This window comes from Staurois parvus, unplaced genomic scaffold (assembly GCF_062004578.1).
Source record: "Staurois parvus isolate SC_StPar_1 unplaced genomic scaffold, SC_StPar_1.0 ptg001101l, whole genome shotgun sequence".
In the NCBI taxonomy this organism is placed as follows: domain Eukaryota; kingdom Metazoa; phylum Chordata; class Amphibia; order Anura; family Ranidae; genus Staurois; species Staurois parvus.
In genome coordinates, this window is record NW_028318897.1 from 233220 (window position 1) to 305308 (window position 72089).

The following is a 72089-nucleotide window of genomic DNA, read 5'->3' on the forward strand; positions in this document are numbered from 1 at the left end:
ATGTAGAGTAGTAAGCAAGATGTCACTTCTGACATCATTGCTTACTACGTGTGAAATCGGTGAATGATTACAGAGGTCACATGGTACAAGGCTATTCACAACAGCCTTGTACCATGTAACAAGCTGTGACCAATCACAGCTCACACAGTAGTTCTCAATGGCTGCAAGAATGCAGCCAGAGAGGAGAAATTATTGCTTTTACAGCCTTTATGGGTGTAAAAGCAATCAGTGTAAAAAAAAAAAGAAAATCTTCATCACCTTCATCTTCATCACCCCCACAAGTAGTACAGTGTCACCATGGTGACACTGTACTGCTAGGGTAATAGTATGTAGAAAAAACCCCCCATAAATAATAATATAAAAAAAAATAAAAATGTAAATTTTTTTTTTAAAAATTAGAATTTTTGGTTATAAACTAATTTGGGTTATTTTTTTTTAACTAAAAAGATAACTGAATAAATTTTGGCCACGATTTATGATGAAATATTATTTATTTGCAACATTTTATAGGAAAAACACTTTTTTTCAAAAGTTTTGGACTTTTTCATTTATATAGCAAAAAAAATAAAAATCCCAGCGGTAAATAAATACCAGCAAAATAAAGCTTTATCTGTCTCAAAAAAAATGCTACAAAATTCATATGGGTACAGTGTTGCATGACCGTGCAATTGTCATTCAAAGTGTGATAGCGCTGAAAGCTGAAAATTGGCCTGGATAGGAAGGGGGTGAAAGTGTCCGGACTGGAAGTGGTTAAAAAGTGATATATTTTTGGCTTTGATTTTTTTTAGTCAAGTCCATCTAAACCTACTAGTGTATGTAACATTGCGCTCTCTACAGGTTGACAATACTGTTGTGCAAAGGTGTCTCTGATGCCCCTCCACCCAGAATGGAGACACCCTAAGGCTAACTATAGAGTGATTTTTTTGTTGATCATCCAGTAGGCTGATTGAAGAAAGACAAATAGTTTCCCCCATCCACACAAGTCATATGGATGGAGGAATTCTCCCCTTTTGTGCTATTGTATTCTAATAGCATTGACTCCCCTGCTGTCAGAATACACCGATCAGTGCTAAAGCCACTGATCAAATGAACATTTTCCAACATCCCATTCAACAAATGTCGATCATTTATCAAGTAGTAACGGCCATAGAAGACAGGAATTTGGCCAATCCCTGCTTAGCTGGCTGAATTTTGATCCTTCAATAGCCAGCCTAACACAGGAAGTGTGTTACTGGCTGACTTACCAGGTGAAAATAAAGGAAACATACATACTTAAAAAAAAAAGAAAACTAATGCAACTACCACATTTAAAGCGGGGAAGGGTGCGCGTGCTGCTTGCATGCGCGCCCTATACCAGGAAATGCAAAATCACACATATATATTTATATATATATATATATATATATATATATATATGATTTTGTGCACCCCTGCCGCCCTGTAGCAGTATATTTGCTATAGTGTAGTGCGGTGGGAAAGCGGTTAAACTATGCAGAGGGAACCCAGGGTGTCAACTGCAATTATAAACTGTCATCTCTGTTGCAATAACTGAATTGCTCTACACCTCTGAAATCTGTTACCTGTGCCTGCAGATGCTGTATAACTAATAGGGTAATTTTCTAAAAATATTCACATATTACTATGAAACAACATTCTGATATCTGGAGAACATTATTTAAGGCTAGTTGTGCATTGCAAAGCAGGTTTTTGCAGGTTATTTCTAGTTCAGATGAAAGTGGAGAGGTCACATTTGTTTGTGTCGTTCCCTTTGCCAACACCTGTTCATCTTGTATAATTAGCTCTTGTTGAGTAAGCCGGCTGTATCTTCACTAAATCCATGGTGGTCTATTCATATTTAATGGTTGATGCTCAGCTGTGTCTTGCATATTCTTTTGTCCTTTTTTTTTACCATATATATTAAAATGAAAAATCTGGAACAAGGCGCATATGGGATCTTAAAGCTTCTCCTACACTTTTGGTATCGTGGGTCATACAATAAATTCATGAACAGAACAAAGCAATCTTCTGCACTCAGGTTTGGGGTAAATGTTGGAGATGGATGGTCTCTACTTCTAATTTTCCATGGAAGGATCACCAATCACAGAGTAACCACTATGCCTTGCAGCCAGGGGCGGACTGACAACTCATGGGGCCCCTGGGCAATAGGGGATCATGGGGTCCCTGTGTCCTTGCCCAAACTCAAAAAGCCTATGAAAAAGGTACCAGGGGTATCTCATGGGGCCCCCTACTGACCCTGGGCCCTCGGGCAGTGCCCGAGTTTCCAAATGGTCAGTCCGCCCCTGCTTGCAGCCCTATTTGGGTAGGGTGATCTAGAAATGCTGAGGACCTGACAGCTTGTGACGCCTTATCGCCGCCCAGACCACGAGGAGGTCTGGCGGCCATTTTACTTTAGGTCTGTATCACCTTTTTTATCTTCTGTTCTCTGGCTTTTGCCAGTGTTGTTACTGACCTGCTTTATATTTGTCTACTATAAATAAAGTTTGAAATACTACACTATGGGTATTCTCCCATCTTTTGCCCCATACTGAGGGGTTACCAGACCAGCATACACAGCCTTCCCTGCATACTATATCCAGAGGAGGGAGCCTTCACCCGGATTGTTTACCCTGATCTTGAGGAGGTCCTCTGAGTCCAGCAGACCATCGCTTGATGACACCCCTTCTTGAGGGAAACGACGCCTGCTGATCTTAATACATACATGTGCATTTCCTATGCGCGGTTGGTGAGTGCGCATTTCTGTCATTTCTACTGGATCTTTCACAGCTGTGTTACTACCTTGTTGTCACTATATCAATTGAAATATTGCATGAACGTTTTTGAACGAACTGTTGGTTTGACATTTTAGCGCAGCACTTTACATTTATTATTTAGACGTGAGGCGGTTGTGATCTCCTCTAGTGCTTTAGCTGCTTATTTATATTTAAGGAGCGCTCGCTTTATTATATATATTTTAGATCTAGAAATGCTGCATAGAAAAAACAAAAGGGGGCGCGCCAGCCTAGTACATTATCCATAGTACTCAGGGGCGGACTGACCATTTGGAAACTCGGGCATTGCCCGAGGGCCCGAGGTCAGTAGGGGGCCCCATGAGATGCGCCTGGTACCTTTTTCATAGGCTTTTTTGAGTTTGGGCAAGGACACAGGGGCCCTATGATCCCCTATTGCCCAGGGGCCCCATGAGTTGTCAGTCCGCTCCTGATAGTACTATTTATTAAAAAGAATGAAGTAAGTAATTATACTCAAAACAGCATAAAAAGCTCATCACATGTGCCAGGAGGACTGAGACTGGAGCTTCTAACTAAGCCCCAGATTGACCAAGATGGCATCAGAAACAAACAGCAGATGGTCTGCAGAGCTCTGGTTAGGAGAGGACACCCTCAAAACCCATCAGTGTCTGCTTTTTGTTTCTGATGCCATCTTGGTCAATCTGGGGCTTAGTTAGATGCTCCATTAGAATCAATAACTTGATTCTTTTTAATAAATGGTACTTTGAATACAGCACTAGGCTGGTGCACCCTCATGTTTTTTTTAAAAATTCATACCTGGAACTACCATCAGTTGTGATAAACATGCAGTGTGTGTTTAAAGCCCATTGCTGGGCAAGTGGAAAAATATCCTGCGCCTGCACTGTAAGGGTTAATTGGTGCAGTGGAACAAGATTTACTTACCTGATCCTTCGCTTCTCCCCTCCCCGAGGCATCTCTCTCACCTCACGTTCCACTAGTCTAAGGTTCTGATATATTTAAAACCAAAGCAGGGTCCACTGGACATGGTGACACCAAGGGACAGTCCACCAGTCATCAGGTTTAATACATATCGAATTGCATTATTTTGCAAAAAAAATAATGCATTTTATGGCTATAAATTGCCACTTCTTCAGTTCTTGGATGATACACTGATGTTCAGTGGCATCCTGTTGATATCCCACAGACTCCCTCGGGAGAAGTCAGAAAAGGGAAGCTTCAGCCGTTCTGACCCCCAAAGGGCCTTTTGACCTCCTCCTTCTTATCTAGTATACCACCCATCTGGAAACCTGCTCAAGGAACATAAACTGGGACCCCTGAGGTATTGACAGTGATCTATTCTATCCTGTACAGAGACCTACATATGCAAGTCCTTTTTCCATTTATTTCTTTTCCTTTCTTTCACTTGTAGCACTCAATCCCACAGAAGCCCACAATTTAAGGTCCTTAGGGTCTTTTCCTGTAATTGCCCCACAGCCTGGCCCACAGTAACAGTCATTCTTTTGGCTCAATGGACAAGCTAGGGGTATGCTTTTCTGAAGTTTTATTGTAGAACTTGATCTTGGATATGTTCATCGTAACTGTGGGATACTCCAATATCTTTTAGTGCAACTTGGTGAAGCTAAACATTCTCCTAAAGATCTGAGTAAAGTCCTTGCACAAGCAGTTAGTGGACTGAGCTATTCAGGACATCAGACACAATGTCCTCTTTGAAGAAGGATGACTCTAGTACCAGAGAGGTGGCAGCACACACAGTCCTAAGGATCTCTCACACCGGTCTGTACTCACTAATGTCCTTGGATAATTGGTTGCCTCCTGCCAATATCTTCCAGACAGCTTTCCAGTGATACCAGACCAGATCCCCAGATGAAAACTCCTTCAATCAGCTCCAGCAACTTTCAATAGAATAGGTCACCCAGCTAGCCTTGCTGGGACCTCGTTCAACAGTAGACACATGCCTAGGGGACAAACAGCCCCCCCCACCCTCCAGGCTGTGACCTCCTCCTAGGACAAGACACCTCTGTTCCTAGTCTCGGTGTATTTATACACACTCCCAGCCACTCTCATAGATATTCAGCTGTTGATTTGACGTTCCCTTCCTGAACCTTTCCAGTAGACAAGGGGAAGCAGTCAATCCTGCACTCAGTGAAATACAGAACAGGCGAAAATAATCACAGACAGCTACACCGATTACAATTAGCCAAGAATTAAATTCACCTAACCCAGCACCTATCTAGGAGACACTATTTTCTGAGACATTAAAGCGGCGTTCTATCCAAAAGGGGAAGTTCCACTTTAACCCCTTCCCGCCGGTGCCTCCTGGCCCTTTAAGAGTTTCAGAAGCCGGGAGGGGCGGGGCAGGGTTTAGGGATCATGTGACTGCTGTGACTCACGGCAGGCACATGATCGGGAAAGGTCCCGATCGAAAGCGCAGACCGGGACCTTTCCATGAGTAGCAGACATGTGTGCTGGGAGCATGCAGGGTGCGCGCTCTCAGCACATATGTTTTTTGTTAATTGTCTAGGCCCAGACGCCAGGAGGCTGCACATTTGTGTGCGGCCGGCGTGAAGAGGTTAAAGACTGATCCCCCGCTTCCCATTAAGGATTGGCACCTTTGAGGGGCGGGTAAATTGACAGGTACCCGCTCCCACTTGCACTGGGCCAGTGGTGGGCAACCTTTTTTTTCAACTGAGCCAAATCTCGCCAAAACCACGATTGAAATTTATTTTGAGAGCCACATTTTTAAAACTGAAAATACATCCCCCATATAGTAATTCATCCCCCATAGTAATTCATCCGCCATAGTAATTCATCCCCCATATAGTAATTCATCCCCCCTAGTAATTCATCCCCCATATAGTAATTCATCCCCCCTATAGTAATTCATCCCCCCTAGTAATTCATCCCCCATATAGTAATTCATCCCCCATATAGTAATTCATCCCCCATATAGTAATTCATCCCCCCTATAGTAATTCATTCCCCATATTAATTCATCCCCCATATTAAGTCCCCAAGTCCCCCCTGTGTCAATTCACTTACCTTTGCTCCGCGCGTTCCTCTCGCCGTTTTCCCGCGCCATTCCGGTCTTCAGGGCGGACTGTGAAAGGAGAGGAGTTCGTCACGCTGCCCTGCCTACATCCTGACAGCCAATGTTTGCCACGCTCCGCGGGCCGGATTAAAAGGTCCATAGTTTGCCCATTGCTGGGCTAGCTGCAGAGTCCTGACTTTTGGGGCGGCCGCCCGAGAGCAGGGAGGGGAGCGGGCGCCCGGCACACAGAAGAGCCGCATTAGAGTGTGTAAAGAGCCGCATGTGGCTCACACGCCGCGGTTTGCCGACCACTGGCCTAGGCGATCGGAAGCGGAATTTGTCCTTCTACCCTCCCTCCCCGTAGTCTTGTGGGATACGTGACAGGTCCCAGAAGACGACGGGGCCATTCAGGAAGCACAGCACTTCTCGCGCATGTGCAGTGGGCACCCGGCTGTGAAGCCACAAGCTGTCACAGTGCCCACACTGAAGATGCCGATGCCTGGAATAGAGGACAGGGGCACCGCAGGATCGTGGGACAGTTGAGTGGCTGTTTTTTTTTAAAAGTCAGCAGCTACAGTTTTTGCAGCTGCTGACTTTTATTTTTTTTACAGTGTAACTGGTACTCCGCTTTAACTAGATTATAGTTACTGACCTTCACTATAGGGGCTCTCATGCCTTTTATTTTTTTTCAGTAGACACCTCAAGTGCTCCCATGGGTCTCAAATCTGCAGTTGCACTCCTCGAACCTTCATCATTATTATTATTATTATACAGTATTTATAAAGCGCCAATAGTTCGCTCAGCGCTGTACATTACAAAGGGGGACAGAACATGTGACAGAAGAATACCAATACAATGCAAAACATGAGGGGATCGAGGGCCCTGCTCTTTTGAGCTTACAATCTAGGAGGGAGGGGATGGTGGCACAGGAGGAGATAGCTGTGGGGGATGGAGTGGTAAGAAGAGTGGAGGAGGTTGGCAAGTTAGCAGGGGGTGGGGTAGGCTTCCCTGAAGAGATGGGTTTTCAGGGTGCGCCTAAAGGAGAGGAGAGTAGGTGATAATCTGATGGGTTGGGGCAGGGAGTTCCAGAGGATGGGTGACACCCTGGAGAAGTCCTGGAGATGGGCATGGGAGGAGGAGACCAGGGAACTAGAGAGAAGGAGGTTTTGTGAGGAGCGGAGTGTGCGTGCTGGGTGGTACTTGGATATTAGGTCAGTGATGTAGTTCGGGGCAGTATGGTGGACAGCTTTGTACGTCAGTGTTAGGATTTTGAATTTGATCCGTTGCCAGTGGAGGGATTGGCAGAGGGGGGTGGCGGAGGTGGAGCGGTTGGAAAGGTGAATGAGTCTGGCAGCCGTATTCAGGATCATGGACCTCCACACTTTTATTTCGCTTTTTGGCGATGCAACTGTGCTTTATACTATTTAAGAAGGATTTTTATTTTTAAATTTTACAATTTTAATTTTACAAAAAACGTATTTCGGATACGGTATAAAAAAAATTATAAAAATACCACAATTAAATCCATTTTGTTTTGGTATAAAAAATATAACCACGACCAATATTTTCATGTAGACAAATAAGAATGCAATGTTTTGAGACTCGGTATGGGTAAAAACACTGACAGCAGATCTATTCAGTTTTAGCTGATTTATCTTTTCTTGTGTAATTCTTACCAATCATAGTGACATAGTTTAGCTAATTAGGCAAGATGTAAAACTAATCACACGTAACTGTCAATAATATAGCATGTCCTCTGGGAATCAGACACATAATTGTGGCATAAATCATCTGCTTCCTATGCAAATGTACTGGAAACGGTTCAGTTTCTTGTCTAATTATTGTTTCCTGGACCTTTTATGATGATAATTAAAAAACCACCTCCCTCAAATCTATGAGAAACATCTGTTCACGGGACCCAGTAGCTGTCAGTAGAACTTTATCAAGGAAACCGGTATTTATCTTTCTTTAACAAATACGTGGTCTAGCCCTGTTTCTGGGGTGGTAAAATTTTCACACCTGTCTCCTCTATGGTCATTGAAGCCAGAGTGTCAAGTATTGCTGCCAAGGAAAACTACCAGCTTTACAGGAATCCTTCAACACTATTATTTTCAGCAATATTAGTCCATCAATCATAATTTTTGGAAAAGAGCTTCTGGTGCAGAGAACAAATGGAAATTCTACATTTTCAGTGAACAGTGAAAAAAGTATGCCCTACATTAAAGTACTCCCCTTAACCCTCCCCTACCTAAAGATTTAGGAAGTTTACCAACCCCTAAAATAATTCCTTAAAGTGTTAATAAACCCAGATTATGAAACATTTTAATTTCATGCTATATAACAGAGTGTGCATACTCACAAAGCCACTAAATCATTTGTTTTTTGCGTAAAGTGATATATATACTGTATATATATATATAAAGTGATATATATAAAGTGATCCTGACTTCAGTTGTCCCTCTCATCTTCTCTGTGTTCCCACTGCCTGCTGAGATTGTGAAGACCAGATGGTGTCCTCTACTGAGCATGCTCCAATTTCAGTTCCCTTCTAAGCTCTTCATATCCCCCTTATTCTTATCTGTGTGCCTATGTGATTATACAGTCACACATGTGGGCATATACAGAGTGGTAAATGACATACCCATCCCTTCCTCCTTCTGCATGTCCTCCTACTGTTAAACACTATGGGGGTGAGATATAGAACACTAACAATGATGGTCAGTGGGAAGAATGTTCCTTACATTGCTTGTCAATGGGAAGAAAATCCCTTACATTGCTGCTCAGTGGGGGTTAGTGGGAAGAATGCCCCTTACATTGGAGGTCAGTGGGAAGAATGCTTCTTACATTGGTGGTCAGTGGGAAGAATGCCCCTTACATTGGTGGTCAGTGGGAAGAATGCCCCTTACATTGACGGTTATTCGGAAGAATGCCCCTTATATTGGGGGTCAGAGGGATCAATGCCTCTTACATTGGAGGTCAGTAGGAAAAATGTCCCTTACATTGGAGGCAAGTGGGAAGAATGCTTCTTACATTGGAGGTCAGTGGGAAAAATGCTCATTGCATTGTTGTTCAGTGGGAAGAATGCCTCTTACATTGGTGGTCAGTGGGAAGAATGCTTCTTACATTGGTGGTCAGTGGGAAGAAAGCTCCTTACATTGGTGGTCAGTGGGAAAAATGCTCATTACATTGTTGTTCAGTGGGAAGAATGCTTCTTACATTGGTGGTCAGTGTGAAGAAAGCTCCTTACATTGGTGGTAAGTGGGAAGAATGCTCCTTACATTGGTAGTCAGTGGGAATAATGTCCCTTACATTGGGGGTCAGAGGGAAGAATGTCCCTTACAGTGGGGGTTAGTGGGAAGAATGCTCCTTACATTGGTGGTCAGTGGGAAGAATGCCCCTTACATTGGTGGTCAGTGGGAAGAATGCTTCTTACATTGGTGGTCAGTGGGAAGAATGCTCCTTACATTGGTGGTCAGTGGGAAGAATGCTCCTTACATTGGTGGTAAGTGGGAAGAATGCTCCTTACATTGGTGATCAGTGTGAAGAAAACTCCTTACATTGGTGGTAAGTGGGAGGAATGTTCCTTACATTGGTGGTCAGTGGGAAGAATGTTCCTTACATTGGTGGTCAGTGGGAAGAATGCTCCTTACATTGGTAGTCAGTGGGAAGAATGCTCCTTATATTGGTGGTCAGTGGGAAGAATATTCCTTACATTGGTGGTCAGTGGGAAGAATGCTCCTTACATTGGTGGTCAGTGGGAAGAATGCTTCTTACATTGGTAGTCAGTGGGAAGAATGTCCCTTACATTGGTGGTTAGTCGGAAGAATGTCCCTTACATTGGTGGTTAGTTGGAAGAATCCCCCTTACATTGGGGGTCAGTGGGAAGAATGCACCTTACATTGGTGGTCAGTAGGAAAAATGTCCCTTACATTGGAGGCCAGTGGGAAGAATGCTTCTTACATTGGAGGTCAGTGGGAAGAATGCTTCTTACATTGGTGGTCAGTGGGAAGAAAGCTCCTTACATTGGTGGTCAGTGGGAAGAATGTTCCTTACATTGGTGGTCAGTGGGAGAAGGAGGAGGACACACTGAAGGAGCTCTCCCTGAGAACCAGCGTTTTCAAGCCTGGGCCTTGCCTGCTAGCTTGGCCCAGGAACCATGCCTGATCCAGGGGGAGGCCCTGGGAGGGATTCCCCTGATGAGACCGGGCCTAGTGAAGAGGAGGAGGTGGAGGACCTGACTGTGGGTCCCGGCCCTGGTGAGGATGTCAATGTCTTCAGACAGAAGATTATTGATAGATTTGTGACTATTGGAAGAGCTGAGGAGAAACTTAATGTTTTGAAATCTGAACACAAGTCCTTCAGAGCCAAATACTGCCAGGCCTGGAGCAAGAACAGATTGGGCATGAAGCCAGCGCTCCAGCACATGGAGGAGAAAGTAAAGAAGCAATCTTTATTATTACAAAAGTTGAAAGCCAGAAGTGGAGCATTTAAAGAAAAATTTGAAAATGAGAGGAGATTTGCCAGCCAGACATCAGTGAGCTCTGTGGATCAGCAGCCTCAGGTAATGGATGACCCGGCACCATCTACATCAGCTGTCTGCCCCACCTGCTGCGGTGAGTACTGCGGATGAGGAGCTCTGCAAGCAACCTGCTGTGGAGGAATCCTCAGCCAACCTGGAGGAAAAATCCCTGGCAGAGAGGTCTCCAGACCATCAGGGGAATGTGGATGAACCTGCACCAAGCACCCCACAGATGGAAATTGTTGCTGCTGTTCCTGCTGAGACCAGTAGTCCCTCCAAAGGCAAAATGGCTGCCACCTGCAGAGAGACTGTTTCACCTGAGCTCCCAGGTGCTCCAGAGCTGATTGATGCTGGTGGGGGAGGGGAGCAGCACACTGCACAACATGGAGATCAAACAGCACACATGGATGTCTCACTTGTTGCTGTGTCTGAACATCGAATCCAGTCCTGGGCTGAGTGTCCTTTCTTGGAGGAAGAGATGACTGCTGGAGCTTCCATGGTTGCAGCAGTGAGTGCGGACATTGCTGTGAAGTCTATGACTGTTGAGACTGGTAAAGCAATGGATGTGTTGGTGGTGGGTGGAGGTGAAGGGGTTAACGTTGCTGATAAGACTAAAAATGACATTTCTCCCCCTGCTGAGCAGAGAGAGGATACACCATCCAATCCCGGATTTGTGCAATCGGTATCTGCTAGAGTTGCACCAGATGCTCCCAGACACACAAATATTTCTGCTGCTGGGAGGATTGGGGGGAGCTATGCCTCTGTTTTGGGGAGTCGCACCAAGGGGGGTGGTGGTAGTGTTGGGAATGCTAATGGTCACAATTTGGGGAGGTTTGGTGGTGGGATGGTTGGTGGGGTCAGGAGAAGGAATGTGGTACAGTTGAAGTGGGAGGGGGAAGGGAACCCACCAGTAAGGGGGAGGGTGGCGGAGTTGATTCTAGAGATGGGGTTTAAAATCTGTGATGTGTTTGCGTTGATCTGCCCAGTAGGCAGCTATGAATACGATTTGTCATTTGTAAAACCTGAAGGCCTGGACCTGTTTTGGGAGAGATATTGGAGGTGCAGGAGCCTTCAGCAGTGGAAAGGTTTGGTGGCAAAGGTTGTTTCCAGACAGCCTTTGATAAAATCGGTGACAATCCTGGTCCGGAATGAATCTATACCAGAGGCTGATTTAGTAGTTTGGCTACGCCGACATGGTGAGGTCCTCACCCCACTGCGGAAGGTTCTGGATGAGCATAGGATATGGACAGGGGCCTGGACGGTGTCAGTGCAATTGAGGGTGCTGGGCAATGTGGTTCAGCATCTTCCATGCTCAGCCTTTCTGGGGAGGGATAGGCTGACCATTTTCTATCAAGGTCAGCCTAAAGTTTGTAACAAATGCAGAGAGAAAGGCCATTTTGCATCGTCCTGCACCATCAAGAAGTGCTCACTGTGCCAGGATTTTGGCCATTTGGCCAAAGAATGCACCGAGATTCGGTGTAATTTGTGCCAGCAGCTGGGTCATCCATACAGTCTGTGCCCAGAGGCACTATACAACCTGCCAGGACTGGAGGCTGAGCTGCAGAGGCTGGATAAAGAGGATGAGGCAGCTGATGCCAGGGAGGAAACTGTTGTTGCCCCTCCTGTGTCTGTTCCGTCTGTTGTGTCAGATTGTGTTTCCCCCGGTAATGTCACCCCTGAGTCTGTCCCTCCTGTTCCTATGGTACGTAGATCCTCCAGACTGGCGGAAGCTGCTGGGGGGGCTGGTTTAGTGGATCTTCCCTCTCGGCCTACTCCACCTCCGGTACTTGTCCCCCGTCAGCGCAAACGTGGTCAGGAGGTTGTGGGGGTGCCGGATGGGGGTGGAGCCGATGGGGCTCAGGGAGGGGTATCCATGTCCCATGTCTCACCTCCTGCTGGGGGGGATTCGGCTGATGAGGGGTGGGAGAGGGTGAAGGAGAAGAGGAAGAAGAGGAGGATGAGAAGAGCTGTCCTCTCTTCCTCAGAATCAGATCCAGGAGGGGTCCCTCTTGGCAATACTTTTTCAGTTTTGTCAGGTGATGAGATGGTATCGGATATATCCATTTCTCTATCATCTATGGATGAGGGGGAGTCACATACTCTGAAGAGAGCTGTTTCGGGTGATGAGAGTGTGGTAGAGGTTAAGAAACGACTACCCCAATCATCCTGATGGCAGTTCCCACTCTGTTAAAGGTGGCGACCATTAATGTCGCCAGCATTAAATCTGCAAGAGCTCGTGATACGGCCTTATTTTTGCTCAGCGAGTTTGATGCTGAGATTTTATTTTTGCAAGAGACCTGGCTCAATACATTAGCCGATGTCTATCTAGCAAAAAGGGAGTGGAGATGTGGTCCCTCCTTTTGGTCTCTTGCGGCTGAACCTTGCAGCGGAGTTGCGGTCCTTTTTAAAACCGATATGGTAACGTGCCGGCGGGTAATTGAGGTAGAAATGGGGAGATGCATGGTCTTAGACGTCTCTGTTAGGGGGCAGGACCTGCGCCTGATCAATATCTATGGACCACAGTCAAAATGGGGCAGGAAATGCCTCCTCACAAAGATCAAGCCCTTCCTTTTTACGTCCCAGCAGGTTGTCTTTGGAGGTGACTTTAACACCATAATTAGGCCTGAAGACAGGAGAGGCTCCATAGACAGGCTGGGTTATGATAGCGTTTTTCTCAGAGATTTGGTTAGACAGGCAGGCCTGGTAGATGTGCACATTAAGCACTGCCCTGGCAGCACGGGGTTCACATTTCAGAGAGGGAATAGTCAGAGCAGGATAGACAGGTTTTTTTTGAAGGAGAACTCTGCTTTCTCGGCTCCTGAGTTGAAGGCGGTGGAGTTCTCTGACCACTGTATGCTGTCTGTGACTCTGAATGCCTCGGACACTCCACCCAGGGGAAGGGGTGTCTGGAAACTGAATTCGGCTCTCCTGGAAGATGTAGAGGTAAGACAATCCTTTGAGGATTTTTTTCAGGCACAGGTTTCTATTCTGGACTTTTGCAGCACTAAGTCAGAGTGGTGGGAGCTTGTGAAACAAAGGGCGATTGGACTTTTCAAGGCCATAAGTAAGAAGAAGCAGCTTGGTATGTATATTGCCTACCAGCATTTGCGGAGGAAGCTTGATCGTCTTGTCTCGTATGGAGGAGATCCAGGGGAGATCTCTGAAGTGAAGCTTCTTCTTAGGAAGTGTCAATACGACCGGCATGCCTCCTTGGTTCTGGAGAGGGATTATGGGAAATATCACTCACCTGATCCTTACCAGAACTGTAAGCAAGGCATAGCAATTAAGACGGTCATTGGCCTGAAAGACAGTACAGGTTCCCTGATAAAGTCCAGATCAGGGATCTTGGAGATCTTTGGGTCGTATTATGCAGACCTCCTGGGAAGAAAGGACCTTAGCCGGGACAGGATGGAAAGCTTTCTGGATTCTACTCCAGGATTGGGAAATGGTGCATTGCTTTTGATGAATTTGACAGAACCAATTTCAGCAGATGAGGTAGTTCATGCTATAGACAAGCTGGCTACCAAAAAATCGCCTGGGCCAGATGGATTGACAGCTGAATTTTACAAGTGTTTTAAGTCCATTCTGGCTCCCTTTTTAGCGGAGGTTTTTAACAGCTGTCTAGAAGAGGGTTTGCTCCCTCCCTCCATGAGGCAATCCGCTGTGATTCTTCTGTCAAAAGGTAAAGACCCCTCAATGATTGAGAACTGGCGCCCCATCAGTCTTCTCAATGTTGATAGAAAGATCTTGGCAAAGATTCTTTTTTGGCGCTTGTCGTCAGTAGCAGGCGATTTGTTGTCCAGCCATCAGCACTGTTCGGTCCAAGGTAGAAGTACCTTTTCAGCAGTTTTGGCTATCCGGGAGGCTTTGGAACGATGCAGGGCTGCTGGATGGAGAAAGTACTTGCTGGCATTGGATCAGGCGAAAGCTTTTGATCGAGTGAATCATGAATATCTGTGGTTGCTGCTTGGTAGATATGGCCTGCAGGGGAGGTTTATAGATTGGCTGAAGACATTATATAAAGGGGCTGAGAGCTTCCCACTTGTTAATGGTTGGGTTGGGTGGCCTTTTGAGGTTGGCTCTGGTGTGCGCCAGGGATGTCCTTTGAGCCCCCTGCTATATGCTTTCGCAATCGACCCCTTTGTAAGAAGGCTAGAGGGCGCATCGTTGTGCGGGGTGCCTCTGGGCATTGCTGGTGTGCCGCCTTTGAAGGTCGTTGCCTATGCTGATGATGTGTCTGTTATTATCTCTGGGACTGAGGAGGCGCAGGAGGTGGTCTCTGTGATAGAGCAGTACACGGAGGCTTCTGGCTCTAAAGTCAACCATGAAAAGAGTGAAGTTTTCTGGATGGGTGAGGAGGGTGAAAGCTTCAAACTTCCGGATGCCTTCCCAGAGCCCCAGCAGGAAATTAAAATTTTGGGCATCAAATTTGGTCCTGGTGACTATGGTCATCGAAACTGGGAAAGCAGGTTAGTAGTTGTCAATGCCAAAGTAGCGAGCTGGAAGAGATGGAGGCTTTCCTTAAGAGAGAGGGTTGACTTGATCAAAACTTACCTGATCCCGATCTTTTTATATGTCAGCTTCGTCTGTATCTTGCCAGTATCTCTCTATGCACGGGTCTACAGCTGTTTTTTCCAACTGTTATGGGGAAATAGGCTGAACTTGATCAAACGCAATGTAACTTACCTGTCCAGGCGGGAGGGTGGCCTAGGAATGGTCAACCCGATAGTTTTCTTTTCTTTGCTCTTTTTAAAGTACAATCTTGGTAATATGTTAGCAGAGACCCCGCCGGGATGGGTGGGTATTTTTCAGTCTTGGTTTAGGCCTTTTCTGCATTGCTGGGAAGATGGCGGCCCAGTGAAAGGTCTAAGAGTCCGACATGGCAAGCTCCCGGCTTATGTTGCCCCGTGTCTGAAAATACTTTGGCAGTGGCAGGTGACAGTGGGGGATATCAGGTCCCTTCCCAGGAAGCTTCTGGGGGAGAGGATTTTGGCTTCTGCTTTCAGTGTGTCACTGGCCTTAAAGGATTGCCCAGGCTCCGTAATGAGGGAGGGATTGTGTTTAATTAACTTGGAGAGAATCCCTTTGAAGTTTAGGGATCAAGCCTGGCTCGCTTTTCATGGAAGGCTCTATGTGAGAGGGAACCTGAAGCACCGCCCTGTGGATGATCGGGATTGTCCTAGAGCAGAGTGTGTTGGTAAAGTGGAGTCTATGGACCACTTTCTGCTCCTGTGTCCCTTTAACATAGAGGTGTATAAAAGGGTGGGGAGGGTTCTGGGCATCCCCTTTCTCTATCGCATGAGTTATGCAGAGTGGGTGTACGGGGCATTCCCAGCTCGCTGGGACTTTGATTTGGATACACTTTTTCTAGTTAGTATAGTTGTCCATTACTTCAAATGGAACGCACGGTGTCGGATTACCCTGCGGAAGAAAGTCCTCCCTGTAGAGGTGGTGGTGCACGATATTCTGGGTGAGGTTGGGAAGATTCGGGGTCTTGAGAGGGTCAGAGAGCCTCGGGCGGTCTGGATAAGGGCGTGGAGGAATATCAGACCTGCCTTTGGTGAACTGTCCATCTCTGGGTGAGGGGCTCTTTCCTTATACTGTTCTTTTCACTCCCGTAGTTTTTGTTGATTAAGATCTTTTTTGAAGAAGGGCTGCATGCATAAGGGGGGTGGGGTGGTTTCTTGACCTCACAGGTTTGATGTCTGGTGTAGTGATGTGAGTGGTAGTACGATTTATTTCCCCAATTATGTCAAGTTCATTTCTGAGACGTTTGCTTTTGTCTGACAGCAGATTTTGCTATGTTTATTTTTGTTTTGCTGTAAATATATATAATTTTTTTATATTCTGTATAATATTTTATGTTGATTGCGAGACTTTTAATAAAGAAATATTGGGAAGAATGCTTCTTACATTGGTGGTTAGTCGGAAGAATGTCCCTTACATTGGTGGTTAGTCGGAAGAATGTCCCTTACATTGGTGGTTAGTCGGAAGAATGCCCCTTACATTGGAGGTCAGTGGGAAGAATGCTTCTGACATTGGTGGTCAGGGGGAAGAATGCTTCTTACATTGGTGGTCAGTGGGAAGAATGTCCCTTACATGGTGGTCAGTGGGAAGAAAGAAATGCCCGTAGCGAAATAAAGAAGAAATAGCGCAGGGCATACATGACTAGGCCCAGAGTGGGGGAAGGAAGAGCAGAAAGGGTTAAGGTAGCTCCAGGGGGATTTGTTATTGTTAGTGGGGGGTAGCTGATTGGTAGAGGTTGGTGTAGGTGGGGTTTTGCTGCACCTTAGGGTGGGAGGTTCTGTGAGGGGGCGTCAGTTAGCTGGACGGCAAGAGTGTGAGCTTCCCTCCCGCCCTCCCTGTTTGGGTGAGTTTTGGGTCCCTCCAGGTAGAGGGGGGGATTATGTTGGTTCATGGGCGGTTGTTGGTCTTTGGAGGCGGTTCTTCTTTGGAAGGTAAACAACAATGGTGTGGGACCCATCCGTGGTATGGGATGCCCGGGGACATTCCCAGTTAACCAAGGTTTAACTGGAAGGTGGTGGTGCTGCACTGCGGACGGTATGGTTGTCTCCGAGCTGGTTGGTTGCGGCTGGAGGCCTAGTGTATATGGTTGTCCGCAGGTGCATTTCGGATCGTTTTGGGGTGCCTTTGAAGACAACAACAATTCTGTGGGTTTCTGTTATAAGGAATGGTTGGTGTATTGTAACTTGAGTTGTTAATAAAAGGCCATGTTGGCCATTTACTCCAAAATTGGTGTTATGTCTTTTGTTAGTATAATTGGTTAAGGGGAAGGGGCTTGGTGCGGAACGGTAATGGTGGTAATGGGGAAGTGGACGAGCCTATCTCTGGTGCAATAGTCATGTCCCTTACATTGGTGGTCAGTGGGAAGAATGATCCTTACATTGGTGGTCAGGGGGAAGAATGCCCCTTACATTGGTGGTTAGTCAGAAGAATGCTCCTTACATTGGAGGTCAGGGGGAAGAATGCTTCTTACATTGGTGGTCAGTGGGAAGAATGCTTCTTACATTGGTGGTCAGTGGGAAGAATGCTTCTTACATTGGTGGTCAGTGGGAAGAATGCTTCTTACATTGGTGGTCAGTGGGAAGAATGCTTCTTACATTGGTGGTTAGTCGGAAGAATGTCCCTTACATTGGTGGTCAGCTGGAAGAATGCTTCTTACATTGGTGCTCAGTGGGAAGAATGCTTCTTACATTGGTGGTCAGCTGGAAGAATGCTTCTTACATTGGTGCTCAGTGGGAAGAATGCTTCTTACATTGGTGGTCAGTGGGAAGAATGATTCTTACATTGGTGGTCAGGGGGAGGAATGCTTCTTACATTAGTGGTCAGGGGGAAGAATGCCTACATATAGCTAAAAATATAACTGCTGTCAGTGTTTACTTATCTGAGTAGCTGAAATTGCTCATTGCTGAAGGAACCTTTAGCATCCTCTGGTTGAGGAAATACTGCTCTAATATGTGTATTTCATAACATGACACAAACAGCCACCACGTACAACTTAGCCTTTCACACTGTGCTAAACAACTGAATGCTGAAATCTGATTGGTTGATTTAGACTAATGCACATTGTTGCTGTTTTATCTAATACCATTACACGTGGATGTAGATTACAACTCCCTGATCATTCTCCGATGGATCTCACTAGGTTCTGAGTCATTGTCTGTAATTTATTAGAATTTCTTATGAGCATAATAGGATGCACTCAGCCTTCACATTTCAGCATCTGGGTTGTAATTCCCTCACATAAATCATTTTGCATACACAATAGTTCCCAGCTGTACTGATCAAAGCTCTGACTATCTATGAAGAGGCCGGTGATAGGATCTGACACCAGTGCCAACAGATACCTCTTTTTCATTAAAATACGGCGACTGTTTGGAAGCGTGGCATTGTAATGGTGCATGTAAATTAGGAAATGCAGTGTTGTCTTGAAGCATGTTTAGAGAAAAACACGCATTACGCTTGACTATTTCAACCGCAATTGACCTTTAATAACGCCAACGGCTTTGGCGAACAGAGGATGCTGTCACATTTAAAAGCCATTGCATTGTCTGTGATCTATAAGATGCTCAGTGCACAGAGGAGTGTTAACCTGTCGCCTTATTTACTGTAAGTAACAATAGATGTGGTTTGAATATAATATACTGTATATATTTTGTTAATATTTCATTGGCTTCTTTTTTTTATTAGCGCTGAAATTGATTTTACAGCTGACAACTGAGCATGTGCAGCAGCAGCTTGTAGTATCATATTATTATTATTATTATTATACAGGATTTATATAGCGCCAACCAGGGGCGGACTGACAACTCATGGGGCCCCCGGGCAATAGGGGATCATGGGGCCCCTGTGTCCTTGCCCAAACTCAAAAAAGCCTATGAAAAAGATATCGGGCATCTCATGGGGCCCCCTACTGACCCCGGGCCCTCAGGAAGTGCCCAAGTTTCCGAATGGTCAGTCTGCCCCTGGCGCCAACAGTTTGCTCAGTGCTTTACAATATAACGGGAGACAATACAGCAACAATACAGTTCAATACAAGAGGGATAGGAGGGCCCTGATCCTTGGAGCTTACAATCTAGGAGGGAGGATTATCACTAAATTTAAGTAGACCTGAGCTATGGAAGTAACAGGGTCATGGATAAGGGGGTACCACCAGCCCTGCTGTATGGGGCCCAGGCCATCAGGGGGGCCCAGGCAGCTGGGTGGATCAAACACAGCAAATTCTTTACTTCTTCGCTGGGGATGGACTCAGCAGAGGCTGAAATGACAATGTGAATGTTCTGGAATGGGCACTGCTTGCTGCCCTCAACGGACCGGGGTTGTCCAAAATCACTAAATGCAAATGAAAACTGACGCGTTTCGGGGACTCAGCCTCTTCCACTAGGTCGGTGTGCCCTCTTTTTGTTTTTTATTTGCATTTAGCTGGGTGGATCAGATGTTGGCAGGGAGGGTGATCTGCATGGTGGGGGAGGAGTACTGGAACGGATCCCCTGTATGGCTCTCTCTGCAGCAGCTGAGAGCTGGCTTTTTCTCTTCTCCCTCATGCTGGCTTTTAGCTGCTGCAGAGAGAGTTTTACAGGAGATTGCTTCCAGTAATTGCCCCCCCCCCCAAACCCCACCACACCCATCACCCTCCCTGTGCACAATACATTTCCCCCTGCTTTCCAGGCCCCCTCCTGTGTGCCCCCAACCTCACAGTGCTTCAGGCTTCCCTCCTCTCCTTCCCACTGGCTGCTGCAAGCACACAATAGGTTCCTTTTAGGATGGAAAGTGGGGTAACAGTCACATTTATACAAACAATATACGCCGTGCTCCTTAACTGCAGAAATACTGCTACAGGGCAGCACGGGTGCGCAAAATCACGTATACATAGATCATTTGCATTTACGGGTAGGGAGTGCATGCACCGCCCTACCCACGCCTCTATTCATAGACTCGGCTGTCAATCACCGGGTCCCAGATGGTGATTCCCCGCCGGCACCCGGCAGTCGCTGAGTATCACTGATGGGGGAGAGACCTGTGTATAAACAACACAGATCTCTCCCCTGTCAACTCCTGCACACTGCTTTGTATTGCTCTGCATAGCAGAGTAATACAAAGCATTGCGCTTACAGTGTAAAGCACAGCACACAGCAAAACACACACAGCACACAGTTACCCCTTTGATCGCCCCAGATGTTACCCATTCCTGCCCAGTGTCATTCATACAGTGTCAGCGCTTTTTATGAGCACTGACCACTGTATTGGTGTCACTGGGGATGTCAGTGACACCAAATCAGTTTCACTCAGTGTCAGAATGCCCGCAGCAGTCCCGCTATAAGTTGCTGATCATCGCCATTGCTAGTAAAAAAATAAATAAATTCCAGTATCTATCTACCTATCTATCTGTCTGCCTGTCTATCTATTAGATAGATAGATAGATATTAGATATCTATCTATCTAATATCTATCTATCTAATATTTGTCTGTCTGTCTGTCTGTCTGTCTGTCTGTCTGTCTGTCTGTCTGTCTGATGATCAGCAACTTATAGCGGGACTGCTGCGGGCATTCTGACACTGTAACCATAGCAACATTGTACTACTTTGGGGAAGTGATCAGTATTTTTTTTTTTTCACAATTTGCTTATAGCAAAGAATTACTTTGCTATAAGCAAGGATTTACCTGAATGACATCGATTCATTCAGGGTTTTTTTTTTTGTGCTTAGCTGTGATTTGGCCACAGCTAATCACATTACATGTGCATGTGATCGCTGTGACCATTCACAGCTAGACACTAGTATACAATGGATGGCATGAATGAAGCCATCCATTGTATACAACTGTCATGTGATCTGCTGTGATTGGTCACAGCAGGTCACATGGTACCGGCAACGGTGCCGATACTCAGATCTGTCATCGGCCGTGTCCGAGGTACACAGCCGGTGACAGATCTCTGCAAGTGCGCGAACTGCGCATGTGCGGGAGTACGCCATATGGCGGCCTCCCGGAAAGCTAGTGCATTTTTCCAGACGCCATACGGCTATTGGCCGGGCGTCAAATGGTTAATACTGTATTCCAGAGTCTCCTGAGGCTGCTGATCCATCTATAACATCTTACATGTCAAATGACTGCTCGAGGAATTAATGACTTTGGGAAGTTGTGCATTGAAAATGTAATTTCTACAACTTATATGCACACTTTAAAGAGCAACAATTAAAAAGTGCCGGGATCCCTTCCAATAATAAATATGTAAAAACAGCGAATGAAAATGAAACGGCGTCTCCTAACAAAACACGTTTTTCACATTTTGCCTTTTTTTTATTGTTGTTTTGCATGTCTGATAGATCAGTGTGTACGGGGGAGCGTGAGCTGTAGAGAGGACTAGAAGCGAATTCATCCTACAAGACTCTTGATGAGATTGTGAACATAATGGAAGATTGATGTTTATTGAAAACAATGTTTAATTAATTACTTTTTAACAGATGCCTAGATGAAAACAAACTGCGGTGTAATAAGTATGGTGATCGGTGATTGACAGGATGAATAACAATTGGGATAAACAAACTTAGGAACACATAACCCTGCCTTACAGAGAATGAGATTGTTTGAAGCAATGTTTATATGGTTCCTTAGTTAAAATTTAATAATTGTTTTTATTTTTTAACCACTTTTTTAACGTACAGCGGATGGGTGGCCCCTACAGACACAGCGCGCTCCCGCCCTCCGACTCCTGCCCTCTGACTCCCGCTGTGATTGTACACACCAGGAGTTTGTCATCAGGTTCCATCCAATGATTCATGGGTGGGACCTGCTGATCGGCTGTGTCCAATCACAGCCCTGAGCTCTGTGTTGACAATCAACACAGGGATCTATGCAGAGGGAATGATCTCTCTGTTTCTTCTCCCTGCTTTGCTTTGCAGGGAGAAGAAACAAAGATTTTTTAGTAAAAATCAGAACACATTACACTAATTAACACTTGTTAGGCACATACTTAACCCCTTGATTTTTAGTTTTTTTTAAAGATAGGGGTGGGGGATGGGATTTTTTACAACACTGGACTTGATTTATTTTTCAGAAGTAAATTCTCCATATATTGTAATTAAGAATCAAGGGAATGGTGACAGCAACACTCTAATGCAATGGACTGGATGCGGCCCTTTGTTTCCATTTATCCAGCCCTTGTAGCACTATTCCTCCCACTGACACCAATGATGGGGCACTATTCCTCCCACTGATACCAATGATGGGGCACTATTCCTCCCACTGATACCAATGATGGGGCACTATTTCTTCCACTAATACCAATGATGGGGCACTATTCCTTCCACTGATACCAATGATGGGACACTATTCCTCACACTGATACCAATGATGAGACACTATTCCTTCCCCTGATACTAATGATGGGGCACTATTCCTCTCACTGACACCAATGATGGGGCACTATTCCTCCCACTGACACCAATGATGGGGCACTATTCCGCCCACTGACACCAATGATGGGGCACTATTCCTCCCACTGACACCAATGATGGGGCACTATTCCTCCCACTGACACCAATGATGGGGCACTATTCCTCCCACTGACACCAATGATGGGGCACTATTCCTTCCACCCATACCAATGATGCGGATAAAGGCTAGCAAAGGGCCACGTGTGGCTCTCAGGCCACAGTTTGGAGATCCCCGTTTTACTGGAAACACCTAAAATTAATAATTTGCATGGATGTCAACATACTTTTGGTCATATAGCATAAGTATCAGGATCAGGTGTTCACAAACATTTGGCCATATTGTGTAAATTGTTGTTTAGCTTAGACTGGGCTTTCCTAATTCTACATCACTTTCTGCTGCAGAAAACTGAACATCACTTTAATTATAGCAGAATAGTATTTAATAAATTTGTGCAGAAAAAAAAATCATTATAATTCCATCTTTACCAAGTGCATAATGTACTGTACGGATCTTCAGCCCACTCTTAATTCAAAATTAATCTTGTAAAGTAATGTGAAAGGCAATCTATAAGGGCGGCGGATGTAGTATTAGGATATCTCATGTAGAGCCCCTTAATTGAATAGTGCTGTGTGCAATTTAATTGCCTCCACTTTAAACGGCAGGGATGTTAGTTAATAGCAAAACATTGCTTTCACTTTAATCAGATTCAATCAAAAACTGGCTTTCCAGATAGGCCAAAACAGAACTGCTCACTGTGTATCTAAACATCAGCGGAAAAAAAAAAGCTTGGTTGATAAATTATGTTCAAAGTTATTACTGAGATTAATTTGATGGGGTCCTCTTTTAAACACATAAGAAGCTTTATTGAAGGCAGGGGCTGGGATGCAGCTCTGTATAGTTACCTCTTCTGGTCTCTGTATTCAAAATGCGGCACATATTAGTTGGTCTCCAGCTTAATAATTCATGCATTTTATTACAGTCCTTAAAATTTCCACTTGCCCGCTTGCATTGGGTGAGTTGAAATTATGTGGGGAAGAGCAATGCCTGGACTAGGGGTCCTTCCTTCCCTTCCTTTCCATCACTCCTTCCTTCCTTCCTTTCCTTCCCATCACTCCTTCCTTTCTTCCCATCACTCCTTCCTTCCTTCCCTTCCTTCCATCACTGCTTCCTTCCCTTCCCTTCCTTCCTTTCTTCCTTCTTCCCTTCCTTCCCATCACTTCTTCCTTTCCTTACTTCCTCCCTTCCCTTACTTCCTCCCTTCCCTTCTTTTCCTCCCTCCCCCATCCTTACTTTCCTTCCTCCCCACCCTTCCTTCCCTTCTTTTCCTCCCTCCCTCCTCTTCCTTCCTTCCTTCCTTTTCCTCCTTTCCTCCCCTCCCTTCCTTCCTTACTTCCTCCCCACCCTTCCTTCCCTTCCTCATAAAACATTTAACAGTGCCATTTCATTAGATAATTTATGAGGTTGTGTTTAGGGGCGGGGCAGGGTAGGGGTTGGGTGGGGCAACTGGTGGCGAGTAACTCTTATGTCCTGGCTAGTAGCTCAGGATGTGAAATTTTGAGCCCTGTTCTATCAGCAATCTGAGAAATGGTCCCTTTCTTACCCGAAGGAGTGCAATTTGGCTGCAGGTTGTTGCCGATGTGGGAACAGGTGCGATTCCTGCACACACAACCAGCCCGCAGCATGCTTAAAAACCAGGGCTAAAAACAGTATATGAATTACATTGTTAGCAGAAATGTAATAATTGGTCAGGTCCATAGGGGGCGTACTTTTTTATGTGTTTTATAGGCAGTGTGACTTTGTATGCAGTTGATAAACAGTTGTTCTAATATTGTATGACATAAAAAATTGCAACTATCGCCATTTGATTCTCAGAGGTCCTTACATACAGAAAATATATGTTTGGGGTTTAACTAATCTTCAAGTCTAAAATGTGCATTTTAACATGTTTGCAAAAGAAAAAAAAATGCAACAATGTAAAAAAAAAAAAGTTAGCTTTGTATACATTAACCCTTTGCCATCAATAAATGAACAATTTTCAGCGCTCACACAGAAGATGGAAATAATAATTATAAAAAATAAGTTATATCAAAATGTGAACAAAATTATATATCATAAAAAGGAGTAAAATAAATAAGGAAATAAAACCAGTCCGTGGATGGATGGATGGATGGATGGGGGGCAAATTTCCAGGTGGAATCGGTGTGTTCAGAATGTGGCAATCAGCATATCCGTCAGATGAATGTGCAGGTAAAAGGACCATAAATGCTGTGATATACATGAGTGGACCGGCAGCTCCTCGTCAAGGACAGGGGAATCCCACAGAGGTATGCAAAAGAATGGCAAGCAGGGCAGCCTGGTCAGTGTAGATAAGAGCAATAGTACTTTATTAGGAAAAATAATTGCTCTTATCCAGGGGCGGACTGACAACTCATGGGGTCCCTGGGCAATAGGGGATCATGGGGCCCCTGTATCCTTGCCCAAACTCAAAAAAGCCTATGAAAAAGGTACCAGGGGCATCTCATGGGGCCCCCTACTGACCCCAGGTCCTCAGGCAGTGCTCGGGTTTCCAAATGGTCAGTCCGCCCCTGAGTCCACCCCTGCTCTTATCTACACTGCCCTGGCTACCCTGCTTGTCATTCTTTTGCCGACTATTCCATAGCAGATATACTGCTACAGGGTGGCCGTGCTGTGCAAAATCTCGTATACAGGCAGGATTCTTCACTTCCTGGTTGTGGTCACGTGCATGCGCCACTTCTGCGCCGCTTCTGCGCTGCTTCTGCTGTGATTTGTCACAGCAGAAGCAGATCAGTGTGTGCTGGCCAATGGATGAGCGCAGGCACACTCTGATTGTCTAGGAGACTGACAGAACACAGCTCTGCCTATGTAAACAACGCAGAGCTGTGTCCTGTCAGTGGCAATGTGCTAGATTTTCTTTCCCTGCAAAGCAGGGAGTAGAATCCGGCACATTATGTAGTGAAAACATCACACACAGCACCCATTACACATAGCTAGGCACACAGCTAACCCCTTGGTCACCCTAGACATTTAACCCCTTCCCATTTAGTGTCACTAGTAAAGTGTCAGTGCATATTTTTAGCACTGATCACTGTATTAGTGTCACTGAGTGCCACAAAGTGTAAGTGTCAGATTGTTCGCTGCAATATCGCAGTCCCACTATAAGTCGCCGATCGCCGCCATTCACTATATCACTGCATTCACGATATCCGCTCTCCTAGGACCCGGCATTCACTGTATCAGCTCTCCCTGGACCCTGCATTCCCTATATCTGGTCTCCCCGGACCCTGCATTCACTATATCCGGTCTCTCCGGATCCTGCATTCACTATATCCGGTCTCCCCGGATCCTGCATTCACTATATCCGGTCTCCCCGGATCCTGCATTCACTATATCCGGTCTCCCCGGATCCTGCATTCACTATATCCGGTCTCCCCGGACCCTGCATTCACTATATCCGCTCTCCCCGGACCCTGCATTCACTATATCCGCTCTCCCCGGACCCTGCATTCACTATATCCGCTCTCACCGGACCCTGCATTCACTATATCCGCTCTCCCCGGACCCTGCATTCACTATATCCGCTCTCCCCGGACCCTGCATTCACTATATCCGCTCTCCCCGGACCCTGCATTCACTATATCCGCTCTCCCCAGACCCTGCATTCTCCATATCTGGTCTCCCACAGTACAAAGAAAATGGAAATGCAATTATTTTAGTAAATATAAACTGCTAAATACCTTTTCTCATCACCAGTATATAGCAGTCTTGTGACTTCTATCAGGGTCTAGCAGAGCACCAGTTAAAGCTTGTAGGAGGAGTTTTTTTATGCTCTAGGAGGATACAGAACTCCTGACCCTCTGTCTGGACAGTGCTGATTGGCCATGTGCTGATTACATGCACTCTACCAAGAAGAAAAAAAAACTCTTGAGTAATACACACCAAACTGAGCATGAGCAGAGTGTCTCCACATGATATGTCTTATCAGGAGACAAGAGGGGGGGACTGGAAGATGGGGAGGATCAGAGAAGACAGGATCAAACAGTGTTTTTACACAATGCCGAGGATTAACCCCTTAGGTTCCACAGTGAGTATAACAAGCATGCTTTACAGCATCTACAGACTGATTGTACTGTTGTGGGTTTAGTAACACTTTAAGAAATCATTAAACTTATTTTTTGTGCAAATAACTGAGTTTGATTAGATATCAGCCTCTTGAAATCCCGCATACAGCACCACCCGGACAGGAAGATAGAAGGGCAACACTGGGAGTCAGAGAGGCGTGCTGTTTGCAAATGGGCTCACAAGGAACACACTGATAGAAGGAGAGAAAGAAGAATGAGCAGAGAGATCACCTGGAGACAGGCGGTAGGAGGAGAAAGTACCACTGTTTCCATTCTTCAGTCTATGACTGTAACAGTTATGTTCAGGGGCGGACTGACCATTTGGAAACTTGGGCACAGCCCAAGGGCCCGGGGTCAGTAGGGGGCCCCATGATATGCCCCTGGTACCTTTTTCATAGGCTTTTTTGAGTTTGGGCAAGGACACAGGAGCCCCATGATCCCCTATTGCCCGGGGCCCCATGAGTTGTCAGTCTGCCCCTGGGTGGCGCATCAGTTTTCCTTTTTTTTAAGGCTTTTTTTTTCTTTATTTTCACCTAGTGATCCAGCTCGCAAGTCTGTTATATTTCAACATCCATTAACAGACCAAGCTGTCCAGCAAAGATGGGAGATACAGGATTAAGACAAACTAACACTAACACCCTCCGGACACACCAAACCCAACTTTGAGCCCCTGGTACCTTTTTCATAGGCTTTTTTGAGTTTGGGCAAGGACACAGGGGCCCCATGATCCCTTATTGCCCGGGGGCCCCATGAGTTGTCAGTCCGCCCCTGGTTATGTTTCAGGGCAGCACAGTGGCCAAGTGGTTAGCACTTCTGTCTGGCAGTACTAGGGTGGTTAGTTCGAAACCCAACCATGGCGCCACCTGCCTGGAGTTTGCATGTTCTCCCTGTGCCTGTGTGGATTTCCTCCAGGTACTCTGGTTTCCTCCCACACTCCAAAGACATGCTGGTAGGTGAATTGGCTCCTGTCTAAATTGTCCCTAGTATGTGTATGTATGAATGTGAGTTAGGGACCTTAGATTGTACACCCCTTGAGGGTTAGGGACTGATGGGAATGTACAATATATATGTAAAGTGCTGCGTAAATTGATGGCGATATATAAGTACCTGAAATAATAAGTCTGATTGGAAGAAAGAAGCAAACAAATGCCTTGACTCCTGCGCTGGACAATGGACTCCGCGATGTCTGCAACCCCACATGGAATATATACAGTTGTGGCCAAAATTATTCAACCCCCACTGAAATTGAGTGTTTTGGCCAGTTTGACATTGCTTTTGATCATTCAGTCATCTTGCTTACATTTACATTAAAGAGGCACTTGTAGGTCAGACAAATATAACATAACAGTTATAATGAAATAACCACAAATGTCTTTTCTGTGCTCACAGCATTATCAGTTTTATTCAACCCCCAAGTGACATTCAATCTTAGTACTTAGTACAGCATCCTTTTACAGTTATAACAGCTTTTAAACGTGAAGCATAGCTTGACACAAGTGTCTTGCAGCGATCTACGGGTATCTTCGCCCATTCTTCATGGGCAAAGGCCTCCAGTTCAGTCACATTCTTAGGCTTGCGCACTGCAACTGCTTTCTTTAAGTCCCACCAGAGGTTCTCAATCGGATTTAAGTCTGGTGACTGCGATGGCCACTCCAAAATGTTCCAGCCTTTCCTCTGCAACCATGCTCTAGTGGACTTGGAGGTATGCTTGGGATCATTGTCCTGTTGAAAGGTCCAACGTCTCCCAAGCCTCAGGTGTGTGACGGACTGCATCACGTTTCCATCCAATATCTCCTGGTACTGAAGAGAATTCATGGTACCTTGCACACGCTGAAGCTTCCCTGTACCTGCAGAAGCAAAACAGCCCCAAAGCATGATTGACCCTCCACCATGCTTCACAGTAGGCAAGGTGTTCTTTTCATCATAGGCCTTGTTCTTCCTCCTCCAAACATAGCGTTGATCCATGGGCCCAAACAGTTCTAATTTTGTTTCATCAGTCCACAGAACACTATCCCACAACTTTTGTGGTTTGTCCACATGGCTTTTGGCATACTGCAGTCGACTCTTCTTATTCTTTGGAGACAGCAAGGGGGTACGCCTGGGAGTTCTGGCACGGAGGCCTTCATTACGCAGTGTGCGTCTTATTGTCTGGGCTGAAACTTCTGTACCCACATCTGACAAATCTTTTCTCAGTTCCTCAGCAGTCACACGGGGACTTCTCTCCACTCTACGCTTCAGGTAGCGCACAGCAGTCGAAGTCAGCATCTTCTTTCTGCCACGACCAGGTAGCGTTTCAACAGTGCCCTTTGCCTTGAATTTGCGAATGATGCTTCCTAAGGTGTCTCTTGGTATGTTTAACATCTTTGCAATCTTCTTATAGCCATTGCCCTTCCTGTGAAGAGAAATCACCTCTTCTCTTGTCTTCCTGGACCATTCTCTTGCCTTCACCATGTTTGTAACCACACCAGTAAATGTCTAGAAGGAGCTGAGTATCACAGTCATTTTAAAGCTGCCTAATTGGTGCTTATTATGCTTGATTGCTGCTCGGTGACATCCACAGGTGTTTTCAATACCTGATGGAAAGCACCTGTATGAACCTCTGTTCTTCAGAGTGGTAGTCTTTAAGGGGTTGAATAATTGTGGCAATGAAGAAACCACATAAGAACCATTTACTACTGTATTACATAAACAATTGATGTCATTTTAGTTGCATTTGGGTAGTTACAACGTCCTTGTAGGATTTGATTCTGAATACAATTCCAAATGTACACTATAGTCCCTAAACCCCTTTACAGCATTGGGGGTTGAATAATTTTGGCCACAACTGTAAGGAATGCAAGCCTTGCTGCCCTCAACAGACCAGGGGAGTCCAAAAGAACTGCATACAAAGAAACAAAAAGAGGGTGTATGGGCCTAGTGCAGGGGTGGGCAAACTTTTTGACTTGAGGGTCGCAATGGGTTCATATATTGGACCCGGTGGCCGGACCAAGAGTAGATGAATGATGTGTATGTGTCATCCATAGTAAGTATAGTAATATTCCCCCATAGTAAGCATAGTAATTAATCCCCCATATAGTAATTCATCCCCCATAGTAATTCATCCCCCATATAGTAATTCATCCCCCATATAGTAATTCATTCCCCATATTAATTAATCCCCCATATAGTAATTCATCCCCCATAGTAATTCATCCCCCATATAGTGATTCATCCCCCATATAGTAATTCATCCCCCATATAGTAATTCATCCCCCATAGTAATTCATCCCCCATATAGTAATTCATCCCCCATATAGTAATTCATTCCCCATATTAATTCATCCCCCATATAGTAATTCATCCCCCATATTAATTCATCCCCCATATTAATTCATCCCCCATATTAATTCATCCCTCATATAGTAATTCATCCCCCATAGTACTATTCCCCCCCAAGTAGTAAGCCAAGTCCCCCCTGTGTCAATTTACTTACCTTTGCTCCGCGCGTTCCTCTCGCCGTGTTCCCGCACCGTTCCGGTCTTCATGGCGGACTGTGAGAGGAGCCTAGCTCCCCTCACGTTCGTCACGCTGCCCCGCCTACACACATCCTGACAGACATCCCGACAGTATCACGCTCCACGGGCCGGATTAAAAGGTCCGCCGGGCCGTAGTTTGCCCATTGCTGGCCTAGTGCATTACCTTCTAAAAATGAGATTTATTGATAAAAAGTATTATACACACAAGGAAATAAAATCAAAGGCGCATCACAAAAATAAACGCATAGTCCGATCTCCCTGTAAGATGTCTGGCGGCGGACTGTAGACCTCTATACTGACGCGTTTCAAGGCAAAGCCTCTTCCTCAGAGCCGAGTTCACCTCTGAGGAAGAGGCATCGCCTCGAAACGCATTTCTTTGTCTGCTGTAATAAGTTTCTGGCTGTGCAGCAGAGCTGTGTAAATCTCAGAGGTGGACGGACAAAGATACAAATCCTTTTGCAGGTAAACCAGCTCTCATGTACGTACAGTCATGGCCGAAATTGTTGGCACCCTTGATATTTTTCCTGAAAATCAAGTATTTCACACAAAAAAGGTATTGCATTAACACATGTTTTGCTATACACATGTTTATTCCCTTTGTATGTATTGGAACAAATATAAAACAGAGGCAGAAAAGCAAATATGACATAATGTCACACAAAACCCCAAAAATGGGCTGGACAAAAGTATTGGCACCCTTAACTTAATATTTGGTTGCACACCCTTTGGAAAACATAACTGAAATCAGTCGCTTCCTATAACCATCAATAAGCTTCTGACACCTCTCACCCGGAATTTTGGACCACTCTTCCTTTGCAAACAGCTCCAGGTCTCTCTTATTGGAAGGACACCTTTTCCCAACAGCAATTTTAAGATCTCTCCACAGGTGTTCAATGGGATTTAGATCTGGGCTCATTGCTGGCCACTTCAGAACTCTCCAGCGCTTCTTTGCCATCCATTTCTGAGTGCTTTTTGACGTATGTTTGGGGTCATTGTCCTGCTGGAAGACCCAGGATCTTGGACGCAAACCCAGCTTTCTGACACTGGGCCCTACAGTGCGACCCAAAATCCTTTGGTAATCCTCAGATTTCATGATGCCTTGCACACAGTCAAGGCACCCAGTGCCAGAGGCAGCAAAACAACCCCAAAACATCATTGAACCTCCACCATATTTTACCGTAGGTACTGTGTTTTGTTCTTTGTAGGCCTCATTCCGTTTTCGGTAAACAGTAGAATGATGTGCTTTACCGAAAAGCTCTATCTTGGTCTCATCTGTCCACAAGACGTTTTCCCAGAAGGCTTTTGGCTTACTCAAGTACATTTTGGCAAACTGTAGTCTTGCTTTTTTATGTCTCTGTGTCAGCAGTGGGGTCCTCCTGGGTCTCCTGCCATAGCATTTCATTTCATTTAAATGTCGACGGATAGTTCGCGCTGACACTGATGCTCCCTGAGCCTGCAGGACAGCTTGAATGTCTTTGGAACATGTTTGGGGCTGCTTATCCACCATCCGGACTATTCTGCGTTGCAATCTTTCATCAATTTTCCTCATCCGTCCACGACCAGGGAGATTAGCTACAGTGCCATGGGTTGCAAACTTCTTGATAATGTTGCGCACTGTGGACAAAGGCAAATCTAGTTCTCTGGAGATGGACTTGTAACCTTGAGATTGTTGATATTTTGCCACAATTTTGGTTCTCAGGTCCTCAGACAGTTCTCGTCTCCTCTTTCTGTTGTCCATGCTTAGTGTGGCACAGACAGACACACAATGCAAAGGTTAAGTGAACGTCTCTCCTTTTTATCTGCTTTCAGGTGTGATTTCTATATTGCCCACACCTGTTACTTGCCCCAGGTGAGTTTACAGGAGCATCACATGCTTGTAACATTCTTATTTATCCGCAGTTGTGAAAGGGTGCCAATACTTTTGTCCAGCCCATTTTTGGAGGTTTGTGTGACATTATGTCGAATTTGCTTTCTTTCCTCCCTTTTTTTGTTTTGTCCCAATACACACAAAGGGAATAAACATGTGTATAGCAAAACATGTGTTAATGCAATACGTTTCGTGAGAAATACATGATTTTCAGGAAAAATATCAAGGGTGCCAACAATTTCGGCCATGACTGTATATCATCTGTGTATTCAGCTGTTTGACTAAAGTTCAGCTTTTACGGCAACCATGCGTAGCATCAATTTGCACTGGAGTACTGGCAATATGTTATTTTCCAAGAAAAATCATTACATACGATTTTCTTGTAGCGGCTTTGTCATAAACATCTGTAAATCAGCATGACAAATTCAATGTTTACTTGTGAAGTACGGCACCCCACCGCGCTGCTCACAATGACTGAGAATATTATGCATCCTGTCTACAAAGATTATTGTGCTATTGTTACATCCCTTTCCTTTCTGGATCTTTCCTCCTTTTTTTTTTTTTTTTTTTTTTTGTATTCAGAATTTATCAAAAACAATTTGACTCATACATCATTTTTTAACATTTTCATGCCTGGAGAAACTTTACCCTGCAGGTGTGATTCTGTAATTCTTGGCAATTTTTACATCAGTGTTCTGCAGTGAATTGAATAGGAAACAAGGATCAAAGATCTAATCCAGAGACACATTTACTGAGATTCCCTGCTGTGCTGAATAGTTACAAAATATATCCACGTAAAAAATGTTACTATGTTATCAATAGAGCAGGAAAAGGTTCAAATGATATTAAACCGACGAAAAAAATGTATATATAGTAGAGACCAATTCTTAGATGTGGTGGCGCCAGAGGCGGACTGACCATTTGGAAACTCGGGGGTCCGGGGTCAGTAGGGGGCCCCATGAGATGCCCCTGGTACCTTTTTCATAGGCTTTTTTGAGTTTGGGCAAGGACACAGGGGCCCCATGATCCTCTATTGCCTGGGGGCCCCATGAGCTGTCAATCCACCCCTGGGTGGCGCATCAGTTTTCCTTTTTTTTTTTTTTTAGGCTTTTTTTTCTTTATTTTCACTTGGTGATCCAGCTCACAAGTCTGTTATATTTCAACATCCATTAACAGACCAAGCTGTCCAGCAAAGATGGGAGATACAGGATTAAGACAAACTAACACTAACACCCTCCGGTCACACCAAACCCAACTTTGAAATCGCATGGCTTACAGTGAAGTCGCATGATTTCAAAATCGGATGATATGCCGAATTCAGGTGCGATTTGCAAAACATCTGATACAGATGTTTATGCAAATCGCACCAAAAGTAGTGCATGTACTACTTTAGAAATCGAAAGCGATATGACCGCTCTAATTGCGGACAATAGGATGCGACTTGGCATGCAATTTTCAAGTCGCATGGCATGCAAATCACATGCCAATTCACATCCAGTGTGACCGGGGAATAGACACGCACCGATGTACTACTTTTGGTGCAATTTGCATAGATGACTGTGACATGCTGTAGCAATCGTGCACACCGAGATGGACACAGTCATCCATCTTGTTAAGAATCTTCCATTTTGTATCATCTCTCTCTCCCAAATCTGGCTTCCTCCTCCAATTTCCCCCCCTCCCTCAGGATTGTGGTCTGTGTGTGTTTGCTGAGTTCAAATGTGAACAGGCCCCAGTGGGAGAGCTCCAGGGCTGTAAATCCCACACTAGCTAGGTGCCCCTCTATCTGCAAGACCCTTGCTGGAGAAGGGGTCATCAAGCCATAAACCAGCCCTCACTGAGCTTCAAAAGACATTCGAGGTGGTCAAAAAAACAGACTTACATTTAAAAACTCACTTTTCCATATAATTTTATATCTCCAAATAGGAAATAATTACGCAAACATGGAACACATATTCGGATGGCTCACTGTAAGACAAGTCGCCTGGTATATTACACCCCCTATCTGACATACACAGGAGAGCAGAACATTATATCTCCTTAACCATTCAAGCAGATATTTCATATCTAACCGTTGAGCAGATGATTCTGGGTATTAATCTACTCGTGGATAGAATGTTATATGTACCTAGGAAAAGTTATTGGCCATAGTATAATTTGCGTAGGCTTTGGTCAAAGCCTGAGCTCCCCGCCTACACAACCCCCTCCCCAAATTAGGTGATTGGTTCTCTGAGTCAGGGAGACACCCTGTGGAGTTCCTAGAAAAGCTAAGCTAAGCTGAGTTGAGCTTAATTGAAGAAGCTCCTTTTTTAACATCGGAACTAACGTTGGGAGATAAGGTATCCTTTTGGCTCATGAAACCTGATCTGCTTAAACCAGGACGGTTGGCAAGTACTTTACCTCCCTAAATTCCTTTCTGTTATCTCATTGCTGTGCTATTGTTTCTGTATATTTATATATATATATTGGCTACATCTTTTTCTGTAAATATTTGTATTGCACCCTTTTGACCTTTTAGTAATAAATCTTTCTTTCTGAAAGTGTTGAACTGTTTCTAAAGCTCTTTAATGCAAACTGAGAACCCCTGTCTCTGAAAAGTGCTACTGTGTGTGTGTTTTAAACCTCTGTATAACCTGCCTGCGGTGACAGTGGTATACAGACGATTATTCAAACATCATAGTGTTATTGCTGATATTGCCGAGTTTCCTCTTTCTCTGTACAAAAAGGAGGTGGTGACAGTGTGAAGGGTTAATTGCGTAATTAACCTGACCCAGTAACAATCGCGCTCAGGCTGCAGGTACATCGATTGTGGTCCATTAGCTGGAAAATTGTTGTGCAGGGTGCAGCTGGGAGTGGCATTGTTACGCACGTGACAGCACGGTTTTAGATTGGCTAGTCTTTCGGTTACGAGTTTGGTGAGAAGGGCTGGGGTCTGACGCCGCGATCGTCACACATGCCCCACGACTTTGAAAGCGGGCGACTTCACTGTAAGTTGCACGTTTTCAAAGTTGGGCTTGATGTGACTGGGGTGTTAGGCTGCATTCACATTAGAGCGTTTCAAATCGCGGGCAGAATTGCACTGTGAAAATGCGCATTCGTGTGTTCAGGTGTCATTCATTTTAATGGAAACCTGAAAATGCTGGGTGTTTTTGCCATGATCGTGGTGCATTTTTCCATGCGCCAAGCACCTTGCGTTCTCGTAAAAAAAAAATCATGGGATGCACGATGGCCAAAAAAAGGTTCCAGAACTGTTTTTTGAGTGTTACGTGCCCCGCAGTGTTGTTTGCGTGATTGTGGTGCATTTGTAGTGTCAAAAAGAGGGACGTTTTTCGTTTTTGCATTTTCAGGTGCAATTGAAATTAATGGCACAGGAACATGCACATGTGCATTTTCACAGCACGTTTTTGAATCACGGGCAGGATCGCGGCGATTCCGCCAGTGATTTTAAATGCCCTAGTGCACGGGTGTCAAACTCCAGCTGTTGCCAAACTACAAGTCCCATGAGGCATTGCAAGACTGATAGTTACAAGCATGACTCTCAAAGGCAGAAGCATGATGGGACTTGTAGTTTTGCAACAGCTGGAGGGCCGCCAGTTTGACACCCCTGTAGTGTGAATGGAGCCTCACAGAGGTGCGCACAATCAGAGAAGGGGACAAGGGAGGGCAGGAGGGGAAGGCGCCGTTGGTTCAGATCCCCCATACTGATATTCATCTCTTCCTATATAAAGTTTGCATTATTTCTATACCGGCGTGCATCTACTATATATGCCTATGATTAATGTGATCTGTTTGTTGCAGTGTTCCCCAATTGTAATGGAACCGACCCAAGACTGCACTTGGGTACTTCCGTTAGGATACCGCTTCCCTGTCCGAACACCGACCACAGACACCACAGAAGACCATACAAGACTAGACGACACCAGTCTTGAAGCAAAACAGGAAATAGACTACTTTATTTTAACACAGATACAAGATATATACATTCAAGGGAACAACCCCCCCCTCCCTGCATAATGACACAGGGCGGGGCAATCTACCTTTAGTAACAACAGACACACCAACAGACAGTCCCATCAGGAGGGAGGGCTGCTGGAAACACCCCCCACCAAGCCAATACACAAACACATACATCCCATAATAGTTTGCTCCCAAGCAAGACACACAATAGAACAATGGGATGCAACCACATGGCATTAAACAATCCACAACCCCCCCACCCCAATATTAGGACATATCACCCTGTACCCCTAACAGGCACAGGGTGACTTACACATAATAGGGATATGGGGAGCTGAGACAGGGGTCTCCCCACCTCTCCAAAGTGCGCTGGGTTCCGTGGGCCCCCCCACCCAAAGTGACTCCCGTCACACCAATACTTTAGGTTACTGGTATTTTCCCAGAAAGGGAATCCCCTCTGTTCACAGAGGCCCTGTCCTGGGTGGAAGCACTGCCAACTCTATTGTTAAACCCACTATTCCACTTAGCGGAGGTTCTGGTTCTCTTATTTATCTCCAAGTTTAGCACAAAATCCTGTTTGGGAAGGGATATTTCTTATAACCCCGCTCCCAAAAGAGGAATAAACAGGCAAAAATGAAAACACAATAGAAATTGTAACTATTTAGACACAGGAGAAAGATAGAGAACATATAGAGAAAAGTGTGCCTGCTCAGGGCCTCATTTTTGACCCACATTTTACTGTTGTGCATCATTCCATGGAAAAGAAAAATCACGGTGGTAGTGAAAATTAAAGATGTTCCTGACTCCACCCAGGGCCGAAGACTGTTTTATCATGCTGAAGAGGTCAGCCCTTGGTGTCATCTGTCAACCAGGCAAGTGGAACCTTCGAGGGTGGGCCTATTGGGAGTCTGTAGACCAGGCTTTCCTTCCATTAAAGGTCAACCTCTCATGGGTTTAAGAATTAAGAATTCTCCATCTAATTCCAGCCAATGCAAGTTTTGGAAAGTGTGAGAGGAGGACAGAACCCCAGTCAGGGTTTTATTGTGGTGTGGGCTCATTGGGGTGACTTTCCTTCACTTCCTGTTGTGACAGAAAGCAATTAGAGCTCACTGCCGTGGGAACACCGCATGCAACAAGACCTTTTTCCAGTAAAATGAAGAAAGGTGTCTTCCTGTCCCAGTGACAACAGCTCCCTCCATTTCTCGTATTGCTGTCACATGGAGAAGGAGGTCTAATCTCTCCAATGGGCTCAAAGACAGCAATAAAAACTTGACAGAGGTACTTACTATTTCCAACTCTATAAAAACTAAAAAAAGATTTTGGCTGGGGTTGGACAACGTACATGGCTATCCTATTTTTCAAGTTACTTTCCATTTCTGTCACGTACCTTGCTTGGAGGCCTAATTGACGAGAGGGCTTCCCTTGTGAATCTGGTCTGAGCACCCCTGAATGTAGCCACAGAGGTACATGGCTCAAAGAAGCTTGGGTGCCGGTAGCTTGATAGCAGATGACTGCCATGGTCAGGGATGTAGTCAAGGAGAGCCAGAGTCATACACAGTGAGACAGCAGCGTGGTTAGGAAGCAAGCCGAGGTCAGTATCAGGAGATCAGGCAAAAAATAGTCAGAGGCAAGCTGAGGTCAGAATCCAGAATCCACAGAGCAAGGTCAGGAACAAGCCGGGTCAGCAATGGAGGATCAGTCAGCATAAACAGGAACACAGGGAACATGGAGAGCTGAAGAACATCCAACAATTATTACACAGTAGAGTCTCCTTTAAATAGGCAGCTAGGTGCCAATGCAGGAGGACGTGCGCGCCGGTGCACAGAAATCCACCTGTGTGCCAGTGCATGCTGAATATTAGCTCAAACTTGTCTGTGGGCTGGTACATGTGCATGAGCATTACCTGCACAGGAATGAGCCTTACCGGAACAGGAATGAGCCTTACCGGAACAGGAATGAGCCTTACCGGAACAGGAATGAGCCTTACCTGAACAGGAATGAGCCTTACCTGAACAGGAATGAGCCTTACCTGAACAGGAATGAGCCTTACCTGCACAGGAATGAGCCTTACCTGCACAGGAATGAGCCTTACCTACACAGGAATGAGCCTTACCTGCACAGGAATGAGCTTTACCCATGGGCGGACTGACCTTTGGAAACTTGGGCACTGCCCGAGGGCCCAGGGTGAGTAGGGGGCCCCATGAGATGCCCCTGGTACCTTTTTCAAAGGCTTTTTTGAGTTTGGGCAAAGACACAGGGGCCCCATGATCCCCTATTGCCCGGGGGCCCCATGAGTTGTCAGTCCACCCCTGGCCTTACCTGCACAGAAATGAGCCTTACCTGCACAGGAATGAGAATTTGCTGCTTGGAAATGAGAATTAGCATTAGTAGTACTAGTTTCCTGACAATTCCCTTAGGCTCCAATATACTTTAGTGACTACACCAAGGCCATACACACACCATAATTTCCAGGTAGGAGTGACCTTAAGGTTTGGACTAAACCTTGGCTGTTCAGGTGCTTGGACAAATACCACAATGGTTCCCTGTTTTGGTAGAAGTCAAACGTCATGCATACCACTATTATACCTGACACCTTCCTGTAGTCAATGGTTGTTGACGGATGCAGGTAGCAGAGTCTTTAACAGCCTGAAATGTCGCTGACCCCATTCACTTACATTGACCAGAATCCCTATCCACATAAGCCAGGAAAAATTAAGAAAACAAACAAAAAAAGAAAAAGGGGGGGGGTTATACTGTTTAATATCATACCAGGCCCTTCAGGGCTGGGGCTAGACTATTCTGCGCCCTAGGCAAGATACTTGCACCCTCCAACCCCCCAAAAAATAAAACTTCACCTGTAGTTCTACTTCGACCCCTCCTAGCACAAATCCTCTTTCCCCTCAAATTTTCCATCCTAGCACAACCCCATCCTAATTACCCTTACCAGCACAAATCCTTCCTCCCCACCCAAATTCCCCTCCTAGCACCCCACCAATCCCCCCCACCTACCACAATTCCCCCTCAATTTCTCCCCCCTAGCACAACCCCCCCCAATCACCTCCCCTTGCACAAATCCCCCTCCAATCCTCCCTCCTAGCACAATCCCCCCTCCAATTCTCTTTCCTAGCACAACCCCACCCCCCCAATCCTCCCTCCTAGCACAACTCCCCCCATCACCTCCCCTTGCACAAATCCCCCTCCAATCCCCCCACCTACCACAATCCCCCCTCCAATTCTCCCTTCTAGCACAACCCCCTCCCCTTGCACAAATCCCCCCCCCCCCCCAGCACAATCCGCCAAATCCCTCCTCTAGCTAAAACCCCTCTAAATGACCAATTCCAGAATAAAATCCTGCCACTTTACCCAAATCCCCCAACCCCTTTTTTGTAGCACAAATAACCCCCTTTCCCCCTTCTGCACAAACCTATTATGTCCCCCCCCAGAACTTACAGGCAGAGGTGCAGGTTGTGCTCTCACTCTTGTCAGTGGAGGGATTCTCCATACAGCAGATGACACATGATTGCTCTTGGTTTGGGCTGTACACAATTTGATTACCTCACCCCCTATCTCCTCCAATGACCACTCTTCTGTCCACAGCAGGGAGCCAGGGAATGAATAAATGATCCTGTGTCATCGGCATTATGGAGGATCGCTCCACTGACAGGAGAGGAGAGAACAGCCAGCACCTTTCTGGCTCTCTCCTGTCATTTCTCCTTTGCAGGCTTCACTTCTCCCAGCTGCTCTCCGCTTGTCCCAACTGTGAGTGCGGGGATGGAGGAAGGCACTCGGTGGCCAGGCACAGTGTCCATGGAAAGACCAGTCTGGGAATGGGGGGGTGGGGTGGGGCACAACTGAAATCTGAGGGGGTATAGCCCACCCTAGCATCCCCCTAGATCCAGCCATGGTGGAGAGTAGGGAAACCAGCACCCTAGGCGGAAGTGCTCCTTAGGCAGCTGCCTAGCTCACCTAGTGGTAGCACCAGCCCTGGTTATGACACCAGCCATTTGATGGTAAGACAGTTTGGCTGAGAACACACACGGATATGTCAGTTAGCATCCTGACATGCCGAGAATATTATTGTTTTTTGGAACCATTAAATAGATGGGATTAGTTGTGCTTTAGGAATTAAATATGATGAATAAATTGCACGACATGCGTCTGCTAAAGGGCTGTTCATTTTTATGAGTTGCAGGAAGGTGTGTGATTTTGCACACGTTGCACAAATGTGAACACAGCCTAATTGTTTCAAACGTTTCAAACTGATATCAAAATGATTTTATTGGGTTTTTTTTACATCGATATAAAATTTTACTTTTGAACCTAAACTATTAGTATAGCATGGATTTATAACACTGGTGTCACAGAGCAGACTTTCAGGCGCTCTATCTCTAACTGAACAAACAAATAAGGTGTTTGGCGCTAAGAGGGAACTATCCTGACAAATACAGACTAAAAGAACATTGGCATTAATAGTGCAAACCATGTAAAAGTACGTAATAATAGAAAATAATAAAATAGTGAAATGATCACATAAAGTCCATAGATTCCTTATAGGAGGCACTCTTGAAGGCAGCTCCCCATAGGTGAAGCAATACTCTGTAAGAACCATAAAAGGACCAAGGGGGCGCCAAGCTAAGTGCAGAGAGTTAAAACCATTTATTAACCACTTCCCGTCCGGCCCATGTACATAAACGGCTGGACGGGAGCAGTGCCAAAGTGGGTGGCCATTTATAAACGGCCCCTGCATTCACTGCCTGTGTGCGATCCGGTGCCTGCTGTGTCCTCCAGACACAGAGGAACACCAAATGCTGTACGGAACCTCTGTGTGAGGTCCCGATCATGTGATCACTGATTGGCCAATCAGTGATCACATGAATAGTAGTAAGCAAGATGTCACTTCCTGACATCATAGCTTGCTACTTGTGAAATCTGTGAATGATCACAGAGGTCACATGGTACAGGGCTATTCACAACAGCCTTGTACCATGTGACAAGCTGTGACCAATCACAGCTCTCACAGTATTTTTCAATGGCTGCAAGAATGCAGCCAGAGAGAAGAAGAAATTATTGATTTTACAGCCTTTGTGGGTGTGAAAGCAATCAATGTAAAAAAAAATCTTCATCACCCCCCACAAGTAGCACAGTGTCACTATGGTGACACTGTACTGCTAGGGTGACAGCATGTAAAAATTAAAAAAAAAAAAAAAAACCCATAAAAAATAATATAAAAAAAAAATAAAAATCTAAAAAATGTTTTGAAACATTATAATTTTTGGTTATAAACTAATTTGGGTTAATATTTTTTTACTAAAAAGATAACGGAATACATTTTGGCCAAGATTTATGAAGAAAGATTATTTATTTGCAAAATTTTATAAGAAAAACACTTTTTTTCTCAAAATGTTTGGACTTTTTAATTTATATAGCAAAAAAATACAAATCCCAGCGGTGAATAAATACCACCAAAATAAAGTTTTATCTGTCTAAAAAAAATGCCATATGGATACAGTGTTGCATGACTGCGCAATTGTCATTCAAAGTGTGATAGCGCTGAAAGCTGAAAATTGTCCTGGACAGGAAGTGGTTAAAATACAATAACCTGTAGCTACTCACAAAGGAAGGAGAATGATAAGCAAATATATCCTCCCTTGGCCAACTCATACACTCTCACGGCTTCAACTACCATCTCTATGCCGACGACACGCAAATCTATCTCTCTACCCCCCACCTCACCCCTTCAGTCTCCGCCCGTATCCCGTATCACAAGCCTACTGAGCGACATATCGGATTGGATGTCACTCCACTTCCTCAAACTAAATCTTTCCAAAACTGAGCTCCTAGTATTCCCCCCAGCCCACGCCCCCTCCCCCAACTTCTCTATCAAGATCAACAACACCACCATCAGTCCCACCCCTCAAGCCAGAGTACTAGGTGTCATCCTAGACTCCAATCTGTCTTTCCAGCCCCAGATCCATTTGCTGACAAACTCATGTAGACTTCACCTCCGCAACATCTCCAAAATACAACCGTTCCTAACCTCGGTAACCACTAAGCAACTCATCCACTCCCTTATTATATCTCGCCACGACTACTGTAACTCCCTCCTCACTGGCCTACCCCACCGCAGGCTATCCCCGCTTCAGTCTATCCTAAATTCTGCAGCCAGACTCATCCACCTTACTAACCGCTACGTATCTGCCACCCCTATCTGCCAATCCCTCCACTGGCTCCCGATTGCCCAACGGATAAAATTCAAAATGCTAACATTGACGTATAAAGCTGTTCATAACACTGCCCCAAATTACATCACCGATCTGATATCCAAATACCACCCAAAATGTACTCTCCGCTCCTCACAAGACCTCCTACTCTCTAGTTCCCTGGTCTCCTCCTCCCATGCCCATCTCCAGGACTTCTCCAGGGCTTCCCCCATCCTCTGGAACTCCCTACCCCAATCCATCAGACTATCACCTACTCTCCTCACCTTTAGTCACACTCCGAAAACCTATCTCTTCAGGGAAGCCTACCCCGCCCTCAGCTAATTACTGAACTCCTCCACTCTTCCTACCACTCCATCCCCCACAGCTATTTCCTCCTGTACCACTATCCCCTCCCTCCTAGATTGTAAGCTCCAAGGAGCAGGGCCCTCAAACCCCTCGTGTATTGAATCGTATTGTTACTGTACTGTCTCGTGTATTGTCTCCCATTATAATGTACAGTGCTGAGCAAACTGTTGTTGCTATATAAATACTGTATAATAATAATAATATCAATCCTCAGCTTGGCCAGTGGAGGGTCGGTGGTGTCAGTCAAAGCCCTGGTCCCTCTGGATGAAGAGAGATGGAAGCCACCAGCAGTCAGCCGTGAGAATGCTGGAGAAGCCGTAACCAGCGTGGAGCGCACGGCAGTCCGGACCAGGCAGCCGACCAATGGGAAGGCGAGGACAAGTCAGGTGACGCGTTTCGAAGCAACTGCTTTTTCTTCAGACCTGTTATTGTATTTTAATAAATGGTTTTAACTCCCTGCACTTAGGTTGGCGCCCTCCTTGTGTCCTGTCTCTAATTGAAACTATGGAGTAGGGAGAAAGAAGGGGTAGGGGAGAAAAAAGCTGCTCATTAATTGTTTTTTTTCCTGTAAAAGCATTATATATCTTCTTTAGGTATAAGTATGTGTCTATTGTACAATAAAACCTGCATTTGGCTGTATGTAGCTGTAGTTTGGTCTGATGTTCTTTGGTATACAGTGAGTCATGTTACACCATCGCTGCCTGCAGGTATAAAGATACACGTTTTAAAGCTCCCAAACTTAGGTTTGTACTTATCTTTTATCCACTGGATTTTGCAGCCAATCTTCCCTGTGGTAAGGTTTGAGTGTTGGATTTAATTTCAAAACCATGTCCCCCGAGCGTTAGATTGATACCCTGTGATTGCACACGGAGTAATACCAAGAGCTTGCCCGAAGCTGCCTGCTTTATGAGCAAACATTTCCTATTCCGCCCTTGTTTTTGGTGTTTCATTCACAGTACAAAAAGCAAGCGATCTAAAGAACTATCGCAATAAGTAGCAAACATTTACCCAACACAGCTGTACAGCAGATATATCATAAAATGATAGAAAACTAGATAATACACAATGCTGTAGTATGCTGTAGTAAATAAAGAGACATTCTTGGAATATATTATCTGTTCCTATCAGCTGCACACTTTTTGGCCATTTATCATCTACGGTGGTGAAGAAACAAATGGAAATATTGGGAATTAAAATTCAAATGCAACAAATATAAAGCTGGCCCCCAGTCAAAAATTAGACCTCACCAATCAAAGGCTCCTTGAAGAACTGTACTGTTATCTGTTACCTGATTGTAACCTTTTCTTCTTTTCTTTTTTTTTTTTGCACACGTCAAAATGCATATTTTAGGCCTAAACCCCTGTGGAATAAAATGGTAGCAGCTACATTTTTTTCTGAAAAGAAAATTTATGACACGAAACGTGTCGGGGGGAGCCGCACTTGCTGACGTCACGCTGCCAAAGGTCGGACATCTTGGTACTCCATTTTACTTCTTTTATTATATACTCCACGTGGATTGTTTTTACTGATTCTTGCAATAAGGTACTGTACTATATACCATTTCTGAGAAAAGAAGAGAGGGGCGCCAGACTAAATGTAGTATTAACAGATATTTTAATAGCACAAATGATTGGGTAACTCACTAGGTGAAAGTGGGTCAAAGGCATGTGTCTCAAGAGTAGACGTCGTCCTGGTGGAATCCAGGAGGAAGAAGGGAAGGGTGGATAGACATCTGGGGGCCAAGGCTGTGGAGGAAGCCAGGTCTCCTGATTCACATCCTATCTCGACCAGCTGTGGCTGTGTTGAAAACCAGGCTGGAACGCAGATGGCTGCCAGGCGGATATGACGTCACCACGTAAGCGTAATGCTGCCAGGAGGGGGCGGTAACGCGTTTCAAAGCAACTGCTTCTTCGTCAGTGGGCCTTTGACCCACTTTCATCTAATGAGTTACCCAATCATTTGTGCTATTAAAATATCTGTTAATACTGCACTTAGTCTGGCGCCCCTCTCTTTTCTCTTCCATAACAGAGCCCAGCTTTACTCTTAGGGTGCTGCCTCATGATGTTGCTGAGTATACTGTAATATACGGACTACTCCCCAGGAGCGGACTGACAACTCATGGGGCCCCCGAGCAATAGGGGATCATGGGGCCCCTGTGTCCTTAACCAAACTCAAAAAAGCCTATGAAAAAAGTACCAGGGGCGTCTCATGGGGCCCCCTACTGACCCCGGGCCCTCGGGCAGTGCCCGAGTTTCCAAATGGTCAGTCCGCCCCTGCTACTCCCTCATAATAAATTGGACTCTAAAGTCTTCCTCTCTCTCCAGCGCTAATACCTTTAACTTTTTGTTTTATATACCATTTCTGGGCTCCTGTGGTGAGCTATTCTTCCTAGGAGAGGGTCCATCTGCAGTTTGTCCATGGCGGAGCATTCCATGTAGAGGCTTCTGGCTGTTTCCTATGTCCTGATGTGATGTGCTTACATGCTGGTTACCAGTAGTTTTCTGGTGAGTTTACATCTGACAGAGGTGGTGGATTCCTTCACTGGATCATTTCACAGTTTTTTTTCACCGTGATTGCTGTGCCTTATAGTCCCACGGACATTATTTATTATAACATATATGGACTTTATTCATTTTCACTTTATATGTTGCACTTGACTGTTCCATATTTTTCAACGATTTATTTAGCGCTGTACCCTATATCAGAGCCTTATTTGTTTGTCTCAAATACTTATTTAATTATTTATTTGATGTATTTATTTAGCGCTGCACTTTATACCATATTCTAGAAGGAGTTGTTACCTTTACCTTTGTGCTAGCTGCTTCAGATTTATTTCCAGCGCTCGCCTATACATGACTTTCTTTATTTACAAAATTGGTGCTGCGCTCCCACACTTATATAAATAATTAAATCAAAAATTAGGTTTCAATTACACCCCTAGTGAATCCTCCTGTGTGTAATTATCCCAAACTCAATTCTTCATATTATTATACAATCTTATACAGTGATGTTTGATAAACCATATGAAACAAAATATAAATGTGCAAAACGCATAAAAAGACAATACATAAACCCACTTGTGTCCCCAAACAGGGTGAAATCACAAACATGTATTAAGCCCACACGTGATAAAACACTTGGCATAAATGAATGCCCAAAGGTGCAGTGGAAACAGACTGACAAATGGCACTATTGTGCCCATAAAAACAAACAATAGGAAGGTCAGGATAAATGGACCCTGACTATAAGACAAATCTACAAGGACGGGTGTCGGCAACCCGCGGCTCTGGAGCCGCATGCGGCTCTTTTTCACCTTTCCTGCGGCTCTGGAGCACACTGCCCACCAGGTGACAGGCAATAGGGTCGGCAAGCCGCGGCTCTTTTAATGCAGCTCTTCTATGTGCCGGGCGCCCGCTCCCCTCCCTCCTCCAAACATTGGCTGTCAGGATGTAGGCGGGGCAGCGTGACGAACTCCTCTCCTCTCACAGTCCGCCCTGAAGACCAGAACGGCGCGGGAACACAGCTAGAGGAACGCGCGGAGCAAAGGTAAGTGAATTGACACAGGGGGGATGAATTACTATAGGGGGGATGAATTACTATGGGGGATGAATTACTATATGGGGGATGAATTACTATATGGGGGATGAATTACTATATGGGGGATGTATTACTATAGGGGGGATGAAATACTATAGGGGGGATGAAATACTATAGGGGGGATGAATTACTATGGGGGATGAATTACTATAGGGGGGATGAATTACTATATGGGGGATGAATTACTATATGGGGGATGTATTACTATATGGGGGATGAATTACTATATGGGGGATGAATTGCTATATGGGGGATGAATTACTATATGGGGGATGAATTACTATATGGGGGATGTATTTTCAGTTTTAAAAATGTTTCTCTCAAAATAAATTTCAATCGTGGTTTTGGCGAGATTTGGCTCAGTTGAAAAAAAAGGTTGCCCACCACTGACCTAAGGCTATGATTGTGATTATGACGATACACTGTGGCCCTGGTTAACCCTTTGCTTACTGGGCCCTTAAACCCCCTTCATGACCAGAGCGCTTTTCGCAATATATGCAGTGTCGGATTTGTTTTAAATGTTGCAATGGTTTTGCGGCTCCCAGTCTTTTTTTCCCTCTCGGAAACGGGTCCAAGTGGCTCTTTATGTCTTAAAGGTTGCAGACCCCTGTACAAGGACTATAACAAATCCTTCAACATAAATGTGCGACCACCACTCAACAAGTGCCCACATGTACCAAAATAAATTGGCGTGCTCTAGTCCCTAAACTTGGGACTATACTGCTATATAAATAGCAGTAAGAAATAAATAAATAAAAATAATTAAATAAAAATAATTAAATAAAATATTGAGTGAATCCACAAATGAAAACCCAATTTACAATTTTTTTATGTCACACAATTTTGTGCTACTGTTTTTAAAATCTAAATTTTTATGCTCAAATTAATTAAAATGCACACAAACACAATAGACTACTAGTTTAATTCTAAAATATAAAAGATGAGGTTTCATTGTGTACCTAGATACCAAACATGTCAAGCCTCATAATGTGTGAACTCGTGAAACTGCGAAAATTGCGGTACCTAAAACTTTCCATAGGCAATGCTTTAAAAGCCTTTACAGCTCATTGGTGTAGAGCTATCAGTGAATGATGGTCTAGAATTATTGCGTGATGCATGAAAATGTGCGTGTTCTTGTGTAATGTGTGATGTTCGCGTTCTTGTGTGATATGTGATGTGCGTGTTCTCGTGTCATGTGTGATGTTCGCGTTCTTCTGTGATATGTGATGTGCGTGTTCTCGTGTCATGTGTGATGTGCGCGTTCTTGTGTGATGTTCGCTTTCTTGTGTGATATGTGATGTGCGTGTTCTTGTGTAATGTGTGATGTGCGCATTCTTGTGTGATGTGCGCATTCTTGTGTGATGTGCGCGTTCTTGTGTGATGTGCGCGTTCTTGTGTGATGTGCGCGTTCTTGTGTGATGTGCGCGTTCTTGTGTGATGTGCGCGTTCTTGTGTGATGTTCGCGTTCTTGTGTGATGTGCGCGTTCTTGTGTGATGTGCGCGTTCTTGTGTGATGTGCGCGTTCTTGTGTGATGTGCGCTTTCTTGTGTGATGTTCGCGTTCTTGTGTGATGTGCGCGTTCTTGTGTGATGTGCGCGTTCTTGTGTGATGTGCGCGTTCTTGTGTGATGTGCGCGTTCTTGTGTGATGTGCGCTTTCTTGTGTGATGTTCGCGTTCTTGTGTGATGTTCGCGTTCTTGTGTGATGTGCGCGTTCTTGTGTGGTGTGCGCGTTCTTGTGTGGTGTGCGCGTTCTTGTGTGATGTTCGCGTTCTTGTGTGATGTGCGCGTTCTTGTGTGATGTGCGCGTTCTTGTGTGATGTGCGCGTTCTTGTGTGATGTGCGCGTTCTTGTGTGATGTGCTCGTTCTTGTGTGATGTGCGCGTTCTTGTGTGATGTGCTCGTTCTTGTGTGATGTGCGCGTTCTTGTGTGATGTGCGCGTTCTTGTGTGATGTGCTCGTTCTTGTGTGATGTGCGCGTTCTTGTGTGATGTGCGCGTTCTTGTGTGATGTGCGCGTTCTTGTGTGATGCGCGCGTTCTTGTGTGATGCGCGCGTTCTTGTGTGATGCGCTCGTTCTTGTGTGATGTGCTCGTTCTTGTGTGATGTGCGATGTGCGTGTTCTTGTGTTGTTGGTCAATGTTAGGCTCTCTGCCGGGGGGGTCTGATTTTTTTTTTTTGGTGCCTAGGGCACCACAAAACCTTAATACACCACTGACCAGGCCACTGTTGTACACTCTGTTAAAGCTGACTGAGCACAACGTCTATCACTGCTTTTAGGTTCACTCTACTGAGGAAAATGGTCCTTTCAACAAAAGTGAAATTGATTGGAAACATTTGGGTGTTGCACACAAAAAGAGTATTCTCTAGTCAGTCATTCCTCCCATGTGATGGGAGAGCAGCTCGAAGCCTAATATATGGGGAGCACAGATCCAGGCCTTTCTGGGCTACAAAAAAACGACCGTTGATCCAGAATGAGGTCTGAGATTTGGAGATGGTGAAGGGATAGAGGTAGTCCATGTCTGAACCAGGGGCGGACTGACAACTCATGGGGCCCCTGGGCAAGAGGGGATCATGGGGCCCCTGTGTCCTTGCCCAAACGAGCCTATAAAAAGGTACCAAGGGCATCTCATGGGGTCTCCTACTGACCCCGGGCAGTTTCCAAATGGTCAGTCCGCCCCTGGTCTGAACATACTGGTCAGCAAATAGCCGTTTGTATGTTTTCTATAGGTAAAGTTGATCCAGGGAATATCCGATTGCCTCTCGGGGGGATCAGGAAGGAATTTTTTCCCCTGCAGAAGCAAATTGGATCATGGTTTGCTGTTTTTTTTTTTGCCTTCCTCTGGATCAATGGTGGGTGTAGGATAATAAATTTTTTTTATTTGGTTGAACTGGGTGGACTTTTGTCTTTTTTCTGCCAGACTAACTATGTAACTATGTGAGCAGATAACAGGTCCAGTCTGGTGACCCAAGGAACCATTAAGCAGAGACGCCAAGACTTGGGCCACTTTGTCCTAGGGAGGAATAAATAGGAACAGATAACTATTCAGAATACAGTTTGTAGAAGGGAGGGGTACAGAAAGCAAAGTATTGGCTTTTGTATTCCAATAGTTTTTATTTAACTTTTTGTTTTTCAAGCATTGACTTTTACAAATTCTGTTGAAACAAGAATCCAGTGGACATTATAACAATTCAAGATACTTTTTTTTTCATCAGAGTTCCAGCAAAAGTACTAAGGAACAATGTGGTTATAGACAAAATTTCCAATACCACTAAGCTCTGACTCATTCATTTTTCTTTTCTCTGATAACCAAGTATATTATTTAATATAAATCTTCATTATGCGAAAATGTTTATATATTTTTATTTAGTTAAAAAAAAAACATAAACCCGAAGAACTCAGTTCATCCAGAATCTAAAAATCACATTCCCCCAGATGTTCCTCATTAGATAAATAAAATGTATAACAAACATATGTGGTATTAGGAAGGTATGACAGATACGACGCCAAGGGATCCTCTCTTGTTGTCCGAGAAATAAGCTGACCTCAGGCAAGGGCCTTTTAATCAAATGAAATATGTGACTTCTGCGTAGTAGTTTGGGTTTTCGGTTTTTATGTTTTCTTTTCTTTTTCATAGAAACAAATACAACATACAGGCAGAGATACAAAATTACCAGCATAGTGATGTAATATTTCTCTAATTCTAAATTAATGAACTCAGTCACATGCCAGATATATTGCCATATATTTGAAATGCTACAATTTTGGGCATATTCATTATATTTAAAAATGTATTTCAATAAATACATATGTTTGTTGCAACATGCAATATATTTATTGAAATATATTTTGAAATATAATGAATATGCCCAAAATTGTGGCATTTCAAATATATGGCAATATATTTGGGAGGAATATGTAAAAATATATTTAAAATATATTTTTCTTCCATATGGGCTCTCTCCCCTCATATGCCCCCATAACAAATCCCCCCCTCCTAAAAAAAAAAAAAATCCATCTGCTAGAACAAATCCTCTTCCCCTCAAATTTCCCCCTCCAAGCACAAATCATCATCCCCCCCCAAAAAAAAATTCCCCTCTTATGTTTTCTTTTCTTTTTCATAGAAACAAATACAACATACAGGCAGAGATACTCATTTCCCAGCATAGTGATGTAATATTTCTTTAATTCTAAATTGATTAACTCAGTCACATGCCAGATATATTGCCATATATTTGAAATGCTACAATTTTGGGCATATTCATTATATTTCAAAATTTTATTTCAATAAATACATATGTTTGTTATACATTTTATTTATCTAATGAGGAACAGTATATTTGAAATGTGTTAATATTTTTCATATAATTTGTAATTAAAATGCATTTCAACATATATATTTTTACATACATTTGTAAATGCATTCCAAAAAATGTAGATTACATTTTTAAAGACATACAGTATATTTGGAATTTTTTTTTAAATATATATTTTTTAAATATATTCTTCAGATTTTTTTTAGTAACATATAAAAAAGTTATTTTAACATATATTTTTACATACATTTGTAAATGCATTCCAAAAATGTAGATTAAATGTATTTTTAAAGACATACTGTATATTTGGAAATGTATTTTTAAAAATATTTTTCATATATTTTGTAATAAAAACGCATTTCAACATAACATACAGTGTATATATATATTATATATATATATATATATATATATATATTTTTTTTTTTTTTTATTTTAATGTTATGAATATGGCCAAAATTGTAGCATTTCAAACATTTGGCAATATATTTGAGAAGAATATTTTAAAAATATTTTTCAAATATATTTTTCTTCCATATGGGCTCTCTCTCCTCATATACCCCCATCACAAATCCCCCCCCCCCCCCAGAAAAAAAATCCCTCTGCAGCACAAATCCTCTGCCCCTTAAATTTCCCCCTTCAAGCACAAATCCTCATCCCCCCAAAAAAAAATTCCCCTCTTAGCACAAATACCCCCCAATCATCCCTACAAGCACAATTCCCCCCCCCCCCCAAAAAACAAAATCCCCTCTTAGCACAAATTTCCTCCCCTCCCCACAATATTACCTTTTCTAGCAAAAACCCTAGTCAGGAAGGGGGGGGGGATCTTCTGGAGGGCAAGGGGTTAATGTATAGAATGCATGAAGGTAAAAAACCTTCAGCTTTTCCAAACACTTTAATTCTATGCCTCATTAGATAAATAAAATGTATAACAAACATATGTGGTATTAGGAAGGTATGACAGATATGACGCCAGGGGATCCTCTCTTATTGTTTGAGAAATAAGCTGACCTCAGGCAAGGGCCTTTTAATCAAATGAAATATGTGAGTTCTGCGTAGTAGGTTGGGTTTTTATGTTTTCTTTTCTTTTTCATAGAAACAAATACAACATACAGGCAGAAATACACATTTCCCAGCATAGTCATGTAACATTTCTCTAATTCTAAATTAATTAACGCAGTCACATGCTATGTTGATCTTGAGTGCGCTAAAAATACAGTGGTTGTAAAGGCTGAAGATTTTTTACCTTCATGCATTCTATACATTGACCAGTTGCCCTCCAGAGGATTTACCCCCCTTCCTGACCAGGCCATTTTTTGTGATACAGTGCTGCGTTACTTTAACTGACAATTGCGCGGTCATTCAACACTGTCCTATTTTTCCCCACAAATAGACCTTTCTTTCAGTTGTATTTGATCACCTCTGCGGCTTTTATTTTTTTGCCCTGCAAACAGAAGACCGACAATTTTGAAAACAAAAACCCCAATATTTTTGACTTTTTGCTATAAAACATGTCCAGTAAAAACTTTTAAAAATCAAATTTCTTCATAAATTTAGGCCAAAATGTATTCTGCTCCGTGTCTTTGCTTAAAAAAATCCCATTACATGTAAATTAATTGGTTTTCGTGAAAGTTATAGGTCAGTAATGAGCAGGGGCGGACTGACCATTTGGAAACTCGGGCCCGAGGTCAGTAGGGGGCCCCATGAGATGCCCCTGGTACCTTTTTTCATAGGCTTTTGGAGTTTGGGCAAGGACACAGGGGCCCCATGAATTCCTATTGCCCGGGGGCCCCATGAGTTGTCAGTCCGCCCCTGGTAATGAGTATGTCACGTACCTGATAGATGTCGGAACTGATGAGGTCGGTCTTTCTTGTATCTCCAGTCCAGGCCCCACTGAAGGTGGAACAGATGGTGCCGAGGGACAGGAGGAACACGAGTGCCTGCAGATGTTGATTGCAGAACTTGCGGCTGGTGGTGTAGCCTCTGTAAATCAAGCAGGGCATCCAGTCAGGAACAGAGGAGATGCCGGAACGGCCAGCTGAGGTTAAGGAAGCACTCCACTGGAATTGCAAGATCTGGGTATGTGGCATGCTGGAACTTCTGATCAGGGGCGGACTGACAACTCATGGGGCCCCCGGGCAATAGGGGATCATGGGGCCCCTGTGTCCTTGCCCAAACTCAAAAGAGCCTATGAAAAAGGTACCAGGGACATCTCATGGGCCTCCCTACTGACCTGGGCCCTCGGGCAGTGCCCGAGTTTCCAAATGGTCAGTCCGCCCCTGCTTCTGATAAGCATGAGGCAAGAACACACTGTGACAACCGGAGCTGATATAATGGATAGCCAGGGCAAGCAATTGGCAGGACTCTAGAGCCAAACTGGAGCCGGAAGCGTAATCAGAGTAGTAGCCAGGGTCAGCAATGAGCAGGCGATGAGGTACCGGAACATCAGACAGGGACGAGGTCAGGAGGAAGCCAGGATCAGAAACCGATTAGCAGACGCCATAAACAGAATTCAAGAGCAGGTCAATGGCAAGCCGGGTCAGTAACGGATGCACACAGGATACAGCAGGACACAAGGAAATAGCTGAAGACCAATCAGCACTGACAGAAAGTAAGAGCCTCCTTTATATAGTCTGCCTGGCTCCAGACACTGTGGGCACGCTCCGGCGTGCGTGCACCCACCTGCGCGCATTCTTGCGCGCATGCGCGAGTCTATGCTAATTTTTATTGACAATGTGCCCATGCTCATTTCTATGCGTGATGTTGCGTGCATTCGCATTTCTATGCGCCAGTTGCCGTACAGGAATTCCCTTACAGAGTAGTAGCAAAGATACGGACGCCAGCAGGCGTGGCAAGAGCGGAATATAGGCTGGAGAGAGCACAGCAATCTGGCAAACAGGAAGTGCAAGGCATGTCTGTAATAAGACGTTCATGGGAGGAACAAGGTGTTCATCTTTCAACCAGAGACAAGACAGAAAGTAAGTTTGTACAACTAGGTAAGACCCTGTCCAGCATCTCAGGTGGCTCAGCAGGAACATCCACTGCCAGATGCAGTGGAGGTTGTGGGTTCAGACCTGAGTTCTGACACCCTTCCACTAGCTTGTACCTTTAGCTTTACTATTTTCAATATTTTTACAAACAGTTGGGACATTAAAGGTACAAAAATTCCAGTCTTGTAAGATCAATAAAAAAACATAAATTAGTGTAATAATACCATAAACAGCGCTCACTGATGAAATACAATTCAATCCCCAAATGTATGTGAAATATTAAAAAATATACATAAATAAATTATATATAAATAATTAGATTTGCAAATAAAAATAACACTTCCACCAAAAAAGTGCATAAAGTGACAAAATCAGTTCATATAAAAAAAAAAGCTAGCTCCAAATCTTCCCTTCAAAGAATATCCACCAAAAGCGTGATCTCTGATGTGCTCAACACCCCATCAAAGTGCAAACTCACCAGATGCTGGTGATTAATCAGCATTGAATCAAACACCAATAGATGTGGAGACTATTTAGACCAGATCGGCTTAGATGTAAGAATGGTCACTCATCAAATGGTTAATCCAGCTCAGGCTCCATCAAGGTAAGTGATATTCAAATTCCATATGTGGGTAAATGAAAGAACCCTCACCATATGAAAATAACGTTTAGAAAATGTATTGCCAACAAATACCCCCCTTGGACTAAAACTCACATTGTATAAAAGTACAAAAAGCATTTAGTAATAAATTGTAGCTCAGAGCATCACAGCTGACAATGAATACTGTATCAGAGCAAAAGCCATGAGGTCAAAGGAACAGCCTGCAGAGCTCAGAGACAGGATTATTGCAAGGCACAGATCTGCGGAAGGCTACAAATTTTTTTTGCTTCAGTGAAGATTCCTGAAGAGCACAGTGGCCTCCATAATTCTCAAATGGAATAAATTTGGCACAACCAGGACTCTTTCAAGAGCAGGTCAACCGGCCTAACTGAGCAATTGGGTGGAGCCTTTGTAGGAGAGGTGACCAAGAACCCGATAGTCACGTTGACTGAGCTTCAGAGATCCTATGTGGAGACGGGACAAAGTTCCAGAAGGACAACCATCACTGCAGCTCTCCACCGGTCTGGGATTTATGGCAGAGTGCTTAGACGGAAGCCTCTCCTCAGTGCAAAACTCATGAAAGCCCACTTGGATTTTGAAAAAAGCTTTTAAATGCACTGTATATATATATAAATTTTTTATTTATATTTTTTATATATATATATATATATATATATATATACATATATATATATAAAAAATATAAATAAAAAATTTTCTCTGGGCTTATCACTATACAGACTGTTATGCTGCATGCATCCATATTGAATTTGATGCTCGAGTCTAAATCCAAGCAGCTTCTATGCAGATTTCTATGTAAAAGGTGCTAAACTGCTGGTCCACCGATGATTTACTCATTTATGGTAACATGAATTTTAAAAATAAAAATACTAATTGTTTTTGTGTCTCAGCCTGCTTTACAACACCATGATTATGCTTCAGACATGTTTTTATTTTGCCCGTGCAGTGGGGCTGTGCTGGCACTGCACGTGTTAAATGCTTGTTTCGTTCTAGAGGAGAGGACACTGAAGGTATACCCACCTGACCCCGATCCTCCCCGCACAAGACCTGTCCTTTTGGCTCCTGTCATCCCCGGCAGTTCAGCAGACTTGTAAATGGAGTGTTCCTGATGTCAGCATGTTCAATGCATGCTCCACAGACAGGAATAGTCCACCGCTGGACTGTGGGGGAGTGCAGTTTTCCATAGGATATGCGGGTCAGGTGAGTATGAGCTTAGTCCTGACCCCTAGAAAAAAAACGAGCATCCGATCCATGCAATGGGGAACAGCCCTACTGCATGGTAAAAATACATTTTTAACTGCTTTAAGATAGTAACATCAGTATAACTTTTATAAACTATCACCGTATATTTATTATACATTCATTGTAGCCTATTTGATCTGCATCATCTAAATTTGCAGAGCCATCAAAATGTCTGCTTTTGAAATGCCATCTTAATCCAACATTTAATTATACCAACAAAGACTTTTCAGGTGGGAGCCGGACTGCACCTTGCACCAACTGGTACACAACATTCTTTCCATTGAATCAGCAATACAATAAATAATATTTACTGGCTTATGTCACCCGCTCAGTGATTCATGCAGTTGGGCCATAGTAACATATCCTGGATGGTGGATCAGAGATCTGACGTTTATGATAAGGATGGAATGTTTTATCCTTTTCACAGGAGAAACAGTCAAAGATAAACCTTTATAATATTGTTCTCACCTTAAAGGGCACATCAAACTGCTGCAGTCTGCTAATTTAATGGAACAGCCTATTACCACTATGATTTTATGGAATTATTTTACAACACAATTTTCAATGTATTATTGAGCATGAGTTCTGTAGCATCCAGGTATGCAGCAATATCACAAGCTCCTATGCTTCCAGTTATGTTGTCAGGTACACTATATTGCCAAAAGTAGTTGGACAGCCCTCCAGATCATTGGATTCAGGTATTCCAATCCCCTCCATGGACACAGGTGTATACAATCAAGCCCCTAGGCATGCAGACTGCTTCTACAAACATTGGTGAAAGAATGGGTCGCTCTCAGGAGCTCAGTGACTCCAAGCGTGGTCCCATGATAGGCCACCTGTGCAATAAGTCCATCCGTGACATTTCCTGGCTACTAAATATTCCACGCTGAACTGTTAGTGGGATTATAAGTGGAAGCAACTGGGAACAACAGCAACTCAGCCACCAAGTGGTAGGCCACGTCACATGACAGAGTGGGGTCAACGCATGCTGAAGCGCACAATGTTCAGAAGTTGCCAACTGTCTGCAGAATCATTAGCTAAAGACCTGCAAACTTGGGGTGGCCTTCAGATTAGCACAACAACAGTGCGTAGAGAGCTTCATGGAATGGGTTTCCATGGCCGAGTAGCTGCATCCAAGTCTTATATTACCAAGTGCAATGCAAAGCATCTGGTGTAAAGCACGCCGCCACTGGACTCTAGAGCAGTGGAGACGTGTTCTCTGGAGTGAGCAATCACGCTTCTCTGTCTGGCAATCTGATAGATGTGTCTGGGTTTGGCGGTTGCCAGGAGAACAGTACTTGCCTGACTGCATTGTGCCAAGTGTAAAGTTTGGTGGAGGGGGGATTATGGTGTGGGGTTGTTTTTCATGGGTTGGGCTTGGCCTCTTAGTTCCAGTGAAGGGAACTCTTAAGGCATCAGCATACCAAGAAATTTTGGACAATTTCATGTTCCCAACTTTGTGGGAAGAGTTTGGGGATGGTCCCTTCCTGTTCCAACATGACTGCACACCAGTACACAAAGCAAAGACATGGAGCGAGTTTGGGGTGGAGGAACTTGACTGGCCTGCACAGAGTCCTGACCTCAACCCGACAGAACACCTTTGGGATGAATTAGAGCGGAGACTGGGAGCCAGGCCTCCTCCCCCGACATCAGTGCCTGACCTCACAAGTGTGCTTCTGGAAGAATGGTCCAACCTTCCCATAGACACCCTCTTAAACCTTGTGGACGGCCTTCCCAGAAGAGTTGAAGCTGTTATAGCTGCAAAGGGTGGGGCCAATTCAATATTGAACCCATATACAATATATATATATATATATATATTTGAAACATACACAAAATTGCCATATATTGCCCTGAAATCCCAACACCAGAACCACCCCACAAGCAGGAGCAGAGGAGAATTGCTGAGCCTGCTAAAGCCACAAATAAAGTAAGACATATCTAATTCTTCATTTATCAGAAAAGGGGTCTCCAGACTACAAGATTTTTAGCAGGCATCAACTGCCCATGATAATATCCTGGCTACAGGTGTATTGTAATATGGAGACCAGCCCATCCAATGCCAACCAGTTGTAACCCCCTGCAGTCCCCAGCACAGATTCCATCCCCTCTTTAACTTCTCTCCATCACAGTTGGTTGTTAGGACGTCCGGCCAGCCCCATCTCCACCTCACAGCTTCTGCATTGCTGCTCTGCCACCTAAAAGGTAAGGAGAAACTCTGCTGGACACATATCGGTGCAAGGTGGGACTCTGCTGGGCACACATCAATGTAAGGCAGATTCTGCTGGGCACACATTGATGTAAGGGGGACTCTGCTGGGCACACACTGATGTAAGGGGGACTCTGCTGGGCACACACTGATGTAAGGGGGACTCTGCTGGGCACACACTGATGTAAGGGGGACTCTGCTGGGCACACATGGATGTAAGAGAGTACTCTGCTGGGCATGTGTGGATGAAAGAGATAACTCTGCTGGGCACACATGTATCTAAGGGAGACTCTGCTGGGGATACATGGATGTAAGAGAGTACTCTGTTGTGCACGTGTGGATGAAAGAGAGAACTCTGCTGGACACACAAGGGGGAATCTGCTGGGTGCACATTAATTTTAGGGGGACTCTACTGGGCACACATTGATGTAAGAGGTTACTCTGCTGGGCACATGTGTATGAAAGAGAGAACTCTGTTGGGCATACATGCATATAAGAGGGACTCTGCTGGGCATACATCAATGTAAGGGGGTACTGTACTGGAACATCTGAATATATGGGGGTACTCTGCTGAGCACACATAGGTATTAGGGAGGCTCTGCTGGGCACACATGGATGTAAGTGGGCACTCTGCTGGGCACATATTTATGTAAGAGGGTACTGTGCTGGGCATGTGTGGATGAAAGAGAGAACTCTGCTGGGGAGGGGCGGACTGACAATTCATGGGGCCCCCGGGCAATAGGGGATCATGGGGCCCCTAAGTCCTCACCCACACTCAAACCACACCCAAAAAAGCCTATAAAAAAGGTACCAGGGACATCTCATGGGGCCCCCTACTGACCCCAGGCCCTCGGGCAGTGCCCGAATTCCCCAATGGTCAGTCTGCCCCTGCTGCTGGGCATACATGGGTGCAAAGTGGAACTCTGCTGGGCGCACATTAATGTAAGAGGCACTTTGCTGGGCACAAATTGATGTGAGACAGTACTCTGTTGGGCATGTGTACAGTAGATGAAAGAGAGAACTCTGCTGGGTACACATGGATATAAGGGGGACTCTGCTGGGCACACATTAATGTAAGGGGTACTGTACTGGCACACGTGGATATATGGGGGTATTCTGCTGAGCACATATAGATATTAGGGGGACTCTGCTGGGCACACATGGATCTAAGGGGGTACTCTGCTGAGTACACATTGATGCAAGGGGGTACTCTGCTGGGTACACATTAATGTAAGTGGCTACTGTACAGGCACACAAGGATATATGGGGATACTCTGCTGAGCTCACATAGATATTAGTGGAACTCTGTTGGGCACACATAGAAGTAAGGGAGTAGTCTGCTGGGTACACATGGATAAAAGGATGGACTATGGTGGGCACATGTGGATGAAAGGAGGGACTATGGTGGGCACCTATTGATGTAAGGGGAACTTGGCAGGCTTGGATATAAGAAGGGACTTTGCTGGGCACTCCTGGATGTAAGAGGGGACACTTGAGCACTTATGGATGTCAAACTGATTTTTGTGACCCACAAATATTTGTAAAATATACAACATAACCCTCATACTGAAATGTCTGTAGACTCCTGCTTTGGATTTACTGAGCATATATCCCTCACAGTGCAGGGAGGGCCATCAAATGTAAATGTCGTTTTTTTCGAAACTCCAGGAGTTGAGCTTTAAATATTTCTCCCATTGCAATACTTTAATGGCTCCTTCTGCTTTCACACCTAAAATGTCCATTACGGCTGAGATTTGTTTCAGTTTTCTCCGTGATTATGAACTGATATCTCTCCCTATTCACCCTCAAATTTCTATGGTAAACTAAGCTGTATTATATTTATGTTCTGAATTCTTTTAACTGAGAAATGGGGCTTTGCACATGGATTCCAGGACCCCTAAGGAATGGGCTAGTATGAAGAAAAAGTAAATGATTTGCCCACATTAAGCTATGTTTATAGGCTTAGCTAAATATTTCCCTGCAAATGATATCCCTAATTGGGAATGTTCTACAGCCGGGAAGAAATCATCCTATTTTAGCTTAGTTATGGCATTCGCTTTTCACTGAAGCGAGAGGAGGGCGAGGATTATATAAATATAGACTTCAGCGCAGTTATCTATATAAAACATATGTAGGAATTTAATAGTCTTCTTTTTGGAGCCCCAGGTATAGGGAAGCTTATGTGAACTGTGAGGAATCAGATATGTTTAAGTTTAGGCATTAAGTTGAAATATATCAACAGCTTTCTTAAAGCTGAATTCCAGGCAAGGCAATAAAGAGGCAGCTGAAATGCATACACAGGCATGGTCTGCCTGCTAAAGGATTTATAATGCTGCACAGTCAGTCTTGTGGTCAAGGTACCCCCGACAGACAGTACAATCAGATCCTCAACTCCCACTGCAATAGCAGCACAGTCGGGTCAAGACCACACCCCCAACTTAGTGATTGAGCAAAGAGGGAGCAGCAACACATGGATGAGTCATCACTCTGCTCTCTCCCACTCTCAGAATGTTCATTGGCAGCACTATTTCAATGGACCAGAACCTTACTGCCCCTCCTCATCTCCTAGTCTTCACCCATTTCTATTTTTTAAAGTGGTAGTAAACTCTGATTTACAATTTGTAACTAGAGGTAAGCGTATAGTGAGTCTTAGCCAGTGGCGTCCCTAGGCAGGTGTGGGGGGGTGCGCGCCGCACCGGGTGACACCTACTGCACGGGGTGACACAGGACCCGCTCCACAAAAAGGTAAGTTGTAAAGCAAGCTGAAGATCCCCATAGGATGGATCGGATCTGTGGATCAAGCATATTCGAACGGAGCCCAATCCACTATGCTCAATCCGCAGATCCGATCCATTCTGCGGGGAACGTCAGAAGGGGTGTTACCACGTGTTATCGTACTGGGGACACCAATCCTAGGGATGCCTCTGGTCTTAGCTGTAGGTACATTGAATATATATATATATATATATATATATATATATATATATACAGTTGTAAGAAAAAGTATGTGAACCCCTTGGGATTACGTGGAGTTTTGCATGAATTGGGCATAAAATGTGCTCTGAACGTCATCTAAGTCACAACAATAGAAGAACACAGTCTGCAGAACATAATACCACACAAACATTAGATGTTGCCATGGTTTAATTGCACATAACATGTAAACATTCACAGTGCAGGGAGGAAAAAGTATGTGAACCTTTGGACCTAATAACTGGTTGACCCTCCTTTGGCAGCAATAACCTCAACCAAACATTTCCTGTAGTTGCAGATCAGACCTGCACAACGATCTGGAGTAATTTTGGACCACTCCTCTTCACAAAACTGTTTCAGTGTAGCAATATTCTTGGGATGTCTGGTGTGAATCGCTCTCTTAAGGTCATGCCACAGCATTTCAATCGGGTTGAGGTCAGGACTCTGACTGGGCCACTCCAGAAGGCGTATTCTGTGCTGTTGCAGCCATTGTTTTGTTGAATTACTTGTATGCTTTGGGTCATTGTTCTGTTGCATCACCCATCCTCTGCGGAGCTTCAGTTGGCGGACAGATGGTCGTACGTTTTCCTGCAAAATGTCTTGATAAACTCTGGAATTAATTTTCCCATCAATGACAACAATCCGTCCAGGCCCCGAGGCAGCAAAGCAGCCCCAAACCATGATGCTCCCTCCGCCATGTTTTACAGTGGGGATGAGGTTTTGATGTTGGTGTGCTGTGCCTTTTTTTTCTCCACACATAGTGTTGTGTGTTCTTCCCAAACAACTCAATCTTGGTTTCATCTGTCCACAGTATATTTTGCCAGTAGTACTGTGGAACATCCAGGTGCTCTTTTGCAAACTTCAAACGTGCTGCAATATTCTTTTTGGACGGCAATGGCTTCCTCCGTGGTGTCCTCCCATGTACTCCATTCTTGTTTAATGTTTTCCTTATTGTAGATGTGTCAACAAAAATGTTAGCATGTGCCAGAGATTTCTGTAGGTCTTTAGCGGACACTCTGGGATCCTTCTTTACCTCATGCAACATTCTGCGCTGTGCTCTTGCAGTCATTTTTACAGGACGACCACGCCTAGGGAGAGTAGCAACAGTGCTAAACTTTCTCCATTTGTAGACAGTCTGTCTTATCGTGGACACATGAACATCAAGGCTTTTGGAGATACTTTTGTAACCCTTTCCAGTTTCATGCAAGTCAACAATTCTTGATCGTAGGTCTTCTGAGAGCTCTTTTCTGCGAGGCATGGTTCACGTCAGACAGTGCTTCTTTAAACAAGTAAACCCAAAACAGGTGTTTGTTTTTTAAGGGCAGGACAGCTGTCAGCAACACATCCACTATCATCACACTGATTGGAGTCAAGGTTGGCTCACTCCTGGCTCCAATGAGCTCTGGGAGAAGTCATTAAGCTAGGGACTCACATACTTTTTCCTCCCTGCACTGTGAATATTTACATGTTATGTGCAATTAAACCATGGCAACATCTAATGTTTGTGTAGTATTATGTTCAGCAGACTGTGTTCTTCTATTGTTGTGACTTAGATGACGTTCAGAACACATTTTATGCCCAATTCATGCAAAACTCCACGTAATCCCAAAGGATTCACATACTTTTTCTTGCAACTGTATATATATATATATAAAATGAGTGCACTGTACATAATGCTGCTACATAAAAAATGTGCATAAATTTATTGAAATTATATAAGTCCACATTCATATATTAAATAAAGTCCCAAAATCCAATATCACAGTGCTGTATGCTCAGGAAACAATCTACAAATGCTTGACACAAAAGAAAAAAATAAGCCTCTTAGGCTGGCCATACATTATACCATTTTCTTGAGATTTTTGGTTTAGATTTACCAAAAACAGTATAATATGAGGTCAAACCTAACAACACTTTCAATTGTATCCAATTAGGCAGGCTCTTGTACTACATAAATCAAAGAAAAGTGGAAGTGAGCGCTAGATAAAGAGCTGCTGTACGCCAATAGGTACCAAAAAACCCTATAAAGAACATATAAAAAGAGGGCGCAGCGCTAAGAGAAATATAATTATCCCTGATACATATACATATAGCAACCAAATATAAAAATATGTGACTATTATGTGCAAAACGTTGTGCAAAAAAACTTTAAAAAGTCTTTAAAAATAATAAAACGGTGATTCAAACACGTGCGTCTTCCAGTGATCAAAATCAATTGAATCATGCACTCACCAGATGCATAATTCAAATATGCATGTAGATGATATCCCGATATCCAAGTGAAGTTATCTCAAAATCGGATATGGCATCATAGGATCATCGTCTAGGCACATCTGTCCGTCCGAGTTCTCCTTATGGATCGTGTGTTTCCACACTAAAACACCTCTCAGCTGTCTCCCCAGGTGGCTCTGCGGGTAGTGGACTCAGCAAAATTATTTTTCAATAATTCAGGTATTGAATTATTGAAATTTCTCATATCTTTTCTCTTCAGCAGTTAGAGCAGTCTTGTGACTTCTATCAGTGTCCAGCAGAGCACTGGTTAAGGCTTGTAGGAAGAGTTTTCTTTCTGCTCTAGGAAGATGCAGAACCCCTGACCTCTGTCTGGACAGTGCTGATTGCCCCTGGGTGATCACATGCACTCTCCTGACCTGAGGCTGCAATAGAGAAAGGGGAGTCCTCACCTATTGTTCCAAGGACAATGGTAAAATCTGGTAATTCCAACAATGTCCAGTCACTTGGACAAACAGAGTCACTGTCCAAAGGCATACAAGCAAGACTGTAGAGGTCTACAACTAAGCCCGTGGAAGGGTGAAACGCATTGGAGGAGAGTGACTTTGGAAGAAGATTAGCTGAAGCTAATCTACTGTACTCTAAGACTGAACGGTTTGCCGATGTGCACTCCGGTGCTTCCTTTTGACAAATATTCAAAGCTAGTTTTAATGCTTGACAAGTTGGGAATCTATTTACTGAACACAATATTTTTATTATCTGAATGCCTCATCTTTGAGATTTTACAAAAAAACGGGGTAATATATTGTTGTTCCAGTGACAACGGTGAAATCTGGTATTTCCAGCATTTTCCAGTCACTTGGACAAAGTCACTATCCAGAGGCATACAAGCAAGGCTGCAGAGTTCTACAACTAAGTGGGTGGAAGGGTGAAACGTGTTGGAAGAGAGTGACTTTGGGAGATGAGTTGAAGCTAATCTACTGTATACTTAGCCTAGACAGTTTGCCAATGTGCACTCCGGAACAGGGGCGGACTGACAAATCATGGGGCCCCCAGGCAATAGGGGATCATGGGGCCCCTGTGTCCTTGCCCAAACTCAAAAAAGCCTATGAAAAAGGTACCAGGGGCATCTCATGGGGCCCCCTACTGACCCTGGGCAGTTTTAAGGCTTGGCAGGTTTAGAATCTATTTACTGCAATCTTTTTCTTATCTGAACGCCTCATTTTTGAAATTTTACCAAAAATGGGGTAATATATTGAGACTGTGTATTAACTCCTTAACATCCACCCTCACCCCTCTGTCCAAATATACCACGTCCACCCCCACCCCTCTGTGCAAGTATACCACGTCCACCCCCACCCCTCTGTCCAAGTATACCACGTCCACCGCCACCCCTTTGTCCAAATATAACACGTACACCCCCACCCCTCTGTCCAAGTATATCACGTCCACAGCCACCCCTCTGTCCAAGTATATCAAGTCCACAGCCACCCCTCTGTCCAAGTATACCACGTCTGCAGCCACCCCTCTGTCCAAATATACCACGTCTGCAGCCACCCCTCTGTCCAAATATACCACGTACACCCCCACCCCTCTGTCCAAGTATATCACGTCTACAGCCACCCCTCTGTCCAAGTATACTACGTCCATAGCCACTCCTCTGTCCAAGTATACCACGTCCACAGCCACTCCTCTGTCCAAGTATACCAAGTCCACCGCCACCCCTCTGTCCAAGTATACCACGTCCACAGCCACCCCTCTGTCCAAGTGTACTACGTCCATAGCCACTCCTCTGTCCAAGTATTCCACGTCCACAGCCACTCCTCTGTCCAAGTATACCACGTCCACAGCCACCCCTCTGTCCAATATACCACGTCCACCGCCACCCCTTTGTCCAAATATACCACGTACACCCCCACCCCTCTGTCCAAGTATACCACGTCCACCCCCACCCCTCTGTCCAAGTATACCACGTCCACCCCCACCCCTCTGTCTAAGTATACCATATCCATAGCCACTCCTCTGTCCCAGTATTCCACAGCCACCCTTCTGTCCAAAAATACCACGTCTACAGCCACCCCTCTGATGTCCTTCCTTGATCCTGCTTGCTCATTGGCCATCCTGCAAAGGAGTATTTTTGTCTATTATCCTGATTTGCATCTGCTAATCTATATCCAGCTCTGCAAAATGTTTGAACAGAACCAAACAGTGTAAAACAAGGATGAATCTAGAGGTGGATTTCACCATTTTAAAAAAAATAAAAATTTCTCATAGTAAAATGTAATGCTCTTTAGGTTAGTTAGTTAGTTTTTGTTAGGTAGAGGCCGAGTAGCAGCCTGGGATGAGTTAGCCTTTGAGGGAGGCAGGAGTTCACCTCAGGACAGGCTAGTGAGGCTCTAACAGGTCAGGGCTTCTAGAGCCCTCTCACCTCTCCAGAAACCTAATAGCTTTTTGGAGGAGGGATGCAGGAGGTAAGGAAGTTCAGATCTGCATGCTTAAGGGACCTTGGTCAATCCCATGTCAGGAGGCTGGGCATGGTGACCAGGGCAACCCTGAAGTATAAAAAAAATGGCAACTGTCCCAACCTATAATCAGCCTTAGCCGGAAGGTGCACATGGAAGGGCAATGCACATCACAAGACAAACAAAAGATTTCCCACCAACACTTACCAGCCAGCTTGCGAAACAACCAATTTGGCCCTGTCTAACAGTATGCATTAAAAACAGAGGGTTTTGTTTGCACACATTCGCAAATACATGCCTAAGCCACAGTCCCGCATCAGGGGTTCTCTGTATTCCGTAGACCTACCTAAAATTTCCAGAGCCTCCATAGTAGGAGCACATATATCAATGGATAGGTTAAGGGCAGGTGTGCCTGGAGGAGCCCATCCCTCCTTAAAGGTACAGGGACGCACGTGATGCCCAGCTATACCAAAATGACAGCAAAGGCATCCAGTGCATCCCTACATCCAACCCTTAAGTATCCCAGAGCCTGGGAACAGAGTCCGTGTCGGATGGAAGATGGACTGAGAGCAAGGCTGGAGTGAGGAGCCTGGGAGGGGGCGCCAGGGGGAGGAGCTCACCTTCAGGCATAATTCTGGAAGGGAGGATCTCCTCTGTTCCCTCATCTAATTGGGAGGATGGCCTGTGTAGAAGGGAAGGAGCCAGCCCAACATAAGACCTGAAGGCAGCCACCAACCCACCAAGCAAATAGGGAAAGATACACCCCCTGGGTCAGATAAGGGGAGAGGGTGGTCAGGGGCAAGACCCAACTAGTCTTCATCTTCATCAGACTGTGCTAAATCTACAGCTCTTGGACCCCCCTTGCCCAGGGATGCCCTCAGTAAAGAGGAGGAATCATCCAGGGTCTGAAGATGTACACTGAAGGGGCTTTAACACCCTTTAACCACTTGCCTAATAAGCACTTATTTTCCCCCTTCCTGCCCAGGCCAATTTTCAGCTTTCAGTGCTGTTGCACTTTGAATGACAATTTCGCTGTCATGCAATATTGTACCCATATGAAATTTTTATCATTTTTTTCAAACAAATAGAGCTTTATTTTGGTGGTATTTAATCACCACTGTGGGAGGAGGTTATTTTTTGCACTATAAGCAAAAAAGAGCAAAAAATATATTATATCATAAAATTTTGCAAACAAGTAAGTTTTCTCCTTCACTGATGTGCATTGATGAGGCTGCACTGATAGGCAGCATTGATGGGAACTGATGGTTACTGATGAGGTGGCCTAGATAGGCACTGATAGCTGGCACTGATGAGGTGGCACTGATGATGCTGCACTGATATACAGCAATGATGGGCACTGACAGGCGGCACTGATGGGCAGCACTTATGGGTGGCACTGACTGGTGGCACTGCTGGTCACTCATGGGCAGCACTGATGGACACAGGTGGGTGGCACTGATGGGAACAGGTAGGTGGCACTGCTGGACACTGATGGGTGACACTGCTGGGCACTGGTGGGCAGCACTGCTGGACACTGATCATCAGTGCCCTGATGATCAGTGCCGATATGTTCTCTGACAGCTGCCGGTTATCAGCAGTACTTTCCTCACGTTATGACAGCGTGAGGAACGTGCAGCCGATAAGCGGCAACTGTATTTACCCATGATCTGCTGTGTCATTGGAACTCCCAGAACTGGACAACCGTGCTGTAGCCGTCATTCAGCTATAGCACGGTTGCCAAGTGGTTGAAGAGAGACTGTTTCTATCCTCATTTTTTGTACATAGTTGCTAAGGAGTTTTCCCTCAGTTTCTGCAGCTCCTGGTGCATCCCATATACTCCTAGAACCCATCCAAGTTTGACCTCTTAATAAAACTGCAAAACCAAGTTCAAGGACTGCTTTTGTCTCAAGTATACAAAGTGTGGAAAAATGTGTGTTGCCTGGCTGTGCAGAACGTAAGGGGACCCAATACTCAGTGTTTTTAAATGTAGCACCCTCCTAGACAGGTGCTAGGTTTAGATAGATAAGATTTACTTGCCATTTGATAGGTAGGTTTAGTTGTCACACTGTAGTCAGTGTGGTTGCAAATGTTATTGGATAAAAGCATAATTGCACACTGTAATCAGGGTCGCTGTGTTCTGCTAGTCAGGTCTGCTCAATGTGTTCAGTTGCAGCCAGTCTGATAGCTCCCTCTGCATCCAGAAAGTCTGAGAGGTTTCTGGATGATAGCTATGCAGATGGCACCATGAATATTGATACAGCCCTAACCTAGTCTTCATCCTGGACTGTTCTAAATCTACAGCTCTTGGGCCCCCTTGCACAGGGATACCCTCAGGCAGCTGGGTGACCAGGAGGAATCATCCAGGGTCTGAGGTGGTATACCAAAGGGGCTTTAGCACCCCTTAAAGAGAGACTGTTGCTATCCAAATTTTGAGTAGCTAGTTGCTAAGGAGTTAACTGTATATATTTGGTGAGCACACTGAGTTCTGGGTCTTTGCTGTGTAGAATTGTTCCAGCCTGGAGGGGCATGCTGCCCTCCCAGTCAATGCTGCTGGATCTACTGTCGTAGGCCTCATGTGGGCAACCTGAGGGTCCGAATGCTGAGACTCGGGTTCCGCTAAAGCTGACTGAAGGGCCATCTATTGAAGATATAATCTGGTATCACAAAGGAAAGATCTTAGAGAATAAGTGCTACTTAAATCCTCCAGCTGCTAGGGAGTCAGCAGTGGGTCTAGCTAAAGGGGACACCAGCTGGTTTTCCAAAGAGCTTTGTTCATTTAATCTCCTGTTTCAAGGGACTCTGCTCTAGTTACTACTTCTGTTGTCTTTAAGCTGAAGTCTACTGTTTGTTTCAACCACGGACTTTGTCATAGCTTATCTGCAAGAACACCTAAAGTCTTCAACTGTACATTGTTTTTGTTTTTGGAGTATTCCACCTAATTCCCTCAACCTAATCCAAGTTCTCCAAAAATAAAAGCAACAAAAACAACACTCCTAAGCCAGTCATTGAAGAAATGTTTGAATGTGCCTATGTGCCTGGTTGCGAGGCAAAACCTTTGGTGAAGAATGCTGAGACCCGGGTTCTGCTAAAGCTGACTGAAGGGCCATCTACTGAAGATCTGGTATCACAAAGGAAGGATCTTAGAGAATGAGTGCTACTTAAATCCGTCTGCTGCTAGGGAGTCAGCAGTGGGTCTAGCTAAAGGGGACACCAGCTGGTTTTCCAAAGAGCTTTATTCATTTAATCTCCTGTTTCAAGGGACTCTGCTCTAGTTACTACTTCTACTGCTGTCTTTAAGCTGAAGTCTACTGTTTGTTTCAAGCACGGATTTTGTCATAGCTTATCTGCAAGAATACCTAAAGTCTTCAACTGGACATTGGTTTTTGGAGTATTCCACCTAATTCCCTCAACCAAATCCAAGTTCTCCAAAAATAAAAACAACACTCCTAGACTGGTCATTGAAGAAATTTGTGAATGAGCCTATGTGCCTGGTTGCGGGGCAAAACCTTTGGGAAAGAATGCTTAGATCTGGGTTCTGCTACAGCTAACTGAAAGGCCGTCTACTGAAGATCTGGTCTGATTTCACAAAGGAAGGATCTTAGAGAATGAGTGCTACTCAAATCCTGCTGCTAGGGAGTCAGCAGTGGGTCTAGCTAAAGTGGACACCAGCTGTGTTTCCAAAGAGCTTTATTCATTTAATCTCCTGTTTCAAGGGACTCTGCTCTAGTTACTACTTCTACTGCTGTCTTTAAGCTGAAGTTTACTGTTGGTTTCAACCACGGACTTTGTCATAGCTTATTGGCACAAAAACCTAAAGTCTTCAACTGTACATTGCTTTTGTAGTATTCCACCTAATTCCCTCAACCAAATCCAAGTTCTCCAAAAATATAAACAAAAACAACACTCCTAAACCAGTCATTGAAGAAATGTGTGAATGAGCCTATGTGCCTGGTTGAGAGGCAAAACCTTTGGTGAAGAAGGCCGAGACCCTGGTTCTGCTAAAGCTGACTGAAAGGCCGTCTACTGAAGATCTGGTATCACAAAGGAAGGATCTTAGAGAATGAGTGCTACTTAAATCCTTCTGCTGCTAGGGAGTCAGCAGTGGGTCTAGCTAAAGGGGACACCAGCTGCTTTTCCAAAGAGCTTTGTTCATTTAATCTCCTGTTTCAAGGGACTCTGCTCTAGTTACTACTTCTACTACTGTCTTTAAGCTGAAGTCTACTTTGTTTCAACCACGGACTTTGTCATAGCTTATCCGCAAGAATACCTAAAGTCTTCAACTGGACATTGTTTTTGTTTTTGGAGTATGCCACCTAATTCCCTCAACCAAATCCAAGTTCTCCAAAAATATAAACAAAAACAACACTCCTAAGCCAGTCATTGAAGAAATGTTCGAATGTGCCTATGCGCCTGATTGCGAGGCAAAACCCTTGGTGAAGAATGCTGAGACCCGGGTTCTGCTAAAGCTGACTGAAGGGCCGTCTACTGAAGATCTGTTCTGGTATCACAAAGGAAGGATCTTAGAGAATGAGTGCTACTTAAATCCCTCTGCTGCTAGGGAGTCAGCAATGGGTCTAGCTAAAGAGGACACCAGCTGGTTTTCCAAAGAGCTTTGTTCATTTAATCTCCTGTTTCAAAGGACTCTGCTCTAGTTACTACTTCTACAGCTGTCTTTAAGCTGAAGTCTACTGTTTGTTTCAAGCACGGGCTTTGTCATAGCTTATCTGCAAGAATACCTAAAGTCTTCAACTGTATGTTGTTTTTGTTTTTGGAGTATTCCACCCAGGGGTGGACTGGCAACTCATGGGGCCCCCGGGCAATAGGGGATCATGGGGCCCCTGTGTCCTTGCCCAAACTCAAAAAAGCCTATGAAAAAGGTACCAGGGGCATCTCATGGGGCCCCCTACTGACCCCGGGCCCTCGGGCAGTGTTTCCAAATGGTCAGTCCGCCCCTGATTCCACCTAATTCCCTCAACCCAATCCACGTTCTCCAAAAATAAAAACAACACTCCTAAACCGATCATTGAAGAAATGTGTGAATGCGCCTATGTGCCTGGTTGAGGGCTAAACCTTTGGGGAAGACCTGCACAGTACTCCTGTGGCTCCTACGGGAGTAGTTCTACATAAAGTTCACTAGTTTAAAAACTTCTTACTTAAAAGAGATGTTCTGCTGCGTTAGAAAAAAAAAAGGTTAACAGGTTGCTTACTGGGATGACAAATTGTTGTTGCTATAAGTGTATAATGATCCTGCAAAAGAGGATTGCATTTGATTTATTCATCAGTTTAATGTCAGTGCAATTTGCAATTAAGAAATGCGAATAATCTTGTGTTTTAAAAGCCCCCATCACCTCATATACATCTTAATGAGGCACTCTATATACTGTATATAAGTACATCATTTCAAATCTGATTAGCCGTTTTTTATGTGGTATGAACTGCATGGTAATTATTCGTAAACAATACATAGTTATATTTAATAATGTGCCTGCAGGGCAAATTAGAGTAGCAATGCAATTAAAGGATTTGTGGCCTGAATACATTTTTTTGCTAAACCGCTAAATGACTTTACATACTGAATAGGACAATTGACATACCTGCCAAAGGTATGTATTACTGTCCATCAAGGACTCAGCATTGAGATGTCTTGAAATCGACCTACTGTAAGCCCTGGTTCACTCTGATGCGGTGAGGAATTTGCAGCGTTTTTAGTGCCAATTTCGCACCGCATCAGAATCGCACCCCGGTCATCCTAACTGCTGCGGGTGTGTATGTTAACAACTCCCTGAAAGTGGTGCGCTGTGCAGAATCAGATCACATAGGTGTGAGTACCCATGCAATCTATTCTAGTGCGGACCCAAAAAAAGGGTCCTGCGATTAGAGCCATACAAAATGTATGGCTCCAATTAGAGATGAGCGAAGAAATGAAAAATTCGATTCGACTGATTCGGCGAATTCGTGGACAATATTCGATTCGAGTCGAATAAATTCGCTGTGAATTTAACTTAAAAAAGGGTGTTTCTAGGCTTCAGAGAGACTTAATATTAGTGCAGAACACTGTACCTTTAATTTAAATGCCCTTGGAGTCTGCTGGGGAAGAGAAATAATACTGTCTGTCAGTATGACATGCAGATGAGTGCCGTCGATCTTAGAATCACTGCACACTTCACTCCTTTGGCCAGTCACGGGGCCAAAACCAGTGTTTGGAGCCACAGTGTGGCGGTGGAGGCAGCAGCAATGGGAGGCCATACAGCAACCTATGACAAAATGGAAACCAGCAGGAGCGTGAGGAGACCTGAAAGTGGCACATGGCAGAGTGGGAGCAATGGGAGGCGGTACAGGGACCCAGGTCACACTATGGGCCCAGCAGCAGCGTGACCAGGCGGTACGGGGGCCCATGGCCGATATGGGGCTTGGTGGCACCTATGGAAGGCCTGTAATCTGCCAGCAACCTATGACAAAATGGACAACCGCAGGAGTGTGAGGAGATTTCAAAGTGGCACATGGCAGAGTGGAAGCAATGGAAGGCCGTACAGGGACCCAGGTCACACTGTGGGACCAGCATCAGCGTGAACAGGCGGTACGGGGGCCCATGGCCGATTTGACCTCATTCATCCCATAGTCCTGCCGACTCACGAATAGCGTGGCCTCCTCAAAGGGCCTGAGCAAGCGCAGGTGTCACACATGAGCTGCCAATGGCTGACATCTAAGTTACACAGGGAGTACCTTTATCCGCTTTTAACATCAGGAAATCTGTGATGGCCTTTAGCTGTTCGTAAAGGCGGTCTAACATATGTAGGGTTGAATTCCACCTTGTTGCAACGTCACAGCATGAGGAGTCGGTACGGGGGCCCATGGCAGATTACATGTCTGGCAGCAGCTATGTGAGGCCCGTAATCTGCCTGCACCCTATGTCAAAAAATTTAACACACCAGCAGTGTGAAGAGACCTGAAAGTGGCACATGGCAGCAGAGTGTGGCGATGGAGACAGCAGCAATGGGAGGCCGTACAGGGACCCATGAGAGACTCTAGACTTGGCAGCAGCATGAGGAGGCGGTATATAGGGGCCCATGGCAGATTAGGGGCCTGGCAGCAGCTATGTGAGGCCCGTAATCTGCCTGCACCCTATGTCAAAAAATT